The 55,573-nt window shown below is 38.6% G+C and overlaps 1 protein-coding gene across 1 annotated transcript; it reads left to right on the top strand.

Annotated features, from left to right (window-relative positions):
• Positions 1-20,243: 20,243 nt before the first annotated feature.
• Positions 20,244-45,507, top strand: LOC128592445 (phospholipid scramblase 1-like). The gene is made up of 6 exons (XM_053600368.1): positions 20,244-20,414; positions 22,549-22,591; positions 32,384-32,604; positions 34,256-34,417; positions 38,427-38,588; positions 45,451-45,507. Exons 1-6 carry the CDS (start codon positions 20,358-20,360, stop codon positions 45,505-45,507), a joined length of 702 nt encoding a protein of 233 aa, XP_053456343.1. The 5' UTR covers positions 20,244-20,357.
• Positions 45,508-55,573: the final 10,066 nt, after the last annotated feature.

Raw genomic sequence — 55,573 nt, 5'->3', positions numbered from 1 at the left:
TGCAGTAGAACTAGAGGACGACAAGGGCTGCGTGTTGGTAAAGATCAGTGGTTCCCAAAACACAGGGAAGGGTGTCAAGCCAGAGTGGAAGATTTGGGCTATACTGGACTTCTGTATTAGCAGAATGGCAAACACAATTTATTCTGAGCCCTAAGATGAACACTGATTCTCCTCTCAGAAAAGAGACGATGTTGGGTGACGCCTGTGGCTCAAGGAGACGGGCATCAGCCCCATATACGGGGGTAGCGGGTTCAAGCCTGGCCCCTGGCCAAAACTGCAAAAAAAAAAAAAAAAAAAGAAAAGAGACGATTTCTCCACACAAGCTGGCAAATGAAGAGATGGTTCTCCTCTCACAGAATGGGGGAATATTATCTTGGCCGCAGTCGTACTGACTGCCTTTCCAAGTCTCATAGCCTCAAAATGGGGTGAGTCCCTGAAGAAGAGGAGCAATAATCTGGCCCATGAAACCAGATGAAATGTAAATGGACAGTATAAGGCTCTGGAATTAAAACCTAAGAGAACCATACAATGGTAACCAATAGAGTGAGTTGGTCACAGAGCTCTGAACTTACCTCCCTCCACACCAAGCTTTCACATTAAACTTCAGTCTACTTTTAATTTTTATGTTGTAGAAAATACCCTATTAACAATAGCTCACAATGTAAGGGCCTGTGGCAGACCTCCTGGGTACAGGACACAACTACAACAGGACTGATCTGTTCAAGGCAATCTATACTTTTTCTATCACACTTCTCAGAATTCCTTCAGCCTTGCCTATTGCCATTCTAAAACGGTTGCACGTTTTTACATATTTGTTAACAGTAGCAGCCCATTTCCACATACATTTTCCCCTCCTAATTGGCGATATAGCCAAGACATTCAGAACATTCCTGAAGTAGGAGACAGTGCCAAACTCTATGTCTGCCTTGCTGACATAGTATGAGAGTTAATCTGTCCTTCTGTATGTTATCCTCTGATTCCTTTTTGCACTTTTATGAATGTAGGTTCAATTGGGGATCCTTGTCCAAACAACCTCAGTTCCATTACAATGGAAGATGTGCTTTGGATAGCATTTTTTCTCCTTAATCAGCTTGTAAACTCTTTATGTTTTTCAGTCCACTGCTATTCCGGAATCTATGTGACCATCAATTACTTGTATTAAATGGCTTCATATCACTCATTTGAGAGGATCCCTTTCTGAAGTCTTTGTACTGACTTAGTCATTCCTGGCACAACATGTTGTCACCAATTGGAAGATGTTTCTGATTCATGTCTTCTACCTCCAAATTTAATGCCTTTGACATCTTAACTAAGCACTTAACATGCACATTAGCCATGATTTTTGCAGTCTGAGGTGTGACCACAAACTTAGCATGATTTTTTTTTTCCTTTTTCACCACATCACGGATAGAAGATTTATTGTTATCTTAGATCATGATCTCAACATACACCTTTTTTTCCTGTCCTTATTTAGTTAAGAACTTTCCCCCCTTGGACAAAAAGCTGATTCATATATCAGACAGGGTAGCATGAGTTTTCATCAAGCAACTCAGAATAGCATGTGATTTCAAATTTGGGTAGTGAAACAATGGAAAGCAAAACAGCAGATAAGGCAGGACTATCGTACTAAAACCCATATTAGTTTTCTATTGTTGTATAAGAATGACCACAAACTTAGTTGCTTTAAGTAACACAAATGTTTTTCGCTCGTACCTCCTAAGGTCAAAAGTCTGAAATGAGTCTTACGGGGTGTTGGAGTAAATGTTTGTGTCTCCCCTTTTCAAAATCCATATATTAAAGCTTAAACCTCCACTTTGACTGTGTTTGGAGATAGAGCCTCTACGGAAATAATTAAGGTTAATTGAGGTCATAAGGATGCACTCCTGATCACGGAAGGTTACTGTGCTCATAGAAGGGTGACCAGAGGGTCCTCTCACTCTCAGGGTACAAGTACCAAGGAAAGGCCACGTGAAGAGACTCCAAGAAGGGGGGTATCTCCAAATAAGGAAAAGAGGCCTCATCAAAAAGCTCTATACTGCACTTTGATCTCAATTGTCTACCTTTAGATCTGTGAAAAAATAAATTTCTGTGTTTACCCTTTCGTCTGTGGTGATTTATTTTGGCCACCTGAGTAGATGAATACACTGGGTTACAATCAGGTTATTAGAAGGGTTGTATTTTTTCTGAAAGCACTAGGGTGAAATTTGTTTCCTTGCCTTTTCCTTTTTCAGAGGCCACCTATAATCCTTGGCTTGTGATTTCCTTCTCCCTTCAATCTAGAAATGCTTTCATCGTGACATCTCCACCTCTTACTCCAATTCTTCTGCTTTCCTCTCCCAGAATTAAGGGACATTGAACTCACGAAGTAATCCAAGATACTCTCTCTACTTCAGAGTTATATGATTAATTGCATCTAAGATAATTTAAGTTACCCAATGCCTATATTTATAGGCCATCGGAAGTTAAAGGTCTTTAATAAGATTATGATGAAAAGCAGATGCTTTGAGGGTGAAATGTGAGTACGTACTGTGGACCAAATGAATGACGGCCTCATATGACTTGCAGAATAATCTTTACTTGACAGTCAATCTTTGTTTTATACTCATACCTAACATGAGTGGAGTCTAAATAATGATGTATTATTGGTAGTATTGGTATAAACGGGAGGATTAATATTGCATACAGGTAGGAAGGTTATCAATTTTGCTTACAAGTTAAATTTGTGTGGGTTTTTTTGTGAAAATTAAGTATTTATGAAATGTTATGAGAATCATGCCTGGCACGTTGATAGTAAGCACCAAGATGGTGTCACCTATCATGCTGCTACTGGCTTTTCCTCTTTAAAGTGAGAGTCTGTTTTTAATTTGTCATCTGAGATTTACTAACATATTTGCAGGTTCAGTTTTTATGAAATGATGGAATCACTTTTCCCTTTAAAACTACTTTAAGCATATTTTAAAATATAATTTCTATTTCAGTTATGTAACAGATATATCCACTAAACCCGCCCATGTCCTAAGGAGTTTTTGGCACAATGCTTTTGGTCAACCTTTTCATGCCTATATGAATTACCAATTTGATGAAATACAAATTGCTGGACCTATATCCTCAGAGTTTGTGAATCAATAGAAATCAGTTGGTGCTGAAATATTTTCATTTTAACATTTTGTAATTTAATACTGATGCTGTTGCTTTTGGAATTAGACAGGAGAATCACCATCTGTATAAATGAAATCTAATAATTGTTGAAAAAATACATTTGGAAATATAAACAGTAAATTGATTACGTGTGCATACACACATACATACATTCACATGCGTAATGTAACATATTTGTTACAGAGATGTGAAAACATATTTACAGAGATGTGAAAAATGTATAGACATTTTAAGAAAAGTAAAAAGTATTAAGTTTGTAATACATCACGTCTAAACACCTACAATTACAAGAGGATTTTGACATGACTTGTGTTCCTCTTTGTTATCAATATATATTATTACTGGTTTGATACAACGTTTTTCTTTCTTAAAATGTGTATACATTATTTGGGTATCTTCTGCGTGAAGATTGCCATAAGAAGAATGGCATGAGATTGCCATTTAATATGAGTTAAAAAGTAAGACTTATTAAATAAAGAATCATGTCATATGTATACTTAGGACATTTAACATTCATGTAATATTTCTATTTAAGTTGATATTTTTCGCACAATTAAAAAACATTTTATTTTACAAACATGGGCTTTTAATTTTCAACTACTAATTAAACCCCTTTTCTTTGTCTGACAAGCATGAATGTGATACCTGCTCACTGGGTCACAAAGTCTTCCTGGATGGCCTCCTTTCTGTCCATATTTTACCATGCCCACCTTAGTAAAGCCTTGGTTGAAAAAAAAAAAAAAAAGAAAAAGAGATAACAATAAGATAATTAGTAAACAAAAATATTTTCTTGCTTCTGGACATGTAATTTGAGCATGTGTGTGTATATATGAGATTGAGATTTTCATTATTTTATAAAAATTTTTTAATTACTTTTTTATTTCAAATTAATATGAGGGTACAAATTTTTAGGTTACATTGTTCTCACTTCCACAGTGAAATTCAAGTTGTAGAAGAGCCCCTGCCCCGGAGGCATGCTGAACATCCTCCCATTGTGCACATTAGGTGAGATCTCACCAATCACCCTTCCTCTTTCTGCCAATCTCCCTCTCCCAATCCCATACTCTCTCTTTACTTACCCATACCCATTGCTAGACTAGGTTTGTGTTTTATCTTTTGTGTGAACATGCAATTGTTTATATATTGGTTTCATATTAGTATTGAACACATTGGATTTTTTTCCCATTCTTGAGATATTTTATTAAGGTCAACATAAAATATGTAACATCTCCATCTTTTCTTATGGCTGAATAGCATTACATGGTATACATATACCACAATTTGTTAACCCATTCATGGGTTAGTGGGCATTTGGGTTGCTTCCACCACTTGGCAATTATGAATTGAGCTGCAGTAAACATTCTGGTGCAAATGTCTTTGTGGTAGAATGATTTTTGTTCTTCTGGGTAGGTACCCTGTAATGTGGTCCCATCAACAGTGTAGAAGGAGTGTGTTCCCTTCTCTCCACATCCATGCTGGCCTCTCTAGATATGGTACTTTGTGATGTGGGTTAATCTTGCTGGAGTTAAGTGGAATCTCAGGGTGGTTTTGATTTGCATTTCTCTGATAATTAAAGATGATGAGCATTTCTTCATGCGTTTATTGGCCATTTGTCTGTCATCTTCAGAGAAGTTTATGTTCAAGTCTCTTGCCTACTTAGAAATGGAGTTGTTGGCTTGGTGCCCATAGCTCAGTGAGTAAGGGCACTGGCCACATACACCAGGGGTGGTGGTCAAGCCTGGCCTGGGCCTGCTCAAGAATGACAACTGCAACCAAAAAATAGCTGGGCGTTGTGACAGGTGCCTGTAGTCTCAGCAACTTGGGAGGCTGAGGCAAGAGAATAGCATAAGCCCAAGAGTTGGAGGTTGGTGTGAGCTGTAATGCCACAGAACTCTACCAAGGGTGATATAGTGAGACTCTGTCTCAAAAAAAAAAAAAAAGAAAGAAAGAAATGGAGTTATTTAATCTTTCTTGTTGATTAATCTGAGTTCTGTGTAGATTTCTAGTTATCAGACCCTTTTCAGTTTCATACATGCAAAAATCTTCTCCCAGTCTGAAGGCTGTCTGTTTGCTTTGTCTGTGGTGCCCTTAGCTGTGCAGAAACTTTTCAGCTTGATCGAATCCCAGTTATTTAATTTTCGTGTAGCTAGAATTGCCAGGAGGGTTCTTACTAATGAAATATTTTCTCAGGCCAATATCCTCAAGCATTTTACTGACATGCTCTTCTAGAATTTGTATTGTTTTGTGTCTTAAATTTAAATCTTTCATTCAGTGAGAATTAATTTTTGTCAATAGTCAGAGATGTGGGTCCAATGTCAGTCTTCTACATGTGGCTAAGCAGTTCTCCCACACCATTTGTTAAATAGGGATTCTGTTCCTTAGGGTATGCTTTTTGTAGGTTTATCAAAGATCAAATGAGGATATGTGGCTGGGTTCATCTCCACTTTCTCTATTGTATTCATAGATGCATGTCTCTATTTTTGTGCCACTACCATGCTGTTTTGATCACTTTTGGCTTGTAGTATAACCTGAAATCTGGTAACATGATGGCTCCAGATTTGTTTTTGTTTCTAAGAATTGTTTTGGCTCTTCGGGGTTTTTCTTGTTCCATATGAAATGGAGTAGTATTTGTTCAAGTTCTTCAAAGTCTGATATTGGTGCTTTGCAGGGATTGCACTAAATCTCTGGATCACTTTGGGTAGTACGGACATTTAAAAAATGTTGATCGCCTTAGCCGTGGGCATAGTATGTTCTTCCATTTGTTAACACCTTCTCCTATTTCTTTATTCAGGGTTTCATAGTTCTCTTTATGGAGATCTTTCACATCCTTTGTTAGATGTATTCCCATCAATTTCATTTTCTTTGGCACTACTGTAAAAGAAATAGAGCCTTTAATTTTATTCTTGGCTTGACTGGTATTGATGCACATGAAGGCTGATTTGTGGGTATTGATTTTGTACCTTGAGACACTGCTATATTCCTTGATTACTTCTAAGAGCTTTGTAGTTGAGTCCCTGGGGTTTTCCAGGTATAAGATCATGTCAGCAAAGAATGAGATTTTGCCTCCACTGTCCCCATTTGAATACCCTTGATCTCCTCTTGCCCGATTGCATTGGCTAGGATTTCCAGCACTATGATGAATAGCTGTGGTAACAGTGAGCATCCTTGTCTAGTTCCAGATCTGAGTGGAAATGCTTTCCATTTTACACTATTCAACATGATATTGGCTGTGGGTTTACCATAGATGGCCTATATCAGGTTAATAAATGTGCCACCTAAACCTATTTTCTTAAGTGTTCTTTTCATGAAAGAATGCTAGATATTATCAAAAGCCCTTTCTTCATCAATTCAAATAATATTATGGTCTTTCTTTCTGATTTTATATGTGATGAATTATATGTATGGATTTACATATGTTGAACCAACCTTGCATCCCCGGGATAAAACTAACTTAATCATGGTATATAATATTTTTAATGTATCACTACAGTCTACTTGATAAGATCATATTGAATATTTTTGCATCAATATTCATTATTGATGTACAGTTTTCTTTTTTGGGGGGGGTCCTTTCCTGGTTATGAAGATCAGGGTGATATGAGATTTTTTTAAATGAGTGGTATTCTTTTTAGTAAAGTATAATTATAAAATGTTTTAAGATATATGATGTTGAATTTTTAAGAAGGATTAGTTCCTAATTAGTGAATGTTTAAAGAGGGAGGTCATTCAAACAGGACTGTGTTTGTATTTTGTTACTTGAGTTTTATTTTAGCCAAAGCTTCATGTAAGGTAAATTGCAGTCCTTCACACTTCCTCTGGTTATGAAATTGGCAGTACTCACATCAAGAGGACTGGTTTATTACACATGGTGTTTTGGTGACAAGTATTTATCATTTCTTCCATTTCTTTTATGAATGTGGTAGTGAAATAGTATTTGAAGTTCCAAACTGAGTGCTTCAAGCAGTAGAAACCTATTTAAACCCAAACTGATTGTATTACATATTGTGATCTTGCTAAAAATGTTAATGTATATTATTGAAGCCCTCACATTTACATCCTTAACAAAGGAGGGCGGCGCCTGTGGCTCAAGGAGTAGGGTGCCGGTCCCATATGCCGGAGGTGGCGGGTTCAAACCCAGCCCTGGCCAAAAAACGACACACACACAAAAAAAAAAACAAAGGAATTGATGCTTATCACTGTTTTTTAATGTGTATGGCATCCCAGGATATAAAATAATCTAGATATTTTTATGTAGTTTAATGATGGAACAAAATGTTCTGAAATTCTTCCAAGTGAAATGATAGTATTCTCCAGTCAGGTGACACTATTCAATACTAGAAGGTCAACAAGAAATTATTTAATGGGCATAATGTGTGTTACTTTACTTCAGTGCTGGATAAACTAAAAGCTCTGACTTCATCACTATGCAGTGTATCCATGTGACAAACTTGTACTTAGGGCCCAGGCATTTATATAAAAATCAATATCACAGGGTATCAGACTTCAAGGAATACAGATTTCTGAGGCTGATTTACCTAAAGGGTGGTCCATTTTTATTTGCTTCTTCATTTGTGGCACTGTGCTATTTTATGATCTAGGTCATGAACATGTTATGATGCTAGATTTACCTCTATGCATATAGATTTTGAGAGTTGATATTCAGAGAATTGTTACTCAAATCACTCTTCTAACAGAACTCTCTTGAAAACCAATTTTATATAATCTTAGTGAATTAAGGGTAAGTGATAATTACATTTAATCATATTATAGTGTGTTAGAATTCGGCAAAGGCATATTTTTATTATATTTCTGAAATCCAAATGTGCCCAGGATTTGTAGTTACAAGAATTTGCACAAAAGCCTGGATGAAGGCTCTCTGTTTGATTTTGTCATCTCTAAAATTAGGATAATTATTGCCTATTTTTAGCATTTTTATCAGAATGAAATAATTATGTTTTACATCATTATTGTTATTTTATGTCTACAGTACTGCTTATTCTCAACTCTACTTAGATAAATGACATTACCCCTTCAACATGTTTTATGAACTGAAGGTGATGCATGCAGTGCTCTAATTAGGAAATTAACTTTTTAAAAGAAAAATGATTTATTCATTCTCAATATTGAATATTTCTAATCTAACATATTTTACACTGAGGAAATAGTTGCTTTCTATACTCTGTGTATATGTGTGACTTTATTTCAGATTTTGATAATTGATTCAAAAGTAAGAATAACTATATGTTGGTTTATTTATTTAATAACTTACACATTCTCTTGTTTTGTTTAAAGATGATATCTGCTTACTATGAGTATATTGAAAAAGCTGGCCAAAATTTTAGCAGAAAAATGGCTGGGAAAGCACCACCAGAATTCCCCATCACAATAGCTCCGCTCATTCTCTTCATCAAACATGGGCAATTTTTTGACTTTCACTGGAAAACCACCCATGTTGTGAGAGCACAGGTAGTGAGAATAAGATGGAGTCAATCAAGCTAAGGCCACCATGACACAATGAGTTGGGTCGGTTTAGGTCCTAAGTGAGCTTTCCCTCATGTTTCCCATTCTTATTGTTTTGTAAATTTAGCTCCCACCTTAACGATGTTTATCCTAAGTAGTTTAGAAGAATTGAATTAGGAAATTCACTTTTGAATTGGAGTCACTGGTTTATGTTATTATTTAAAATAAGAATTAATGTGGTTTGTGTTTTGAACCTACTTGTATAAAAGTGGTATTGGAAATAGAAGAAAGGCACAGTTTTGGAGAGGTTACTTTCACTGTTCTCCAGAATTGTTGGCCTTTTGACAATGTTTAGTGGACCTCTCCCTATTTCTTCATATAGGCTGGCAGTGACAGGTTGACTGGACCCTCTTTGTGCAGTACCAGTTGCAGTTCAGATTTGGATCCTTTCTGGTTTTTTAATATTTCCCAATCTTAACCAAAAAAAAAAAAAAATGTTTAAAAGACACCCATTTTTCTTCCACCAATAATCTAAAAAACACTGCATTGACATGGTTAAATTCTCAGGACCCTAATTTATTTAGAGATATACTAAATGGCTGTATTATTCCTTGCAAAACTGTCCTGAAGTTGATGGAACAAATGTTGAGAAATAAAGATTATACTTTTAACTTTACCTTTCAGTTCTATTTTTCCATGAACTTTCTTTCTTTTTTATTTTATTTTATTTTATTTTATTTTATATTTATTTTTTCCTGAGAGGAAGGATAGTGACTCCTCTCGGGTTCTCTACCCAGGCCTTAATTGTACCATGCTGGTGGGCTAATATACATACAAGATTTGATTTTTCCCTGTGTTACACATACAGCACTGTGTCTGATTATGAGTGCAAACTCCCTCCTAGGTGCCTTTGCATTCATTGAAGCTCTAAAGGAGTCACCCTTTGTCCTAGCTCAGTGGTGTGGGTACCCAGATTACATCTCTCCTCCTCTTTTGCCAATGTCTAAAGTCCAATTAAGACAAGTCCCATGAGGAGTTTCTTCAGGCTTCAGCCATGCGTTGACCAGCCAACTACTAGAATGTGGCTGGAGCAGGGCATGCTGACCACCTTAAAAGTTACCTTTGCTTCCCAGGGGCCAGTGAAGCTCTCTTCAGCCACCTGTGAGGAATCCAGGTGAGGATCCCATCCACCTTCTCTAATGTGTTTGTAGTTAGAATTATGGTGTAAAGTCCTTTCTACCTTTGTTTGAGGGGACTGGATTCTAATCCTTGATCTAGACTTGATCTCCTTGATCCTCTGGAGAGAAAGGATGTACAGACACAAAAGACTAAACAGGACATGGTTAATTACCCCAAGTGGAGATCTTTCTTGTTACTCTTCCTAGGGCTTCTATCTGTTAAGTCAGTCTTCTCCCCACTTAGTAACTTTATACAATAGCAGTCTGTGTATTTCACAAAGTCTTTTACAGAAATTCTCAGGGCTTTCATCTGGCTTTTGCATGACCTCAGCCACCTAGCATACATTTGTGGCTTTCTGACTCCCTTACAGTGACAGGGACGAAATCAAGGTTGGTTTCAGTGTAAGAGAATGAAACCATTTAGCAGTTACCTACAAATATTTATAAGTTCTAGATTTCAAGGCTAAGGTTTACACAATGAGAACATTAATATTCCTACTTACAAACTTATCACAGTTCTTAAGATAACATAGCTTTAAGAGTCCCTATATAACTGATCCAAAGTTTTAGACAATTCCAGTGAATATTCCTGAACATCAGTTGGGTGTGGGGCCACTTATGAGGCCATGTTACAGTAGTAAATTTCCCATTTACTGGGAAATTCTCATTCAGTTTCCAATTTTTTCTGAGGTATCTATTTAGGCATAGCAGATAACATTTAATACTGCACAAATTTTTCCAGTGTGGCCAAGAGGTGACATTTGTTGAGCCTTAAGGCTTCAGAGCAAGTAACTACTGTATATAATTCTATATTCTTTGGCCAGTCTCTTAGTCCCATTCAACAGACCAGTTTAGTAAAACAGCTAAGTCTCCTTTTATGGACTGGTAGTGCAGACAAGGCCTGAATCTAATACAAGTGGGCTACAACCTTTTTTCTCCTTGAACCATTATTCTTTCTCCAATTTCTCTCTTTTTATAAAACAAATTATAACAGAACTAACTTAGTTGGCAAAATAAACTGTACCTTCAGTATTCTGGGTCTGATTATTTGCATATAAAGTGAAGCAAGAGTAATTAGCCATCTAGGCTTTTCTTCCCTTTAAAATTGGCTTTGCTGGAACCTTTTATAAGGAATCTCAGGTTAGACTTGAAAGCCTTCAACAAGCCCAGGTTTCATCTGTGCCATTAGATACCTGTATGCCTTGGTTAAATTCCTCTTCTCTTGAGGTCCCCAAGCACATTTCAATTCCCAGACCCATCAGAAAGTGACCTTGGTTACTTATCACAGGTCAGGAAATGTTATTGATGGGTATCTGGTCTGTTTTTCCAAAGGCCTTTTTTACTGACCTTGTAAAATCAACCTTAATTCTTTAATGCAGTCTGGACACCTCTGAAAATACTATTCCAGTCAAAGCCTTGGTAAAATAACCAGTGCCGTCAACATGTCCTATAGAACAAAACAGATTCTTATTGAACTTATGCAAATAACTATAGTGTCAGAAATTAAGAATACTTACAAATCACTTTCAAATTCTGGAGAAATCAAGGAGAGAGAAAAATAAATGTTTCAAATTCTGCCTATAAGCACATACATTGCTGAAAAGCTACAAATAGCTCAAAAGACAGAAAATGGTTTTCTTGACTTCTAGAAAACACAACACAGAGAATCAGCAATGTTTCAAACAAAAAGCCGTAAGAAACCAACCCAGTTCCATGTAACTGACTTCTGTTCTGTTTGAAGTTAGGTTAGCAATACTCATGGACACGTTAGCTTCCTAATTAAAATTCTACAAGTTTGCTTTTATCCCAAAGGTATTTAATTTCCAAAGACATCAGAAATTCAAATTTGAGAGAATTAATCAGCCTCTCTTAATATTTCTTTTGAAGAACAAACTGTGGACTCAATCAGTTACAAAAAATACTTTCTGAGATGAACTAAAATTATTACTGAAAATATACACTAAGATAGATCAATATTTTATAATATTGGAAAATATCAGCATAACCCACATAAAATTAATCACCATTTCATATTTGACAATGTTTCTGATACATTTTTAATAAACCAAATAAGCTTAATATGTCTTTCTCAGACTTTCAGTGGTCTTGATATATCAAAAAGACCAAATTTATAGTTTTGATTTTGGAAGGTTTGTCAAATATCAAAGGCTTACAGCATTTGTTCAAACAAGATTACAAGCCAAAAGATTTCAAAGGAAATGCATAGTCAACTGGATTACATGCAAATTTCTTCACAAATTTCCCTTTTATGAACTTTATTTAACCTGCACAGACGATCTACAGACATTCTAAACCTCCGGATTGCCCTGACTATCACTTTCTTAAATAATCATTCTGTTTCAGGATAGAATTTACCACACAAGATTCCTTTCTTGTACAATGCCATTTTCCTGTCTGTATAATTTCTCTTCCTCTCAAAAACCCGCTTTTCATAAAACAGAATCACAGTTTACTATGAAGTTAATTATTCACTTGGCTAAACTGATAAGTAGAAGGTTTAAAAGGCAAGAATCTTTCTTTGACAAAGACTCAGTTTCCCAAATAATTTAAACAACCAAATTATTACATTTTACAAACGAGAGACATTTTATGAACATAACATTGATATAGGATTTTCCCACTCAGGGCTAGACGGGGAACCCCCATTTTCAAGCTCAGGTGAGCTCAGAAACCAGACTCCCATCTCTAGTTACAACCAGGCTGCACCCTGCAGGCCACACCCTCTGAGCAAGGTCATGAACAAAACAGCCTGAAATGTTTTGGATGGCTCCACCCTGAGTAGATATCACACACCCTAATCCCCTTCCCAGACAAAAACTACAAAGACCTAATAACCTTGCCCAAGTTGAGGGACTGCATTTATTTATTTGTTAAAACACTCATTCAGTTTGTAAAGGTATTTTTCCATCTACCAAGTCCTGGCCAAAATCTCTTTTAGGGCCAATTATTTACCCCTAGATAAAGGACCCATGTAGGAGACCTCCGATTTGGGCCTCCTCCCCGCTGCCAGAAGCTCTGGTGCTCTCCATTCCCTCTGCATGCCCCTTTGTCCAACAAAATCCCATTTTATCACTGATTTGTGGCCTGTTGACTCAATTCTCAAATCCCCAAGACTAAGGACTCGCCGAAGAAATTCCAGTAACAAAGCCACAACACAGTCATACTTTCTGATGTCTTTTCATTTTTCCCCTATGTTTTGCACGACCACTTGGCTGCCAAGGACTAGACCAGTGTCTGAGACAGAAAGCCGAAAACCTGGAACTTCCAGTTTCTGTCAGAACAGTTGGGGGATAGTTGAAGCAGGGAATAAGGGGCCACCCTCACAACCGTTTTGCCCTGTGAAGGTGGGGGATGAAATCCCACCAGTTGTTACCTATCTCAATCAGTCTCCAAGCACTCACATGCACACAATTCCAACCCATTTCTTAACCTGGCAGCCTCGATTTTCCACTGGAACTTCCACTTAGCCATAGGAGGCCAACTAACACTCCCCTAAGCCCTGTGAGGGGAGATCCAACCCCACCCTAGGAGTTCTCTTAGTCACATCACATCCACGCACTCTCATACACTGCTCACCAGGCCTACTGTGATCTAATGCCCCAGAGGTTGATCAGATCCCCACTTCCACCCAAATGGTGGGTCCCTAGATCATTCATACCTTGCCTTACATGTTTCCCTCTGCAGGTACCAATTTCTGCATGCCAGTTCCTCCTGGTGTTTCACTTCTTGAAGATCTGCCGAGGGAGTCCTTTTTCCACCCAGTTGAGGCATCTACACAGGGAAGCTAAGCTTCCTCCCTGGAGTGCTCGGTGGTTCACATCACCCAGCTGATCAGGGGCCCCCGTGTGGGTATCCAGAGGAATGGCGGCAACTACTGGGTGCATGTTCTTTCCTCGGGCAATCTTGCTTCCCAGTCAGGGAACCAAAAATGTTGCAGGTTGATGAGGCCCAGGGGAGAGAAAGAGCAACCAAACACCATGTTTATAAGAGGAAGGGTTTTATTTCAGCTGGTGGAGCTTACGCTATAGAAGAATTTGAAATGGCCATGCTCCTCCATGAACTTTCTTAAGCCCTCTGATTTTTGTAAGTGTAATATTTATTGAACATATACTCATGACAGACATCACTCTAACCACTTTATCCTTAGTCATCACAAAAAATCCCATGAGGTAAATACAATCATTACCCTCACTTTAAAGATTCCAAAACAGGTACACAGATTGTCAGGTAACTTTCACAAGATCAGTGAGATGTGAATTAGAAGAGAAATAATTAAAAGAGTTTATAAAAAATCCATGGAAAACCTAAACAGGGTTTAGTCGAGCAAACACTGATTCATGAATGGAGCCACCCCAGAATCAGAATAAGTTCAGAGAGACTTCTGCATTGCCACATGTTTGAAGATTATGACATATAAAGAATGGAAATGAGGTACAGAAACAGCATTTGACTTATTTGAGCATAGTTGGCCAGTTGGCTGCCTCTGATTGGCCAAACTTCAGAGATGAGAACAATAGTAGCTTATATTCTATGCAGTTGGGCTACAGTTCACTATGTGCAGAGAAATTTCCAGTTTAGGCCAATCTTAAAATATATAAGGACACGACTTTAGGCTAAACTTAATAAAACCAAGATGGCTTATTTTCCGCACTCCTTTTGTCATCTTTCTCAATTTCTTTTTCTGCTTTTCTCCCTTCCAACCCCTTCTCCCCCCCTCCTCTCACTTAGAACATTGTCACATTTCTGTGAACTTTGACTAGCAGAGAAATGGGGGAGAATAATAGGAAACAGAGAGGGTAAAGTTTCACTTCTTTTCTCTAGAATTAGTTTTATTGTTGGGAATATCGTGTGTTAATTTTTAAATAAAAGACTTAAAAACAATCAGTGACAACAAGTATTTATTGTATGTTGGTGTGCCAGTTTCAGTGTTACTGAAAGCTTGACACTTGGCCTTGAGGTCACATCGGAAGAACAAGGACAAGTGGGTTCAGGAGGAGGAAAGAGAGGCTTATTAATTTGTCAGCAAGTGAAGAAAAGGAAGACTCCTATCTCAGAGTACCATTTTCCTAATTATAAGCAGAAATGCAGAGTTTTCAAAGGGGATTTTTCGGTGTCAGGCTGTCTTAACTATCCTTGATGGTACTGCAGAGACAACTTTGGACAGACGTCCAAACTTCTGCGACAATTCTGTTGAGCCATGTTCTGTGGTATAAAGAACAAAGGGCATTCTGTTGCCCCTCCAGACAACTGGCTACAGGAGGGATACAGGTTTTATTTTTCAAAAAGGGTGAAGGGGTTTTCTTTCTTTTTTTTTTTTTTTGTAGAGACAGAGTCTCACTTTATGGCCCTCGGTAGAGTGCCATGGCCTCACACAGCTCACAGCAACCTTCAACTCCTGGGCTTAGGCGATTCTCCTGCCTCAGCCTCCCGAGCAGCTGGGACTACAGGCGCCCACCACAACGCCCGGCCATTTTTTGGTTGCAGTTTGGCTGGGGCCGGGTTTGAACCCGCCACCCTCGGTATACGGGCCGGCGCCCTACCGACTGAGCCACAGGAGCCACCCGGGTGAAGGGGTTTTAAAAAGTAAGCATTTCACCTTTCATCAGGCCATTCCATCTGTTATATCAAGGCCCCAACATCCTGGTCACTTTTGCCCTCAAACAGGTTAAAGATGGCTTTTGATGGCTATGGAAAGAAAAGGGAAGTGAGCAAGGGTTAGAAGGAAAAGAGGTCTGCAAGAAAAACAATCCAACCCCTCATCTGTACTCCCTGCAGCCCTGTGCTCCCCTCCACTCGCATTTGGAAAAGTCTCAGGAACCCAAGGGGTGGAGTTTAAGACCAGAGTAAGGGTCCTCCTCAGAACGACTCCCAGACAACCCTAACCAGGAGGAGGCTACTCCCCAGCTGATGACTTCCCAGTTCTAGCTGGTGCCCATGTCCCTGTTCATCTCTGATCTAAACCACAGAACAGACGTTGCCAGATTCTTGCCAAGGAGCGAGCAAAGGGTCTTGAGGTGGAGCGGGGGACTCTTAGCTTGGTGGTCTATCTTGAGCTTTGCAGCCCTCCAACTGTAACTAAGGATCCGAAACTCCGGCTGGGGAACCAGGACACTGCATATGGAAATGAAAATCAGGAGATGTCGTGGCTGGTTGGCACCAAGGTCACTTTAGGTCCCTTCTCCCACAGCTGTGGTGGGTAGCTAGGGGGACGGGCTCCGTCAGAATTATGTTCCCTTTCCGTGGCTTGAGGAGGGCGGAAGAAGGGGAGATGGGGAGCGCAGGGCTTGTGGGGGAGGGGCTGATCATTGTGATTGCGTCAGAGGGTGGGGCCTGGGAAGCAACACCGGAAGCGGAAAGCCCAGTGGAGACTCAGCAAAGGGCCCAGCTGGCCTTGCAGTGCCTATGATCTGCCCCTGAACCATTCTAATGACACCTGTCTTTCCTGAAAACTCTTTCCAGGGCTCTGCTTCCTCTTAGCTACTGTTTTTCATCAGAGAGCAGCCCTGAATCGTGGTCAGAAGCTGAGCTCAAGACTGTGGGCCAGCATAGTGGGGGGCATTAAAAGAAATGTTTAACAGAGCCTACTGGCTGTCATTTAACAGTAAGTATTAATTTGGGGACACGACTGGAGCCCCAAACTGTGCTAGATACTCTACAATACTAGAGCCATAGGAAAGGTGGAGACTGTACAATGCATGGTGGTTATATTAGCTCCGGAGTCAGGCAGTCTGAGTTTGAATCCTGCCTCTACTGTATGTCCCATGTGTGAATTCTGAGCCAGATTCCTTTTTTTCCTTTTTCTTTTTTTTAATTTAATCATAGCTGTGTACATTAATGCAACCATGGGGTAAAATGTGCTGGTTTTATGTACAATTTGAAATATTTTTGTCCAACTGGTTAACATAGGCTTCATGGCATTTTCTTAGTTATTGTTCAGACATTTATATTTTACATTTAGTAACTTTTATCTGTACCCTTCTAAGATGCATGGTAGGTGTGGTCCCACCAATTGCACTCCCTCCACCCAACATGCTCCCTCCCCTCCCCTATCTTGTCCCTTTCCCCGTATTTTTGTTCTGTAATTGGATGGAAGAAAAAGTATCCAATGTACCCATTCCTGCTATGAAACTAATTTATAGCTATAACCCAATTACAGCCAGATTCTTTTTGTATGTTCATCCCTTTGCCTCTTGTCTGAAATTTTATAACTGTTAAAAGAATTACAAAAATTACAGAGTACTACAAATATTAAGTCATTAGAGCAGTGCCTGGCACTACAGACATTACTCAGTGAAAGTTGGCTTTTAATATTTTAAATACTTCTATTTGACAAGTCTCTGATTCTCCAAGCTCAGTATCTGCTGCCCCTGTGCTTTTCTTCATGTGCTGCTATTCCTGAAAGTCTTGGCATGGCCAGGTCCCAGCTCTAGGAACAGGCAGTCGTTGTTTCTCCTGCTTCAGCAATTTGAGATAACATGGTTAGTACGAGTGACACTCGCTTAGTGGGAAATATCAGGAAGTTTGGGAGGCTCCTTTTTCTTGACCTTTCCTAGCAGTAGAACTTTCTCTTAATGCTACCATGGAGTTCCCAGCAAGTGGAGGGCTTTGGACAATGAACAAGTACAAGGACTTGAAAATAGACGAGAAGAGAAATGAGAGCATTTTAGTAGTTGGCTACAAAAGTAGCATGCAACCCAGCTGGGTCGCATTCTAAAGTAAACAGATTATAACTTGAAGGTCCGTGTTCGTCCTGGATTAATCATACCTTCAATGTTGTAATATATGGCTTTATCATACACTTTTTTCTCTTTTGGTACAAAATAAATATGACTTTCTCTTTCATCAAAGGAGTTCCAAAATTTGTTTTTTAGTGAGAATAATGGAAGGAATTATTTAAAGTTATCATGTTAATTTAATTGTATAATTCAACCACAGCACAGCCCAGTCATTTAGCCAACTGAGTGTCCTTGTGCCTTGAAATAATACAAAGGTATTAATCAGAGATTTCTGGAGAAGTAGAACAAAAGAGATTTATTAGGAGACATTGACTCAGGCAATTTGTATGCTATAAAGTCCCACAGTCTACAGCCTGGAAACTATAAACCCAGGAAGCCAGTGATAAAATTGAAACTGAGCACAAAGGCTGTGAACCTGGGAAACCAATGATGTAGATTCCAGACTGGGTTGAAAAGCCTGAGAACCCGGGTGCCTGAGAGTAAGAGATCAATGTTGTACCCAACAATATGGCAGGAAGAAGTTTATTCCTCCTTGTGCCCCCTTTTGTTCCATTCAGACCCTCAAAAGAGTAGATGTAGCCCACCCACATGCACAGCAAGCAGGGCAATCTGTTTGTTCATATCATAGATTCAAATAGTAATCTTATCCAGAAACACTTTGTAGACTTGCCCCAAAGTAAAATTTAGTCCGAGTATCCTGTGATCCATGAGGTCCACATGAAAAATCAACCGTCCCAACTCCACCACTTAGCAAGGTGGCATCCATATACATCTTCTTAAACTATACTTTATCTTACAATAAAGACAAACAAGATTATGTAGTACTACTTAATATAATGTAACTATTGTGAGCAAAACTGAAAACCAATCCCTTTCCCAGGAAAGGATACTATGAATACTATGATGTAAAGTTAACAGTAATTAAATCAATACATCTTATGTTACATGACAAGAGATTAAGAAGGAAAAGAAAATATACACATCATACACAGGAAAATACGGAGGAAATTGGTAATTTCAGTTTTTATTTCTGTAACTCATCACGTGGCTATACCAGTGTGTGTAACTACCTTCTCTTACTACACTTTCTGTGTTCATTTGCCTTCTGCATGCTCCTTGGCTGGTATTGGTTTTCTACCTGGTGGAGGGTCTGGGCCATTCTCAGTCCTGCCTGGATTGAACTGTTGTAGTTTTCCATTCTCTCTAATCTCAGAACATGGTGATACTGAGAGATGCCCTATGAAATTTGCTGTATTCCAGCATATTCTTCCTCACCTTCATTTTGTGGAGTACTAGTCCAACGTTACCTACCTCGTGAGAATTGGTCACCCTAGCCAGTGCTGTAAACGCCTTCTTTGCTTGTTGATTCCAAGGCATGAGGATCCTAAAGTGGCTTAAAATCTTAACTGCCAGTTCAGTAAAATTAATGTTGTGCTTTTTTTTTTTTTTTTTTTTATTGTTGGGGATTCATTGAGGGTACAATAAGCCAGAATGTTGTGCTTTTAGTTGGAAGCATTTTTTCCTCTGGAACTAAGAACTCTAGGCCTTCAAAGAAAACTTCATGTCAACAAGAAGCAAAAATGTTGCTCAATTGCTAGTAGGGGTTATCGTGAATGGGGCCACTCCCTTTCCATCCTTTGATTCCTAAACCCACCATTCCTGACAATGAGGAAACAGTACCACATTTTAGATACTGACTCAAAATATGTACAGTCTTTGGAGAGAGATTTGCCTCAGACATGCAAGGTATTGGTATGTGGGTGGCTCTGTAATGAGTCCTCAGAAGGCCATTTCACCATCCATTCTATCAAGCCAGATGCTTCAGGATGGCTGGGAACCTGTTGGGACCTGTTCATTTTACAAGCGTGAGCTCATTGCCGTGCTTCCTTGGCTAAGAGTGTGACAAAAATAATCATGATCTTTTGTATGTATAAATTTAATCTTCTAGGCGGTGCCTGTGGCTCAAATGAGTAGGGTGTCGGCCTCATATGCTGGACGTGACGGATTCAAGCCCAGCCCTGGCCAAAAACTGTAAAATAAATAAATAAATAAATAAATAAAAATAAAAATATAAATTTAATCATCTTTATATAGTTCTTCATCTGATAAAACCTAAAATACTGATGTAGCTTCAGAACTTCTAGTTGACTTTGGTCACGTGTTTTTATTAGCTTATTGTTCACTTTATGGAATATGGCAGAGAAATATAAATTTTATTATTTCTGTTCTTCTGGTTAAATGAGGTACATAGGAATTGATTTCTGACCAGTTAATGGAAACTGGGTTTCCTTTTGTTCTAAGAAAATTGTTCATTAAGCAAAACTCAGTAACACACATTTTTGGGCCAACTCTTTTTACAGCCCACTACCCTCAAAATAAAAGTGGATATGAAACCAATGATACTGCATTGAAGCTTCTCTGAAGACAAAAACACATCTTAAGCTACACTGATATGTCTTCTGAGTGGAAAGGTTAGTTTGTAGGTTATTTGGATAAATTTAAAAGGATTGATGATTGTTTTATACAATTGCAAATAATTTTATATGTTTCTATTTCAGAATCTCCATCACATACTGCCTACCCTAAGCACCAGGCTGGCCAAAATGGGCAACAGACGAGCCGGAAATTATTTCAGGATCTCTACCCTGGACCCCAGGCTGGCTCTCCAGGGTACCAGGTTGCATACCCCAGGCCCCTGCCTGGCTACCCAGTCCCACCAACTGGCTCTGTACCCGTTGCCCCAGCAGTCATTCCGATTCAGAGTCAGCCAGTCTATCTAGGTGGTCCTGCAAAGATACCATGGATGCCAGCACCACCTCGTCCACTAAACTGTCCACCTGGGCTGGAATATTTAAGTCAGGTAATTTCAAATACATGAAAACATTAATCAAAAACAAAACTGTGCTTCCACTTAACAGACAAATTATAGTTAAGTTATTATTCATTTACCATTATTAAGTAATTAAAATCAGAAATGATAAACAATATGTTTTTTAAACAGATCACTAAATTTCTAGGTTAAGGTAATTTTTTTTAACAAAAATACAAATGTCATAAATAATTGTTTTATATGATCTCAAGTATAATATTCAAAAGCAAATGTTCTTAAGCACTAATTTATAGGCTTTGTCCTAATCCTGACACAAACAGTAACTCAACCTTTATAGAATTTCTATGATATGTAGGTGCTATAATTACCACCATTTTACACAAAAGGTGACTGAGACTTGCAGTAAAGCTTGAGAGTTCAGCTTTAGTAAGTAGTCCCAAGAAGGGAGTTAATATTTTTTGTGTCATGTGACTCATCTTTTTCTTCAAATTTCTCAAATTACATTTCTATAATGCTGATTTTGTTCTTTAGAAGATTCAGTTACACAAATGCTCCCAATAAGAGGAAAATAGTCCTGGATTTCGCTGTTCTACATGATAAATGACCTCAAGCAATGTGAGGGTTAATATTCAGTTTGTGTTTGAGATCAGGATAGTAAAATAAGAACCAAAAGTTTTTATATGTTCAATCTTAAACTAATATTTTTCTGATGTTCAGCTAGTTTTCAATAAATGTATCCAGTTCCTGCCAGTAATAAACTAATTTTCTACAATGTACTTGGACAGGGTATATTATAAAAATGGTTAGTAGTTTATATATTTTATGCATTATATACAATGTACATAGTAGTTAGTAGTTTATATGTTTAGCGTTTGGTAGTTTATGTGTTTATGCTTTATTGTGCAATGCATTTCTTGTATTGCCTGAGCTCAGGAGTTTAAGAGCAGCCTGAGCAAGAGTGAGACCCCATCGCTACTAAAAACAGATAAACTAGCCGGGCATGGTAGCGAACACCTGTAGTGCCAACTGGGGATCCTGAGGCAAGAGGATCTCTTGAGCGCAAGAGTTTGAGGTTACTGTGAGATATGGTGCCAGGGCACTCAACCAAGGGTGACCAAATGACACTCTGTTTCAAAAAAAAATTCAAAGTCTCATAAAATATTTAGAAGAAGTTATTTGCACAGAAATGATGATATCAAAAACACCTAAAAAGAATAAATTTGAGGCTTTCAGAAGTGGTACTAATTTTAAAAAGTATATTTATACTTCTTAAGCCTAATTTGGCAGGAACATTGATTTTTAATTTGTATAGAGATTTCATTGTCATTTTTACTTGACCTAAATTTACCCATATTAATAATAAATTATTTCAATTAACGTAAGTGACAGCCCAACCATGTTTTTTGCCCACTGCTCCAGAGGCAGCCAGTTCACTGAGACTGCAGGGATTACAGAGAGAAAGAGTTTAATATTGCAGGCACCATGGGAGGAAATGAAGGAAATTTCTCAGATCCATCTGCCTGAAAATTTGGGAGAAGGGTCTATAAATACCATTTGACAGGCAAAAGGCTAGGCAATTGCATCTGCTAATTGGCTGAGTTCATGGTGGAACCATAGGTGTGCAGAAATTGTCTTTGCCAAGTCAGGTCCTAGGTAGGGACCACACTACCAGTTGAGTCAGCTCCTTGGTGTAGGCCACTAGTCTGTGTGGGTCAGCCTTTCCACTAGAGTGCAGGGCCTGAGGACGATATCTCCAAAACCAGCCTCAAGATTCATAAGGGTGATGTTATTGATGGGGAAAGTTAAGAATCTTTATGACCATCAGCTACGTGATTCCACAGTAGCAATTATAGGAAAGTAAACTAGGGGACAGTGGCTGGTATTTTTAGCTATGCCTGTACTTTGCAGAATTTAGGCCCTTTCCACAGTTCTCACCTCCTATCCCTTTATTAATTTGTAAAGGGAGGTTTCTCATACAGAATTTTTATTTGAAACCATGTCAACTGTAGTTTTAGACTAAAAAATAATATAAACTATTATTAAAATTTGGTAATTATAAATGTTGATAATTGAGTATGTGCAGTATTAAACAAAAACATGAATATTAATTTGGTTGATTAAATACCATTCATCATACAATTTAATTTTCTTTTCATTATAATAGATAGAAATGATACTGATTCACCAGAAGCTTGAAGTTCTAGAAGGTATGTATTCATTGTATACCTCATATTTCTTGGGGAAAAAAAGAGATTTAAACAGATAAAGAAAAATCAAATGTTACAAATGTAACACACTGGTGATATGCTATGGTAAACCTGATTATTTACAAATGTCTCCTTCAAACTAATGAAATCAGCAGTTCATTTCTGAAAATTAGTATTCAAAGGATAAAACACAGTGGGGCCTCCTTATCCACGTGCTCCACATTCATGGATTTAACCAACCATGGATCACAAATATTGAAAGAAACTGCATCTGTACTGACCACATGTAGACTTTGTTTTCTTGTCTTTATTCCCTAAATAATAAAATGTAACAACTCTTGTATTGTGCATTATAAGTAATCTAGGGATGACTTTAAATGTACAGCTAGAAGTGCATAAATGACATTCACACACTGTGCCATTTTATGTCAGGGGCTTGAGCACCCTGGGATTTTGGCATCTGCAGGAGTTCCTGAACCCGTCCCCCATGGATGCTGAGGGGTGGCCATGTTATAATGGTGGTCGTCTGCCTTTACGTTGTAGACTCTAACCTAGAAGGAACACAACCAAGTCTTACTTTAGTTCCTCTCTTTCTGTACAGATCACTTTGAGTGATTCAGTCACTTTACCTGACTCCTGCCACTTGGCCATTTCCTCTCCAGTATGTGGTCACCTTGAGAATAGCACAGAGTCACATGCATTAAGTCAGTTACCTTAGTGCAATTCCAAAGCAAGTGACGTTTTAAAATTGAATGTGGATGTCCTGGATCGTTATTGTTCATGCCTGTGGTTTCTCTTGGGAGTTTCGATGAGCTGTATAAGACTTTTGTTCAGTGGGCTCCAGGATGCAGGCCCACTGGAGTGCTGGAGGCTGGTGGCCAGCAGACCTGCAGGCCTGGCTTCCTGGAAGAGCACTGCTACCCCTGCTGAAGGGCTGGACACCGCAGAGGCTTTCTTGGGTTCAGTGATCGTGGGTGCAAAGCTAAACTCAGGAAGCTGCTTTAGAACAGCTGCCAGGGGAATGAGACCCTGAGTAGATTTATGAATCATAGTGTTTTCCTTCTAGACCTCATGAAGATAGTCTTTGCAAGTATAATGAAAACTGCTACATTTTAGAATATATCTCAAGATTTTGAGAATGTAGCATTTAACATAGCACTTACAAGGGAAAGGAGGGAGGTGTGAAGGAGGTGAGCAGTGAGATAATTGATAGTTTTCTTGTAAAGTTCTATTTGGCACTCAGTAAATCTACAGAAGTTAAAATGAACATTCCTAAAAGGAGTTAGAGGAGATGTCAGTGCTGTATTCCTCTGGGGTTGGGATGGGTAGGAGAGTGGTCATGGCTCTTCCTTACTTTGCATCTGTGAAGATAAATTCAAGATAATCAACATTTGAGAGGTCATGTAGGCTATAGTCCTAAGCTTATAATGGGCATGGCTTCATTTTATAGGGGTGATGTATCTTATAAGAATTGTTAGGGCTAAGGGAAATGGAAAACATTTTACTTCAGAGTACATTTCTTTGACATATTTTGAGATAGGTAAAGGGAAACAGTGTCACACCCCCAATGGCCCTGGTCTGGATCATGCTGGAAAAAACCAGGTGTGACACGGATTAGAAGTACAAGCTTGCGGGAGGCTGACTAACCTTGATTGCATGGTAGCCCTGAGCAACCTCCTCAGTAGCCTTTTATTGAGACTGACAGGTGGGGGGAGTATTAGACAATGACTACATGCCTAAGGATCGCCATGGGCTCAGGCTCTTTTTCTGCAATTAGCACTGGCGGACGAATTGCTCGAGGGTCCACCAACAGGCAGCAAATCATCTTGCTCAGAGGTCGTTTAGCTCTTGGCATCTTCTGCATTTCTCCCCTCTAGTGTATTAAAGATATTTCTGGATAGGCAAGGGAGAAAATCTGTCCTTGGTTATTTCAGTTGTTCTCCTCACTTGAGGAGCTTTCCTTCCTGCTAAGTAAAAGAAACCAAAGGGCATATAAGTGTAACACAGAATTACACCAATGTAACTAATCTGGGTATAAGGGAAACTATTTCAGCCAAACTAGGCATAGGGGAAAACATATCCCCTTTGTGCTAATCACCACCCAACTACATGCTACGGGCTGATCCAAAGGACTCATGACGCTTCCATGGGAAGTATTAACCACCACCCAAAGTTATGTTAGGTGGGGAAAGGGCTGTACCAAACTCAGACCCTTTCCAAAGAGCAGTATAACTTTAAGTAAAGATCAGGTGCCCAACTGAAACAGATATAAATCCAACAAGTGAAATTCTCTTACCTTTGGCCGATAACAGTATAACTTACCTTGAAGCCTGCTGTTTGAGGTCTTTGTTCTTATAACCTTCAAAAGTTCAGAAGATGCATACTAAGCTTACCTGGGGCTTGTTATTCAGCCCAAAATAATGAAATGCTGTATCAATCTTCCCACCCTGCATAGAAGCTCCAACTGCCTCTTAGGGAAACAGGACACTGACCGATCTTAACTGTTTCCTGCTGATGATGGACGGTGATATGGGAGAGGCAGCTAGAGTTCCCACAGAGGAGACTGATCCAGGGTTTCTCTATTATGAAATTACGTAGCCTCTAAAAATCAGGGTCCTGTGAATAAAAGAAAAGTTAGTGAAATCAAATTTGTTAAGGTGCTGGCAAGGTTTCCTGCTCATGTCGATGCTTAATACAGCGGACTGGTAACCACTGCTTCTCTTGATATTCTGTAATAATATGGGCAAAGCCTTGACCTGAATGCAGTACATACCAGGCTTCCACTCTGACATATCAGGTTTTCTATAAAAAATAGGTTGTTGTCTTGGAGAGGATGGTGAATGAATGAGAGATGTCCAATGGCATTCTGCAGCTGTCTTTCACTGAGATTCAGAAAATTGAGAGTGAAAAGAGCTCTAGTGAGTATGTACTTAGGACTATTATTCAAGGGGAGGATGTCCTCTCCCCCTCTCTGTTTATCTAACATATCTTTCAATGTTTTATGTCGCTCAATAATGGCTTGTCCTTGAGAATTGTAAGGAATGCCATGAGATAATTGAATATTCCAAAAAGATAGGAAGGTATTTAATTTGTGAGTAGAATAACAAGGTGCATTATCAGTTTTAATAGATTTATGGAGACCCATAATATTAAAGCACTCTAACAAATGTTGAATGACATGGTGAGTCCTTTCTCCTGGTAAAGCAGTAGCCCAAGAAAAATGAGAGAAAGTATCTATAGAATGATGAACATGTTTCATTCTACCAAAGGATGAGACAATGGTCACATCCATCTGCCATATATGATTTGCTGCTTCTCCTCTAGTGTTGGTTCCCTCCAGAAAGGGAGGTAAGTGTATCCTGGAACAAGAAGGGCAGTTAGAAAGAATCTGCTGAGACTGAGTTCTTGTAAGTTGAAATTTCTTATGGAGTATTTTCACATTAGCGTGTGTGTAAGAGTGAAAGGTAGAAGCTTTTTGAACAATACCAATAAGGGCCCAATCTATTTTTGCATTCAATTAGGTCATTGGACCTGGTAGTATGGTGTGTGCTCTGATATGAGTTATGTAGATGGGGTAAATACGATGCCTTATAAGTGCCTGAATAGACCAAAAGAGAGAAGTCTCTTCAGTGGAAGTTATGGTTGCTATTTCTATCTTTTTAATAGCTATGCAGGCATACTGAGAGTCTGTGACCACATTTATTGCACAAGGAAAGTCTTGCAGTAAAATAAAAATAGCATATATTTCATTTTTTTTTTGAACAGAGGTATAAGGACTTTGAACAACTTCGAACATATTACTATTCATTTATACAACTTTACGGTGCTTGCTGGCATCTGTGTAAAAGATAACAGCATCCAAAATTGGAGAGTGTCTAACAATGTAAGGGAGAATCCAAGAAGTAAGCTTTAAAAACTGAAATCTTTTGTCATTAGGATATTCATTAGTAATTGAGCCTATATAGGATGCAAAAGCAGCTTGCCACGATACTGATAATTGAAAATTGAATTGAATTTGCTTTTCTGTGAAAGGAACAATAATAGAAATTAAGGATCATAACCTACAAGTTGGTGAATTCTATTTCTCTTCTTAGCAACCAATTCACAAATTTTACTGAAGTATTGTAATTTTTGTGTAGTTCTGTTAGTGATTGGTGGGATTACACCTGCAGTGCATCTTATAAGGGTATATGTGGAACTTAGTAAATGTAGAATGTAAATGTCTTAACACAATAACTAAGAAAATGCCAGGAAAGCTATGTTAACCAGTGTGATGAAAATGTGTCAAATTGTCTATAAAGCCAGTATATGGTACCCCATGGTCGCATTAATGTACACCGCTATGATTTAATAAAATAATAATAATAATAATTCTTTTATCTCAGCCTCCCGAGTAAACCAGCTACCCATGCCACCTATAGGCCTTGGCCACAATGCCTGGCTAATTACTCTATTTTTAGTAGAGATGGGTCTCACTCTTGTGCAGGCTGGTCTTGAACTTGTAAGCTCAAACAATCCACCTGCCTCAACCTCCCAGAGTGCTAGGATTATAGATGTAAGCCCTGCACCTGGATTTTTGTCCACTGATTTGTTTGAATTTTTGTAGATTCTGGATATTATTACTTTATCAAATATGTAGTTTGTGAATATTTTCTCTCATTCTGTAGGTTGTCTATTTATTCTGTTGATTATCTCTGTTGCAGTACAGAAGCTTTTAATTTAATTAAATCCCATTTATTAAAAAAAAAAGAAACAGCCATTCTAAAAGAGTATCTACTTGATAAATAACTCCAGTTGGGGAGTGACTAGTGGCTATAATTATTAGCTGAATCGGAAATCTGACATCAACCCTATCTAATTCTTTTGATGCAAACTCTTTTTCAATTAGTTGCAGTTCTTCCTTAGCTTCTGGAGTGAGTGAACAAGGACTATTTAAGTCTGAAGGTCCTTCCAGAATTTTGAAAAGATTAGACAAAGTATAGGTTGATATTCCTAAAATAGGATGTAACCAATTAATATGACCTAATAGCTTTTGAAAGTCATTTAAAGTAGACAGGGAATCCAATTGGAATTGAACACATTGTGGAAGAATTTGAGTTTGAGTCAATTTATATCCTAAATAATTATAAGGAGGTATAGTTTGCACCTTTTCTGAAGCAATTTGAAGACCATAAGACTTTACTATACATACAGCTTGTTCGAACATTTCCTGTAAAACCGTCAAACTCTGATGTGCCAATAAGATGTCATGCATCTAATGAATAATGTAGGCTCAAGGGTATCTCCTTCTAAGAATCTGTAATGGTTGATCGACAAAACTGTTGACACAGTGTAGAACTATTCAACATACCTTGTGGCAGAACCTTCCACTGGTAAAGCTTGGGAGGCTTCTGCTAATTATAGACAGGAACAGAAAAAGCAAAACATGGTTGGTCTTCAGGATGCAGGTATATGGTAAAAAAAAAACAATCCTTTAAGTCAATAACATACAAATACCAATTGGAAGGAATCATTAGAGGGTAAACAAAGTCCTAATTGTAGGGCTCCCATGGGTATAATAGTTTTGTTAATTTTGCAAAGGTCAGTGAGCATTCTCCAATTGCCTGATTTCTTTCTTATCACAAAAATGGGAGAATTCCAAGGGCTGGTAGAGGGCTCAATATGCCCTTGCTCTGATTGTTCTTGTACTACTAATTTTAAAGCATCCAGTTTTTCCATAGTTAACAGTGGCTGCTCCACCCACACTAGATTACTACTCTTCCAGGATAACCTGAGAGCATATTTTGGGGCAGTGGCCTTTATGCTAAATTTGACATTTGCAAGGAATTAACATGAGGGGATGGTATGGTTATCACAGCATTCCATTGCTAGAGCAAATCACAACCCCATAGGTGAATAGCAATGTTGGTTATATATGGTTGGATTTGAGCATTCTGCTTATCTGGCCCCAAACAGGTCAAAGGCAAAATACTCTGAAAGATTGAATCTAGAGTTCTGATGCCAACAAAAGTAATATCAACAACTTGTTTTGGCCATTCCCTGGGCCACTGATTTAGAGCCATAATAGAAACATCAGCACCCATGTCTAACAGGCCAGTAAAGGTGTTATCCTTCAGAGTAAGAGTCAATTGAGGCCTACTCTTATTGACAGACGTTTGCCAGAAAATATGGCTTGTGTTACCAGGCTTACCAGTATGTTTTTTCCCCACTACTTGTAACTTAATGCACAGCAAGAGTAGCAATTGAGCAATCTTTTGTCTGGCCAAAATTTGAGTTGGTTGGTTTACCAAGATCATGATCTGTATTTCCCCTAAGTAATTACCATCAATAACACCTGTGTGAACAAACATTCCCTGAGTTGCTAATTCACTTTTCCCAAGCAATAATACAACAGTACCTGGGGGGCAGAGGACCACACACTTCTGTTTTCAATTCTTTTGCTCCCATGCTGGGAAGCAAAAGGATATTATCATATGCCGGTAAGTCCAAAGCAACACTGCCTAAATTGGCATGTAAAGGAGACTGAACAGAGTGAAGCTGGTGAATGCGTACACTTTTAGAGCTATATTCTTTGCCTGTGGGCCCCAGGATTGGCCCACCTACTAGTTTTCCTGCAGTAAAGGTGTTCCTCTTTTGTCAAACTGAGAGCAGCACTCACTCGCCCAATGGGGTGCTTTCTTACACCTGGGACACAACCCAGGTGGTTTCCATTTGCTATAAGTCCTTTGGTCATTGTTTTTGCTATAGATCTTCCCTTTCCAATACTCTTTTCTCCTATGTCCCAATTTTTTGCAGTTATGACATTTAGGTTGGTTGGACTGACCCCTTCTTTTAAAGAGGCAGCAAGCAAATTGGCCTTGGGGAATTCTGTTCCTATATCAGCACATACCCATATATGTTCCTTTAAGGGGGCATTTTGTGCTCTCAAAGGTCACAAGGCCTTTTGACACTCAGAGTTAGCATTCTCAAATGCTAAACTTTGGGAAAAGCATGTCTCTGAGCTCCGGCTGGGCAACGGCCTTATTGACAGCAGATTTTAATCGGGCTAGAAAGTCCATATAAGGTTCATTCCCCAACTGCATTATCTTAATAAAAGATTTGGAGATATCTCCAGGAGCCTGAACCTTTTCCCAGGCCCTAAGACAACATAGCCTTGTCTGGACTACAGCTATGTCATCGTACTGAAGTTGATTGGAATCCCCAGCCATTGGCCAGAACCAGTGAGCTGTTCTGATGTTATAGAGACTCCTCTCTGCTGGTTTTGGTGACTCATCAGGTCAGCCTCCTCCTTCCACCAAGTTTTGAACGGTAAATACTGTCCAGACTCATGAACAGTTCTGGCTATCATGTCCTGTAGTCATAAGGAATGAGCTGCTGCTCTTGTGCAAGCCCCTGTAACAGATCTTTAGAAAACGGGGATTGCATACTATACTGTGCTATGGCCTGTTTCAAATCTTTCAGAACCGCAAAGGTGATCATATGGTGATCAAAATGTTGGCCTCCTTGACGGCGTTGTGAATCGGGAGGAATATCAGTGACCATAACTATAAAAAGCTGCAAAGTGTCTTCCCACTTAAGGTCACCAGATTTACGCTCTTCTAACACAGACTTCATAACAGAATCCACAGGCAGTTCATTTACATAGGGAGGTGTGGAGGGCAATATTGGGTGCTCTAAATTGGCATTTCTGATGGTGAGACTATTTACCTGGTCTTCCAATTGTTTGATGTGAGCAGCCGTAATGGCCACAGAGGTAATTCCTTGCTTATTTGTATCTGTATTGTATGCTCTTGATTCCCAGTTCTCCTTAGGTCCAGATTCCCCCTGAACTACACTATTCTCCTCACTTTCAAATTCTGTTTGAACATCACCTTCTTCCTCAGTTTCCAATTCTCACAACTCCCCAAACAGGAAGTTACCCATTGTTTTCTCTAAATGTCTTTGCTTATTTACCAAAGACCTCACTTATTCTGAGTGAGGTTTCCTAGATTCTAGATTGGCCAAAGGTCCCACTTACCCTGAGTGGAGTTACTCTTTGAACTTCCTCCCACTTTCTGCCAAAGGCCTCACTTACTTCCGAGTGTCACTTTCCCCTTTGGTCCACATCCCTAGTGTCCTGTTGTGTCCTGCTAGATTCTGCCAACTACGCCATATGTCGCAGCCCCTATGGCCTGGTCTCGATAGTGCAGGAAGGAACCAGGTGTGATGCAGATTAGAAGTACAAGCTTTCAGGAGGTGGGCTGACCTTGATTGCAGGGTAGCCCTGATCTACCTCTGCAGTAGCCTTGTATTGAGACAGTACAAGACAGGTAAGGGGAGTATTAGACAATGACTACATGCCTAAGGATCGCCATGGGCTCGGGCTTTTTCTCTGCAAGGAGCAGCTGTGGAGGAATTGCCTGAGGGTCCATTCCCAAACTGCAAATCATCTTCCTCAGAAGTTATCTGGCTCTTGGCGTCCTCTACAAAACAGGACTAATGCTAGAAGGCTGTCTAGGTGAGGAGAATGGGGGAGAAATTTGCATCTGTAGGTAATCTCTGTTAAATGCATCCTGACTTTGCCTGTTTGACTTGGGACAGGCTTGCTTAGAGTCTGACAGCCTAAAAGTTCAGCACACAAACATTTCACAGTGGGCTGTTACTGTGAGGCTTAGCTGCATGACAAGACAACCTTGGGGTCCTGGCTGTCTTTCTCCCTCCCATAACCTAAGCACACAGACTAAAACAAAAACAAACAAAAAGCAAGCAAACAAAAACATGCTGTTTAGTCATTTTCTAAGCCCTGTCGTAACTTAGTGGAGGATTCTGTTCCCCATTGGGGAGAGGATGGCACTGCTAGTGTGACTCAGTTCTCAAGCTTAGTCCTTCCTTTTGGCATAGTGAATTTTGAGGCATCCTATGATTTTGATTTTTCCTTTACATAGTGAAAGACATTTCTGTATGATGTCCTTTGACACTCCTCTATAAAGAGGTGGGCCCATTCATTGCTGCTTCCTGACTGTAAACAAGGAGTGGTATCCAAGGTATGGATCAATGGGTGAGGCCCTTTGGAAGAAGATACCATGCAAGTGTCAACATTGATCATCCCTCTGTTTTCCTCTTGAAGACATTATTCTGTCTATGGTGCTGAGTTCACTTAGGATGTTCTAGATAGTCCCTGAGTTGAAGGCCTAGTTACAAAGCACCCTCTGTCTTTGTCTAAACACAGCTCCCACTTGTGAACTACTGCTGAGCTAAACAAAGGTGCCCTGGGTCCAATGTGACTTTCTCATTCACCTTCCATTTGCAGTCTCTCTCTTTTTATACATGGGCTTTGAGAGTAAGGCCTTTCATTCAAACACAGTAGAAAAAATAAAACAAGTGTGGCTTATGAAACAAAATCCCCACTTGATTTAATATATGTCACAGAGGATAAACAGCAATCATCATATATTCCCCTCAATAATACAGTAAAACTACACTGGGTAAGGGGACATTTTCTCCGTACACCTGTCACCACTGTGTCCGCCTGCAGCAACACCCACCCTTCAGCAGCGATGTCTGGTGGGAGTCTCTGAAGTTGGGAAGATGACTTGATCTCTTTGCCGTGTCCCATGTAAGGACTCTTTACTTCCCCAAATGCTAACAGGCTCTCTTCCTCCTTTTCCTTTGCCTTTTTCTCTGCTCAAATCATCTCTAAACCAGTGTCTTGAAGTATCATCTAAAATAGGAATATCTAGATATTATAATGACTTAGGATAGATTCAATATTTTTTAACATAAAGGTGACTATGATTTTCTTTTATATTTTAGTTATAACAGGTTTTGAAACCAATAACATTTATGAAATCCAGAACAGCTTTGGACAGAGGATTTACTTTGCAACAGAAGATACCCCCTTTTGTACCCGACTTTGCTGTGGACCATCTAGACCTTTTACTTTGAGGATTACTGACAATATGAGTCGAGAAGTCATTACTCTGGAGAGACCGCTGAGATGTACCAGCTGTTGTTACCCCTGTTGCCTTCAGGAGGTCTGTAACCAGTTATTAGGGCAGTAATGTAAAGTAGCTTAGCAAGATATTTCCCCCTATTTATGGAATCTATATAATCGAGTATTTAATTTTTGACTTAAAGGAAAATGGATCAAGAAAGTATACATTTAGTTTTCTGAGCCATTCGTGTAGGAAGCCAGGAAAGTGAGTGATTAGCTCATGTCCTCGAGTAGCCTTCCTCGTGGGGCTGAGCAATGGGTTAGAGCTGTTGTTCTCAACCTTCCTAATGCTGTTATGTACTTTCATTGTTAAAAAGAGGTCACGACCCATAGGTTGAGAACCACTGGGTTAGAGATAAGGGTTCTTTATAGTGAGAAAATGTCAGATAAGGCATCTTGATCAAATCATGTACTGGAATTGACTAGGAGAAATGACCAGTGAGAATATCCTAAGTATCATTCTAGGAGCATGTAGGCCTGTGCTTCTCAACCTTCCTAATGCCGCGACCCTTTAATACAGTGTGTCATGTTGTGGTGACCCCCAACTATAAAATGAGGAACTGTATTAAAGGGTCGTGGCATTAAGAAGGTTGAGAACCACTGATGTAGGCAGAAAAATGAGGGAAAAAGCAGATGTGTTCATGTTACAGTTGTGGCCATCTACTAAGGGACAAATCCAGGAGAACTATTCGCTTCCACATAGTCTAATCTCCTGTGCTTTTCATTTCTCACTTTTAAAAGAACTTACATAAGTGTCACCTATACTAGGGATATCCTAGGTGGGATGTCTTCAGTTCTGTAAAGAACGGCTATCTCTGTTTCATAACACTTGGAGCCTACTCCCAGAGACTGGATTTTCAGGGAGAGACCAGAGCACAGGAGAGTTGGCTTTGCCCAGATAGCATTGTTGGGAGTCTGTCTCTGCGTGGATGACTCTGTCATCCCAAGCATGTCCCTGTAAGACCTGGCACACATAAAGATGCAGGCCCAGAGTTATTTGTGGTCTGATATTGCATTTATTTTGAGAGGATAACTGAAATTACATGCAATGAACTACTTTGTTTTACAGACGCTCAGGTTAGGTATTATTACATATTCATAAAAATACCTGAGGAAAAACAGAGAGTTTGATGGGAAGTTCTCTACAATTTGAATACTACATTGACATACATTACACTATTTAATTTTAAGGGTGTTAGGAAGTCCTCATTTAAAGATATGCGTAGCGAGACAGAGCCTGAATTCCAGGCCCGTGTTCTTTGCACCCCCAGAATGCATATGCCATACTGCACCAGCAGAACCCCACTGTTTTTAAAGGAGTTGGAGAAAACAGTTTCTTAATAATTTAGGTAGTTTGTACAAGTAAGGAAATTAAAAATATACCAGGCCAGTAGATCAATACTTAAAAGAGAGAGTATTATGCATACAGTTTGGCCAAGTTTCTGCTCATCCCTTCCACTTGGTGGCTGAGGAATCTGATGCAAATTAATTCACTTCTCTGCTCTTCTGTTACCTTCTCCATAAAATAGGGAAAGTAATAACAGTACTAAGCTGTGAAGGATGTGTTCTGAATTAAGTGACCCTTGGAACGATGTCTGGCATTTAGAAAGTACTCCGTGAATGAGAGCTGTTATTAGACACTTTCATTATGATAATTATTTTCTTTACATATTTTTTTTTTGCTTTTGTAGTTAGAAGTCCAAGCCCCTCCTGGTATACCAGTAGGTTATGTTACTCAGACCTGGCACCCATATCTGCCAAAGTTCCTTGTTCAAAATGAGCAAAGAGAGGATGTGCTAAAAATTTCTGGTCCATGCATTCCATGCAGCTGTTGTGCAGATGTGGATTTTGAGGTAAGACATGTTTTAACGTTTACAGGATTTGCTCAGGGACCTTCCGATCCAGGTGGAAGGCAAAGAGGAAAACAACACATCACATGGGAAGAGAGGAAGCAAGGAGGGGGTAGGTCCCACACTCTTTAAACAAGCAGCTCTCCAGTAGACAGAGCCAGGACTCACTACTGTGAGGATGCTTTTTCCTTCTCCCAGGCTAAAAGACGAGTTAGTGCTTACTTGGTACAGTTGCAGCTTGGGCAGATGACACATTGTGGAGATGGGTGGTGGTGACAGTTACACAACAATGTGAATATACTTAGTGCTACAGATTTTACCTTGAAAATGAATAAAATGGCAAATCTTGTATGTGTATTTCTACAATTAAAAAAAAGTCTCAGGCAGGCATGGTGGCTCATGCCTATAATCCTAGCACGTTCAAGGTGGATGGATTGTCTGTGCTCAGGAGTATGAGACCAGCCTGAGCAAGATTGAGACCCCACCTCTACTAAAAATAGAAAAAAAAATACTAAAAATACAAAAACTAGCTGGGCGTTGTATAGTCCCAGCTACTTGGGAGGCTGAGGCAAGAGAATCATTTGGGCCCGGGTCTTTGAGGTTTATTGCTGTCCACTAGCCTAGTCAGCGATGCAGAGGAAATCACTGCAGGCGAGATGTTTGATTTGTTAAGGGAAGACTGAGGCTCTGTTAGGCACACAGCAGCAACCTATCTTTATTCACTAACTTACATATCTAAACTCATCAGATAAAAATAACCAAAAGTAAAGAACAAATGGAATAATTGAAACCTGCCATATAAATTCCTCTTTAGCATAAATGTTACAAAGCACGTACACATCATTTCTAATTCTGGGACGTTTTACTTAAAGATAAACCTCAAGGACGCTAGGCGTCTGTTTGCCCATTTCTCTCAAAGATTAAATGAAACTTGTTGTGTAAACTTGAAGTTAGGGAATGAAGTGCAACAGTCCATTGCCCCAGGCAGGTGTTAAATCTCCAGCTGTGACTTGGTGGGGCCCTTCGTGATTCCTTTCTCAAGGCAACCACCTGCTTAGATTAGTGCCTGCTTAGATTAGCGAGGCTGTTTCAGCAAGTAGGGAGGAATTAACCCCTGAGTCTCATTTCTAGTCGAGAATGGAATTTTCCCTTCTCAGGGCCTCGTACCTCAAGGAGCACATATGAGACTGAGTAACTGTTCCAGGGTGCAGTGGACCCTGCCCGTTCAGAGGTTGCTGTGATCTGTGACACCACAATACTTTACCAAGGGCAATGGAGTGAGATCTTGTCTCAAAAAAAAAACAAAAAGAAGTCTCATTGTAAAATCTGCCTAAATAAACAAATTCATAAGTAGCCAATGGAGTCAGGCCGTACTGCCTTTCCACCTTGTCGTAAGCTGAGTAATGGCCTGTAAAAGTATCCAGGTCCTTACCCCTAAAACCTGTGAATGTCACCGTATATTGCAGAATGGGTTTAGCAGATGTTATTAAAGATCTTGAAATGGAAAGATAGTTCTACTTTATCTATAGGGTCCAAAATGTAATTCCTAGTGTCCTCATAAGAGGGACCAGGCAGTGACATATGTTCCTGTAGTCCCAGTTACTGGGGAGGCTGAGGCAGGAGTATTGCTTGAAGCCAGGAGCTACGGGACTGGGAAAGCAAGAGAAACTGAAAAGACTTTGCAAACCACTGTATCTCAGATCTCATTATGAACTTTCCTAATCCAGAAGAAAGTTTCTTTCTAGGACTGATAAGTCAGCTAGGTCTCGTAAACTAGATGGAAAAACACTGCTTAATTCAGGGCAAAAATTCAAGTATCTTCTTAAAATCTCTGAAATTGACTTTTACCGCATGATGTATGCTCACATATCCCTAGAATTTGTCAGGAGATGTTGGTTTGCCTAAGTGGATGGCATTAACTCTCGTAGTCATGGGTCTTACCTCCTCACTGAAGTCACCTTTGCACACATGACTAGAGTCTGTGGGAGGACAGATGAAGGGTGAGAAGGCTTTTCATGGGAATGCTGTTCCCCACATGTGCCAGCTGGTGCAAAAGCCTCAGGCAGATGCTGGAATTTCTTATGCTACTGTGAAACTATGTTCCAATATCAGACTTTTATTTTGTTTTTCTAAGTGACAGATTTACTTTACAGTGAGGTGTGTGTTTTTTTTTTTTTGTCTTTTGACCCTTCCAATTTCCAGGTAAACTCCCCTTAAAAAGTACATCATTGGATTGATCATGGTTTTCCATTAAAGTTTTACATGATACTCCTTTCTGTCCTAGTTAACAATATATTTTTATTTTACCTTAAAGCCCATGATTACTTGGGGGTGAACTTAGGATCTGAAAAGCTCACTTGAAGCTCATACTGCATTCATTGTGAGTACTTGATGTAATTGAAGAGTACAAGGTCCAAGCTGGCTTTTGAATAATATCTAAACAGAAATGGGACAAATATAGGTGACAATGTTAAAGATTTATACCTCTACGTGTGTGCAGTCAGGTGAGAGTCCCATGGCAAGGTGTGTGTACATCAGTGTCATCCCCCCTTCCCCATAAAGAAGATGAGCATCACCAACAAAGGCAAGTCTCCATTAAAAAAAAAAAAGTCAGGGCGGCGCCTGTGGCTCAGTGAGTAGGGCGCTGGCCCCATATGCCGAGGGTGGCGGGTTCAAACCCAGCTCCGGCCAAACTGCAACAACAACAAAAAAAAATAGTCGGGCATTGTGGCGGGCGCCTGTAGTCCCAGCTGCTCGGGAGGCTGAGGCAAGAGAATTGTGTAAGCCCAAGAGTTAGAGGTTGCTGTGAGCCGTGTGACGCCACGGCACTCTACCCGAGGGTGGTACAGTGAGACTCTGTCTCTACAAAAAAAAAAAAAAAAAAAGTCAGCTCAGTGCCTGTAGCTCAAGTGGCTGGGGCGTGAGCCACATGAACTGGAGCTGCTGGGTTTGAGCCCATCTCAGGCCTGTCAAACAACAATGCCTACTACAACCAAAAAATAGTTGGGTGTTGTGGTGGGTGCCTGTCATCTCAGCTACTTGGGAGGCTGAGGCAAGAGAATCACTTAAGCCCAAGAGTTTGAGGTTGTGTGACCTATGATGCCACAGCACTCTATCAAGGGCAACATAGTAAAACTCTGTCTCAAAAAAAAAAAAAAAGAAAGAAAGAAAAAGAAAAAAATCCACCTACCAACACTCAAAATGAACCAACTGATTTAGTTTGCCCAAATTTATTTAGTTGATAATAACCTAAGGCAAAGGCTTCAGAGGCTGTTACCTTGTTCAAATTTGAAAAAAATACTTCCATCTTGGGTTGACATAACCCTTACATGTACACGGGTTGGCTATGTTCAGCCCCTGCCTGCCCAGTTGGCTAGATGTTTTTGTCAGGGTGCAGTCTTCAGTCCTGTGTGATGACAGTCAGCCTTCCTCAGGCAGAATGCTTACAAGTTTACAATTTTTTTTTTGTATATAAAAAGAAGATTTTTCCATTGGAACTTCTTTTTTTTCTTTACACATATTTTGTTATATTCTTCACACCCTACTAGTTATCTAGTCGTACCCCACCCTTAACCTGGGGCAACCCATCAATTTAATTTTTGCTTATTTTCCTTCACTCATAACTCCCAATCTTTTCTTTCTAGACCCTCAACATTTCATGTGTTCCTACTGACAGTGAGCGGTTGTGAGCCTTTTCATGATATTTAAATTTTCATTGTATGTAAACTATCTGTGCTGCTCTTAAGGTAGAAATCTACTAGTTTTATTTATTACCATCCTGATGAAACCTAGACATTTTATCAAAGAAACATTTCATATTTATATCCTTTTCTACCACAATTGTTTGGGATCAATTAAAATAACTTTTTGCTATATTAATGTAAAACAACAGTTAAATAAAGGCACTGTTATTATATATGGTACATAATTTGACTACAATATTTGTGTCATTTTACTTCAACATTGCAAGTATTTTTCTTATAGGTATTTTGTTGTTGTTGTTGTTCTTTAGGTTACATCTCTTGATGAAAAAACTGTGGTTGGCACCATTACCAAGAAGTGGTCTCAGATGTTCAGAGAGGTATTTACAGATGCTGACAACTTTGCAGTACAATTCCCCAGGGACCTTGATGTTAAAATGAAAGCCGTGATGCTTGGTGCTTGTTTTCTTGTTGTAAGTCTATTTTTACTAACCTTGGTTACAGATGGTTTGTCTAATATCATTCTGAAATATCAGAAAATTGTCCAATTTGAGATTACATCCTAAAGTTTACAGGTTTTATACAAGGATGTCCAGCTCAATCCCTAGCTCTAAATTATATTTGGTCCTGACACTGGGGACTCACAGGTAACTAGTTCCCATATGAAGAGCTTATGTACTTTCAAATGACAGGAGAAAGACTTTATCTGTTAAGGAGAAACTCTGGTTTAGAGGACTTTTATTAAAAAGAAAATCAAACATCATGCATAAGGGAAGAATTTCAATCTAGGCTTACATGGAACAAAACTCAGCAAAACACAGAGATTTCATCTTGGCTCATTATTAAATTAAATTCTGAAATATAGAAATGTAAAATATAATAAAACATGCATGCAACCCAATCTTTAGCTGTAATTACCAATTTCTAGGAAATACATGGGATAAAGTGATGATTCCTAACTTGACTTCCGACTAGAATCGTCTAGGGAATTTTTAAATCCTCATATACCAGGCTGTCCTCCAGTTGAGTTAAATAAGAAGCTCAGACTCAGAAGTTTATGCAGTGCCCCACGTGATTTCAACGTGCAGGCAAAGGTGAGGATTATGGGGACAGAGGACGGGTGTTCAACCTCAGCTGCACAATTGAAACACTTGAGTAATTTTTCCAACTCCCCATGTCCAGGTTGCACCCAAATCTATTAAATCTAAATCTTCTGAGGTGCGACCCAGGTTCTAGCTGTTTAGAGCTCCCAGGTGACTTCAGTAGGATGCAATTGCCTTTTTCTGTTTTTGCTTTGTTGCCTGTGCTTTGGGGATCATATCCAAGAAATCATTTCCTAGACCAGTGTCACAGAGATTTTCATCTATATTTTCTTTAAGTAGTTTTATAGTTTCAGATCTTACATTTAAGTCTTTAACCCATTTTTATTGATTTTTACATATGTTGATACATAGGCAACTAAATTCTATCTTCTAAACCTGGATTTTCAGATTTTACATCCTTCATTAAAGAGATTGCCCTTTCCCCATTGTGTGATATTAGCACCCTTGTCAAAAATCAATTGTCTGAAAATGTGTGGGTTTATTTCTGAGCTTTCTATCCTATTCCGTTGGTCACTTTACCTGTATTTATGCCAATGCCAAGCTGTTTTGATGTATTTGTAGTGTATTTTGAAACCAGGTAGTGTGATGTGTGATGCCTCCTTTGTTGAGTTTTTCCTGCTCCCAATTGCTTTGTCTTTGCTGGGTCTTTTGTGATTACTCAACTTTTAGGATGGGGTTTTCTATTTCTGTGGAAAATGTTATCAGAATTTTGATAGGGATTTCACTGAATCTGTGCATCCTTTTGGGTAGTAGAGACATCATAGAAATATTCATTCTTCCAATTCATGAACACGAGATCTCTTTCCATTTATTTGTGCCTTCAGTTTGTTTTATCAATGTCTTATGTTTTCAGTGTGCAAACTCACCTGCAAATTTCACCTTCTTGGTTAAATTTATTCATAAGTATTTTGTTCTTTTTGATGCTATTGTAAATGGGATGGTTTTCTTAATTTCCTATAATGGAATTTTAGCAAGAAGTGCTATTACTTACGAAAGAGTATGCCATTTTTTTTGAGACAGAATCTCACTATGTCATGCTCAGTAGAGTGTTGTAGCATCACAGCACACAGCAATCTCCAACTCTTTGGCTTAAACAATACTCTTGTCTCTGCCTCCCAAGTAGCTGAGACTACAGGCACCTACCACAATGCCCAGCTAATTTTTTTTTTTGTTTCTATAGTTGTTATTGTTGTTTCACAGGCCCATGCCAGGTCAATTCCACCAGCCCCCATGTATGTGGCTTGCACCCTAACTGCTGAGCTACGGGCGCCAAGTCAAAAAAAATTTTTTTTTAATCGTTTATGATTCACTGAGGATACAGAGAACCAGGTTCCAGTGATTGCATTTGTTAGGCAAAGTCCCTTTTATGGTTGTGTCCTGCCTCCAAGAGGTGTGGTACACACCATGATCTCCCAAACCCCTCCCTCCTTCCCTCTCTCTGCTCTCTATTACCCTCCCCCACCCTTCAGTCCATGTACTAGGTCATTAGTCTTCACATCAGAATGAGTACTTTGGATTCTTGCTTCTCCATTATTGCGATGCTTTACTAAGAAGAATGTGTTTCAGCTCCATCCAGGTTAATACAAATGATTCAAAGTCTCTGTATTTTTTAGTGGCTGAATAGTATTCCATGGTATACATATGCCACAGCTTATTAATCCATTCCTGGATTGGTGGGCATTTAGGTTGTTTCCACACTTTGGCAATTATAAATTGCCCTGTGATAAACAGTCTAGTGAAAATGTCCTTATGATAAAGTGATTTTTTTTTTCTTCTGGGTAGATGCCCAGTAAAGGGATTGCAGGATCAAAGGGGAGGTCTAGTTTGAGTTCTTTGAGGATTGTCTATACTTCCTTCCAAAAGTTATTACTTTGCAGTCTCACCAGCAAAGTGTTAAAAAGTGTTCCCTTCTCTGCACATTCACGGCAGCATGTGTAGTTTTGAGACTTTGTGATATGGATCATTCTGACTGAGGTTGGGTGATACCTTAGGGTGGTTTTGACTTGCATTTCTCTGGTAATCAGGGACGATGAGCATTTTTTCATATGTTTTTTGGCCATTTGTCTATCTTCTTTAGAGAAGTTTCTATTCATCTCTCTTGCCCATTGATGTAAGGGATAGTTGTTTTTTTTTTTCATTTTGATTAATTGGAGTTCTCTATAGATCATTGTTATCAAGCTTTTGTCTGATTCATAAGTTGCTAATATCTTTTCCTATTCTGATGGTTGTCTATTTGCTTTGGCTGTTGTCTCCTTAGTTGTACAAAGGCTATTCAATTTAATTAAGTTTCATGTGTTTATTTTTGTTGTTGTTGCAATTACCATGAACGTCTTCTTCATAAAGTCTTTCCCCAGGCTGATAACGTCAACTGTTTTCCCCACAGTTTCTTTGAGGATTTTTATTGTTTCATGCCTTAGATTTCAATCTTTTATCCATCTTGAATGAATTTGAGTAAGTGGAGAAAGGTGCAAGTCCAGTTTCAGTCTTTTACATATGGTTATCCAGTTCTCCTAGCAGCATTTATTGAATAGGGATTCTCACTTTGTCACAATCTGTAGAGTGCAGTGGTGTCATAGCTCACAGCAACCTCAACCTTTTGAGCTCAAGCCATTCTCCTGGCTCAGCCTCCCAAGTATCTAGGACTACAGGTGTCCACCACAATGCCTGGCTACTCTTTTAGAGACAATGTCTTACTCTGTCTCAGGCTTGTCTCAAAACTGTGAGCTTAAGCAATCCACTCACATAGGTCTTCCAGAGTGCTAGGATTACAGGCATGAGCCACCATGCCTGGTGGGTGAAGTATAGACATTTTGAAAATTAAAATGTTGATTCTTCCCAGTGATAAGCATGGTATGTTCTTCTATTTGTTAATATCTTCTGAAATTTCTTTTCTTAGGATTTCGTGATTTTTTTTATAGCAGTCCTTCACCTCCTTTGTTAGATACTTTATGGTTTAAGTACTTTGTAGGTACTTTATTTATTTATTTTTTTTAAGCTACTGCGAAGGGAATTGTGTCCTTGATTACCTTCAAGGATACAATTTTTGTTGGAATTGAGTTGCACGTTTATTGCCTTGTGTTCTGAGAAGATACAAGGTGTAATTTCTATTTTATTTTTGCTGAGGTTTGATTTATATCCTAGGATTTGGTTCATTTTGTAGTACATAGCATGGGCTAATGAGAAATATGTATATTCCTTAGCTTTGGGGTGGTGTTTTCTGTATATGTCTATTAATCCCATTTGTTTTAGTGTTACATTATGTCCTTTGCATTTTGTTTAGTTTCTGTTTAGAATATCTGTCCAGTTCTCTCAGAAGTGTGTTAAAGTCCCCAACTATTATGGTATTACGGGAAATCATATTGCTCAGACCCATCATGGTCTGTTTCATAAATCTGGGATCAATTACGTTGGGTGCATAAATGTGTAAAATTGAAATATCTTGTTGTTGAATTGTTCCTTTCACTGGTATAAAATGTCCTTGGTCTTTTATAACTTTAGTTGCTTTAAATCCACTTATATCTGAAAATAAGATTGCAATCTCTCCTTTCTTCTGATTTCTATGTGCTTGAAATACTGTTTTCCATCCCTTAACTCTGGCTCTTCATTTGTCCTTCAAGGCCACGTGTGTCTCTAGAAGACAGCATTTAGATGGCTTGTGCTGTTTTATCCAATAAGCCAGTCTGTGCCCCTGCAGTGGTGAATACAGTCCATTGAGATTTATTAAGAGAATTGATAAGTGCGGTGGAGTTCTATTCATCATATTACATGAAAGTCCATTGTGTAGTTTTATTCTTTGTGCTATTGTGGAAGCTATGTTTTGACCGTTAGCTTCTGGGTGTTAACTCTGTTGGTGGTCCATTTCGGTAGTCCGTGTTGTTAATAGGTGTAAGTATTTCCTGTAGAGCTGGCCTTGTCATGACTAATTTCCTCAGTGCTTGTATATTTGCAAAAGGCTTGATTTCTCCATCAATTTTGAGGCTTAGTTGGAGGATACAAAATTCTGGGCTAGAAATTGTTTTGTTCGAGAATGTTGAAAGTGGATGATGTTGCTCTTCTGGCCTGGAAATTTTCAGTTGAAAAGTATGCTGTCATTTGAATGGCTCTGCCTCTATAGGTCAGTTAGCACTTACTCCTGGTTGCTTGCAGAATTTTTTTCTTTCATCTTGACCTTTTTTTTCTTTTATTGTTAAATCATAGCTGTGTACATTAGTGCAATTGCCTGTACCCATTCTAAGATGCACCATAGATGTGGCCCCACCCATTACTCTCCCTCCACCCTAACCTCCCCCCTCCCTTCCCCTTCCTTGGCCCTTTCCCCATAGTTTTGTGCTATAGTTGGGTTATAGTCTTCATGTGAAAGCTATGTACTCAGCCCTACTATGAAGCTAAATCATCTTGACTTTGGATAGATTCCTTGCAATGTGTTGTGGAAAGGCTCTGTTTGAGTTGAGATGAATGGGGTTCAAAATCCATTTGAAAGGAGTGTGTTGGGGTCTTTAGTAAAAGTTGGGAAGTTTACCTTTCTTATGGTCTCCAGTAGGGCTTCCATTCTTTTGGGACAATTTTCTTCTCTTTTAGGAATCCCTATTGTTTGTATATTTTAATGCTTCATGGTGTTTTTTTGAGCTCCTGTTCTGTTCTTTCTCTCTTCTTTTCTGCCTCTTGAACTACCTGGGTTAACATGAAAACTTTATCCTCTAGTTCTGAGGTTCTTTCCATGGTCTAACCTATTTTTGATACTTTTTACTGCATCTTTACTTTGCCTGATTGTCTCTTTCATTTGTATTCTCTCCACCATATCCTTTCTATATTCTATGTATTTCTCATCCAACTTTGTTTCTGTCTTTCCATTTTCTCATTAATTTCTTTTATTGTCCTTATCCATATTTTCAATCTCCTTTCTGTCAAGTTTATTAATTCTTATAGGTAGAGTCTTCTGCAGTAGCTGCCTCATGGTCCCTTGGGGGAGTCCCTCTGTTTTGGTTTTTCTTATTGCCTGAATTTTTCTGTTGCTTCTTCCTCATGTGTTCTTTCTTCTTGTTTCCTTCCTTGTCCTCCTTTTTCTTTCTCACTGCCTTCTTTGTTTGAAACAGAAGTTCTTACTCTTGATGATTGTATGTTGCAATGTGTCCCTGGGACACCAGGTGGTGCTGTGGGTTTTTTTAGGAGACAGAGAGCACAGCCAGCAACGTCTATGGTCTTATTTGAAACATAGTTGCCTTTGGCGATGGCCTGATTATTTCTTCAGCATTCATAACCTGCCGAGTTGGGATCTTAAAGCTCACAAGAATCCTTCAGGGGCAGGTCTCACATTGCCCCCTGACACCAGTTCCCGTGGGCTGTGGGAGTCCCTCACCCTGTCCCAAGAGTGGATATTTGATTCCTGCAGGTAGAATTAAGACAGTGGTGCTTTAGTCCCCTGCTAAGACCTTCTCTGGACCTTCCCACAATGGCAGCCCCCTGCCTGCCAAGACCTTCTCAGTATGGCTGCCTCACCAGCTACTAAACCTATAGCAAATCCCTTCCAACCAGCATCGGAATCTGGTTTCTGTATACTGTTCAAGTCCACCCACACTTCTAAGCTTTCCATTCAACTCATAGTTTACCCCAATAACTGAGAAATCCAGAAAGGCTTCCTGCCATCCTGGGCCTCTGCAGGCAGCCAGCAAATCCCAGCCAGTTGCATTCACTTGTCTAATCAGATTTCCAACCCTTGGGATTATACACTGCCTCCAGCTCACCACCTCCTGGCTATGCTCCCTGATCTCTGACTCTGGGCAAGGTCCCTGTGTCAGGAAATGTGAGATTCTCTCTTTTCCCAGTCATTTTCCCAGTTGTTCTAGGAGAGCTCAGCTGAATCCTTCTTCTGATCTGCCATCTTGCTCTGCCACCTGAGATTTTTTTCCCCAAACTATAAAATGTTACTGAAGAAAGATCAAAGGATTTTATGTGGAATGAGACATTTAGAAAAATTACCAGAGGATCAATTAAAGTTATGCAGGTGTCAATAAATAAATATGATTATAGGATTTAATTGCTATTAAAATATAAAGCTGAGATAAAGTTTTTATGAGTAGCTATTGACTTTTCTAACATTTACTTCGTATAGTTAATTTTTTAATTTAACAAACATAATACTGTGTTTTATCAGATCCCTTCACATTTCTATATCTAAAAATTAATCTCTGTTTTGTTGCTGAAAACTCATGTCTGTATTTTTGCTTTTTCCTAGGACTTTATGTTTTTTGAAAACACTATTATGGGTAGCCAGAGAATGGGGATATGGTAGAGGATTAATGTAAGTCTCATCAAAAATTTTAAAACTGTGTATTGATTGGTATTATCTACAAAGAAAACTCAGTGTTTTTTAAGTTTTCTTTAATCAAATTACTTATACCAATGTGAGTGACGCTGTGATGCCTATACTTCCAGATATATATTTTCGTTTTTCAAAATATAGAGTTTATTATCTTTATCACTAGTTTGTAAAGATTTATTGTTTATTGTATATTTGGGGACAAGGAGATAGGAAGTTTTCCTTTTAGATATGAAAATTTCTTTAAAACCTACTTTGAATTATAGTCTGATTTGCTATTTTAGAAGCAATAATTAAAGCCTCTTTAAAGGAATGTAAACATATTATATTTTATTAAATGGAGTTATAATTTCTTTTGTATGTAAAATTAATATTATATGAACACTTGGTAGTGAGAAAATGTAAAAATTATCATAATATTAGTTTCATCTACCATGTTAAACACTTCATGTGCTTATGTCCAAGCAAAAATAACTGTATATCATTTTTAACTTCAGAAAATAACCATATATTTAATTCTTCCAATGAGCTAATGTCCTATCATAAATAAGATATTCATAATGAGCATATGATAAATTAGCATTTTGGGTGGTTTTTAGTGAATAGAGAAAACTTAATTGTATTGAAGGACACATTAAAAAGACTCATTTACTCTAAAACTTTGGCATTGTTCTCAGTTTTGAAATTATTATTTATTAACACATAAAATTATTATATTCTATATTCTATCATTCCCAGCATATGTTAGTTACAGGACTGCTCAGAAATTAATTAAATGACATGCATACCATTAGAGAGTATAGTTCACTAATGGTCTCAGGTTATTTACGCCAATAATCAAATACCTATAATAAAGACTTAATAAAACTGGCCAGGTGCCTTGTTCATACCTGTAATCCTAGTACTCTTGAAGCTGAGGCAGGAGGATCCCTTGAGCCCTGCAGTTCAAAACCAGCCTGAACAAGAGTGAGACCTTGTCTCCACTAAAAGTAGAAATTTGCAGGGTGTTGTGGCAGGTGCCTATAGTTCAAGCTACTAAGAGGCTGAGAGAGGAGGATCACATGAACCCAGGAGTTTGAAGTGTCTGTGAGCCAGGCTAATGCCACAGCACTCTAGCCTGGGGCAACAGAGTGAGACTTTGTCTCAAAAAATTTTAATTAAAATTGCATGTTTGATTTTTGTATTTAGAAAAGCTGAGTATAATCAATTCGGGTGGTATTTTGGACTCTTCACATTCATCTCTTCATCCTGTTAAGTCTACTTTAAAAAGAACAAAGTCATATAATACCTTGTAGTAAAATCTGCATTAGTATTCGAAAATAGGATTTCCATTTGCCATTAACTTAAAGGAATTTTGTAAATTGTTTTGCAGGGAAGATTGAATTAAGAGAGGAGATGATCAAGGCACCATTTGCCTCATGTAAAGCAAAAGCGTGATTAGCCATGAAGGGCGTAGTGGAGACACCCTCTTTCATCTTCAGCAGAACACCCCCAGCAGCCACTCTCCTCATTGCAAGTATCAACGCCAGTAGAATTTCACCAATACTAGTAGCTCCAAATGGCAAATGAGGAGAAGACTGGTATGGCAGGGCAGCTACAATAAAAGCAAAGTCTATCTGACCTCTCAACAGCCAAAATAATTCCACTGGTGAAGTGTACCGAGGCACTTCCTCTACCGTATGCTCAGTACAGACAGCGTGCCGAGTTAAGGGGCCCCTGCATACCTGGATCCCAGTGGTGTTACTTGTGCCAGTTGTAGATACAGAAGGCCTTCCAGGCTGGCCATCAGGTGCTAATACCCAACTCAAATTGAGGCTTAGATTTACCGACAGTGCGTCTGTGACAGCTGCACGTTACTTTCATTTCTTCTCTTTTTCTCTACTCTGCTTAAGATTCTTTTTTTTTTTTTTGTAGAGACAGAGTCTCACTTTATGGCCCTCTGTAGAATGCCATGGCCTCACACAGCTCACAGCAACCTCCAACTCCTGGGCTTAAGCGATTCTCTTGCCTCAGCCTCCCGAGCAGCTGGGACTACAGGCGCCTGCCACAACGCTCGGCTATTTTTTGGTTGCAGTTTGGCCAGGGCCGGGTTCGAACCCACACCCTCGGTATATGGGGCCAGCGCCTTACCGACTGAGCCACAGGCGCCGCCCTCTGCTTAAGATTCTTAATCTCTGGTTAAGCAAAGTAAAATTACAGCTGACCTAAACAGTTCCTTCCTTCTTCAGCTGTGCAAGGAAGAGTTGAGCAGAAATCCACATACTATCTGAAGAACTCATTTAATTTCAAATACTAGATAAATATCTTCTCATTAAATATTTACACTGAGAAAAATCATCAAACATTAAAAATTACCAATTTAATCTTAAAAATACAAAAGATTGCCCCCCAAAAACCTTAATCTGTTGCCCCAGAGATTTTAGAGAATACAGCATATTAGTTTCTGAAAGAAGAATGGAGAATATAGTACATTGTAATGCAAGATTTCAGTGACATAGAAAAATATAAGTACTACAGTTTAAAAGATGATGGATACACTAGAGCAACAGTTTTTTTTTTTTTTTATAGCAGAAAGCTAACATAATAACATTAAAAATAAATTTTGGAAATTCTTGCAGAAGTCAAATAAATCCTAAATTGAGAGAGAAAAGACCTGATCAACAAGTACATTAATTTCAGTTTCTACATAATAAGAATTTCAGAAACAGAAATCAAATAGAGCCAAGAGAATAGATAAAGAAGGAAAAAAAATTGCAATCTATTTATATTAGAGTCTTTAGGTAAAAGGATTTGTCCCAAGCCAGACAAATGAATAAAAATGACCTGTCTGTGATTATGTATTCATAAAACATTCTTGCATGCCTACAACATGGCAGAAGTTAGGCAGTTGTAGAATAGTTTGTATGCCCTGACTTTCATGATATACCCACAATCTAGTTCTGTTTTTTTTAACCACTCCAACAGAGATCCACCAAATTCAGCTCACTTAATATATAGCATTTAAAAGAACTAAGAGATACAGAACAAAATGATAAATCTTATAAAGGTACTTTTGGCCTTGCCTCTCATTTCTCATGCCTGTCTGAGATGAGACCTTACCACTTCAGGAATTCTTTCCATTAGGATGATGTGATTTATACAGATTTCAAATTGGTCTGTTCAAGAGATCTATTTCTTCTTGGTTTAGTCTCAGAGTTCAATTCCAGGTGTCAATCCTCATTCTCCACATTATCAAGTTTCTGGACATTGTGTTTCTTGTAGTACTCAGAGATGATCTCTTCTGTCTCTGGCATCTATTGTTATTTCTCCTTTATTGTTTTTGATTCTTGTTGTTAGAGATTTTACTTTTCTTTTTTTCTTTCCTTTTTTTTTTGTTGCTGTTGGCTGGGGCCGGGTTCAAACTGGCCACCCTTGGTATATAAGGCTGCTGCCCTACCCACTGAGCCACAGGCACTGCCCAAGATTTTACTTTTCTTTTTTTAGTTAACCTGGCCAAAGGGTTATTGCTCTCATTTATTTTTTCAAGAAAACAACTTTTGTTTCATTCATTTTCTGAATTCTTACTTTATTTTCAATTTCACTAATCTCTGATTTAATTTTGGTTATATGTTTCCTTCCCCTGGGTTTGGAATTAGATTGTTCTTCTTTTCCCAATTCCATAAGATGGTTCATGAGTTTGTTGATGCGATGTCTTTTTATTTTCTGAATGTTGGTGTCAAATGCGGTAAATTTCCCACTTAAGACTGCTTTTGCTGTATCCCACAGATTTTGGTCACTTGTGTGTTCATTGTTATGTTTGAGGAATTTACCAATTTCCTCTTTTATCTCTTTCTGAACCCAACTGTCATTCAGCATAAGGTTGTTTAATTTCCAAGTCTTTTTGTGGGGATTTTGTTGGATTTGAGTTCCACCTTTACTGCCTTGCAGTCTGAGAAGGTACAAAGTATAATTTCTGTTCTTTCAATTTTTGCTGAGGTTTGATTTGTATACTAGGATTTGGTTCTTATTCTAAACTTAGTTGACCTCAATGATTGCCTGACTGTTTTCTCAGCATTCTGACTCCACCAGGTTTGGATCTTAAAGTTCTCCAGAATCCTTCAGGGGCAGGTCTCACAGTGCCCCCTGACACCAGTTCCCATGGGGTGCATGAATCTCTCAGCCTGTCCCAAGAGTGGAGTTCTGATTCTGGCAGGCGGAATTAAGATGCTCTTGCTTTAGGCTCCTGCTAAGACATTCTTAGTATCTTCCCCAATGGCAGCCTCCTGTCTGCCCAGACCTACTCAGTATGGCTGTCTCACCAACCACTAAACCAATGGCAAATACACTCCAACCATTTTCAGATGTGGTTGGTGTATACTGTTCAAGTCCACCCACTCTTCAAAGCTTTCTACTCAATGTGCAGCTTCTCCACTATAACTGACAACTCCACAAAGGCTTCCTTCTGTTCAGGACCTCCAATGGGGGGAGGGGAGTGCGGCCAACCCAGTGGGTCACAATCACTTGCCTAATGAGTCAGATTTCCACTGCTCCACATCACATGCTGTATCTAGCTCACCGCCTCCTCACTGTGCTCCCAGAGTGATGACTCTGGGGAATGTCCCCATGACAGGTATGGTTGGGTTCTCTCTTTTCCCCCACTCATACCAAGAGAGCTCAGCTGAATGATACTTCTGTTCTGCCATCTTCCTCTGCTTCTTGATACTTAGTAATTATAAAATGTGATATTATAGGCCAGGATTGGTGGCTCATGCCTGTAATCCCAACACTCTGGGAGGCTGAGGCAGGTGGACAGCTTGAGCTCACAGGTTTGAGACCAGCCTGAGCACGAGTGAGACCCTCTCTCTACTATAAATAGAAAAGTTGAGGCAAGAGGATCATAACTTGAGCCCAAGAGTTGGAAGTTACTGTGAGCTATGATGCCATAGCACTCTACCCAGGGTGACAGCTTGAGACTCTGTCTCAAAAAAAAAAAAAAAAAAATGTGAAATTCTAATTTTATATTTACAGGACTGATTTTGCAAGACAAAACTTAGCTTTGTTTTCTTTCATTATTTTACAAAGATTTCTTCTCCTGTAGCTTCCAGTAAGATGTTCTTAATATTGATCTGAGTTCTTATCTTCAGTTCCTTTAACTATATTTCTGCCATCAGTCTGTTCAGGATGATGCAGATATTCTCTAAGATAGTATTTAATTGTGTCTGTGATCTTCGCTTATGAGTACTGAGTAGTAGAGTTGTTAACATTCATATTTCCATGAATGATCAGTTCAAGGCAATCTATACTTTTTCTATCACACTTCTCAGAATTCCTCCAGCCTTGTCTATTGCCAAATTCTAAAACTATTCCACGTTTTTACGTGTTTGTTAACAGTAGCAACCCATTTCCACATACATTTTCCCCTCCTAATCTGCATAGGATATATCCAAGACATTCAGAACATTCCTGAAGTAGTAGATAGTGCCAAACTCTATGTCTGCCTTGCTGACATAGTATGAGAGTTAATCTGTCCTTCTGTATGTTATCCCCTGATTCCTTTTTACACTTTTATGAATGTGAGTTCAATTGGAGATCCTCGTTCAGATGACCTTGGTTCCCTTACGATTGAAGATGTGCTTTGACTTGCATTTTTTCTCCTTAATCAGCTTGTGAACTCTTTACCTTTTTCAGTCCACTGCTATTCCTGAATCTATGTGACCACCAATTACTGGTATTAAATGACTTCATATCACTCGTTTGAGGGGATCCCTTTCTGAAGTCTTTGTACTGACTTAGTGATTCCTGGCACTACATGTTGTCACCAATTGGAAGATGTTTCTGATTCTTATATTCTACCTCCAAATTTAATGCCTTTGACATCTTAACTAAGCACTTAACATGCACGGTAGCCATGATTTTTGCAGTTTGAGGTGTGACAAACTTAGCATGAATTTTTTTTCCTTTTTCACCACATCATTGATAGAAGATTTATTATTATCAAAGATCATGACATCAACATACACCTTTTTTCTCTCCTTATTTAGTCAAGAACTTTTCCCCTTGGACAAAAAGCTTATTAATTTATCAGACAGGGTAGCATGAGTTTTCATCAAGCAACTCAGAACAGCATGTGATTTTAAATTTATGAATTGTTTATTTCTGGAACTTTTCACTTAACTTTTTGTGAGCTTGGTTGGCCATTTGGGTACCGAAACTATGGAAAGCAGAACTGCAGATAAGGCAGGACTATTGTATTAAAATCCATATTAGTTTTCTATTGTTATATAAGAAATGACCACAAACTTAGTTGCTTAAGGAACACAAATTTTTTTAATTTGTACCTCTTAAGGTCAAAAGTCTGAAATGAGTCTTACAGGGTGTTGGAGTAAATGTTTGTGTCCCCCCTTTTCAAAATTCACATATTAAAGCTCCAACCTCCAGTTTGACTGTGTTTGGAGATAGAGCCTCTACGGAAGTAATTAAGGTTAATTGAGGTCATAAGGATGCACCCCTGATCACGGAAGGTTACTGTGCTCATGGAAGGGTGACCAGAGGGTCCTCTCACTCTCAGGGTACAAGTACCAAGGAAAGGCCACGTGAAGAGACTCCAAGAAGGGGTGTATCTCCAAATAAGGAAAAGAGGCCCACCAAAAACCTCTATTCTGGCACTTTGATCTCAAATTTCTACGTTTATATCTGTGAGAAAATAAATTTCTGTGTTTTTACACTTTGGTCTGTGGTGATTTATTTTGGCCACCTGAGTAGATGAATACACTGGGTTACAATTGAGGTATTAGAAGGGTTGTATTTTTTCTGAAAGCACTAGGGTGAAATTTATTTCCTTGCCTTTTCATTTTTCAGAGACCACCTATAATTCTTGGCTTGTGGTCCCCCTTCAATCTAGGAAATGCTTTCATCATGACATCTCCACCTCTTACTCCAATTCTTCTGCTTTCCTGTCCCAGAATTAGGGGACATTGAACTCACAAAGTAATGCAAGATACTCTCTCTACTTTAGAGTTATATGATTAATTGCATCTAAGATAATTTAAGTTACCCAACGCCTGTATTTATAGGCCATCAGAAGTTAAAGGTCTTTAATAAGATTATGATGAAAAGCAGATGTTTTGAGGGTGAAATGTGAGTACGTACTGTGGACCAAATGAATGACGGCCTTATATGACTTGCAGAATAATCTTTATTTGACAGTCAATCTTTGTTTTATACTCATACCTAACATGAGTAGAGTCTAAATAAGTGATGTATTATAGGTAGTATTGGTATAAACGGGAGAATTAATATTGCATACAGGTAGGGGAGGTTATCAATTTTGCTTACAAGTTAAATTTGTGTGGGTTTTTTTGTGAAAATTAAATATTTATGAAAAGTTCTGAGAACCATGCCTGGCACGTTGATAGTAAGCACCACAATGGTGTCACCTATTATCCTGTTACTGGCTTTTTCTCTTTAAAGTGAGAGTCTGTTTTTAATTTGTCATCTAAGATTTACTAACATTTGCATAGTTTAGTTTTTATGAAATGATGGAATCACTTTTCCCTTTTAAACTACTTTAAGCATATTTTAAAATATAATTTCTATTTCAGTTATGTAACAGATATATCCACTAAACTTGCCCATTATCTAAGGAGTTTTTGGCACAATGCTTTTTGTCAACCTTTTCATGCCTATATGAATTACCAATCTGGTGAAATACAAATTACTGGACTTATATCCTCAGAGTTTGTGAATCAATAGAAATCAGATGGTGCTGAAATATTTTCTTTTTAACACTTTGTAATTTAATACTGATGCTGTTTGTTGCTTTTGGAATTAGACAGGAGAATCACCATCTGTACAAATGAAATCTAATAATTGTTGGAAAAATACACTTGGAAATGCAAACAGTAAATTGATTATGTGTGCATACACACATACATACCTTCACATAAACATGCATAATGTAACATATTTACAGAGGTGTGAAAAATGTGTAGACATTTTAAGAAAAGTAAAAAGTATTAAGTTTGTAATACATCACGTCTAACACCTACAATTACAAGAGGATTTTGACATGACTTGTGTTCCTCTTTGTTATCAATATATATTATTACTGGTTTGATACAACTTTTTTCTTTCTTAAAATGTGTATACGTTATTTGGGTATCTTCTGTGTGAAGATTACTATAAGAAGAATGGCATGAGATTGCCATTTAATATGAGTTAAAAAGTAAGACTTATTAAATAAAGAATCATGTCATATGTATACTTAGGACATTTAACATTCATGTAATATTTCTATTTAGGTTGATATTTTTCACACAATTAAAAAACATTTTATTTTACAAACATGGGCTTTTATTTTTTATTTATTTTTTTCTTTTATTGTTAAATCATAGCTGTGTACATTAGTGCAATTGCCTGTACCCATTCTAAGATGCACCATAGATGTGGCCCCACCCATTACCCTCCCTCCACCAAAACCTCCCCCCTCCCTTCCCCTTCCTTGGCCCTTTCCCCATAGTCTTGTGCTATAGTTGGGTTATAGTCTTCATGTGAAAGCTATGATTTAGCTTCATAGTAGGGCTGAGTACATTGGATACTTTTTCTTCCATTCCTGAGATACTTTGCTAAGAAGAATATGTTCCAGCTCCATCCATGTAAACATGAAAGAGGTAAAATCTCCATATTTCTTTAAGGCTGCATAATATTCCATGGTATACATGTACCACAATTTGCTAGTCCATTCGTGGGTCGATGGGCACTTGGGCTTCTTCCATGATTTAGCAATTATGAATTTGGCTGCAATAAACATTCTGGTACAGATACAAATATGGGCTTTTAATTTTCAAACTACTAATTAAATCCCTTTTCCTTGTCTGACAAGCATGAATGTGATCCTTACTCACTGGGTCACAAAGTCTTCTTGGATGGCCTCCTCTCTGTCCATATCTTACCATGCCCACCTTAGTAAAGTGTTGGTTGAAAAAAAAAAACACGGAAAGAAAAAGGAATAATAAGATAATTGTAAACAAAAATATTTTCTTGCTATGGACATGTAATTTGAGCATGTGTGTGTATATATGAGATTGAGATTTTCATTATTTTATAAAAAATTTTTAATTACTTTTTTATTTCAAATTAATATGAGGGTACAAATTTTTAGGTTATATTGTTCTCACTTCCACAGTAAAGTTCAAGTTGTAGAAGAGCCCCTGCCCCGGAGGCATGCTGAACATCCTCCCATTGTGCACATTAGGTGAGCTCTCACCAATCACCCTTCCTCTTTCTGCCAATCTCCCTCTCCCAATCCCATACTCTCTCTTTACTTACCCATACCCGTTGCTAGACTAGGTTTGTGTTTTATCTTTTGTGTGAACATGCAATTGTTTATATATTGGTTTCATATTAGTATTGAACACATTGGATTTTTTTTCCCATCCTTGAGATACTTTATTAAGGTCAACATGAAAGATGTAACATCTCCATCTTTTCTTATCACTGAATAGCATTGCATGGTATACATATACCACAATTTGTTAATCATTCATATGTTGGTCAGCATTTGGGTTGCTTCCACCACTTGGCAATTATGAATTGAGCTGCAGTAAACATTCTGGGGCAAATGTCTTTGTGGTAGAATGATTTTTGTTCTTCTGGATAGATACTCTGTAATGGGATTGCAGGATCACATGGAAGGTCTACTTTCATTTTTTTTTTTTTAAAACGCATCAGAATTTTATTGCTTGAAGAATACAGCATATGAAATCACAAGAATGTCAAAATGAAAAGTCACTAGACTTCAAACATATAATACATTATCAGATGCGGTAAAATATTAATTAACCTGAACACTGCATCGAAAAAAAAGGTATGGAAAAATATCTAAGTTGTTTACTTAAGAAACAGATATACTTAAAATTGAAAGTATAAGGATGTTACAGTACAAATTAGAAAAGCCAACACTTATTAACTTATTATTTTTCTAGACTAGACTACCTTTGGTACTTAAAGTTCTTAAGAAACAATTCTATCTTGTCTAAATGCACTTCAGGGATATGACATC

The sequence above is a fragment of the Nycticebus coucang genome, chromosome 8 (genome assembly GCF_027406575.1).
Source record: "Nycticebus coucang isolate mNycCou1 chromosome 8, mNycCou1.pri, whole genome shotgun sequence".
Lineage (NCBI taxonomy): Eukaryota > Metazoa > Chordata > Mammalia > Primates > Lorisidae > Nycticebus > Nycticebus coucang.
The sequence above is the reverse complement of the archived record's forward strand: the minus strand, read 5'-3'. Positions and strand labels throughout refer to the sequence as shown.

Bases quoted from the DNA above. Each gene is read 5' to 3' on its own strand.
- LOC128592445 (XM_053600368.1), top strand. From the start codon at position 20,358: ATGCCAGCACCACCTCGTCCACTAAACTGTCCACCTGGGCTGGAATAT. The intron at 32,605-34,255 runs GTCTGTAACCAG...TTGCTTTTGTAG, and splicing joins ACCCCTGTTGCCTTCAGGAG to TTAGAAGTCCAAGCCCCTCC. The intron at 38,589-45,450 runs GTAAGTCTATTT...GCTTTTTCCTAG, and splicing joins TTGGTGCTTGTTTTCTTGTT to GACTTTATGTTTTTTGAAAA.